Genomic DNA, 57,467 nt, shown 5'->3' on the forward strand with positions numbered 1-57,467 from the left:
AAAACTCATTCATCGTGTAGGTGGGAACTGTCTCAATTCTGAAAATGAAGGTGTCAAGTGTGTTTCCCTGGGGAATTATTTCTGTATTAAGAGGATTTAAAAAATCATGAAGTACAGAAGAAACAAAAGGGTCAAGTGCAAACTCTAGGTTCCTTTTAAAGGGTGGAAGATGGCTAATATTGGTGAGGGAAGATGAATGAGTGTCAGCTAGAGCTCTCAGGTCTAAATCATTAGATGCCTTGAGATATGCCAGACAATCCTCAATAGGTGGGTCAAAAGAATCACTGGGATAGAGGGTGAAAAATTCATCTTCCGTCATAGCGTCACGGGATAAATGGATATTGGCAGGGTGGGACTCGCGAGGTGGCAGAGAAGAGTTGCAAAAGAGTTGAAGGAAATCTTCCTTAATTTCCTCTACGTCCAAGGAGTATTTGTCGAAGTTGGAACTTCCAAAGGAAAGGAATTTGTGCATCTGGTCATTCGGAAACGTGGTTTTGAAATAATCATGAGCTAAGCTCTCGATCATGCTAATCTCTCCATCGATATTTGTATAAGGCAACTGTTTGATCGTTTTAAAAACGTTAACCGTAATAGAAAGATGGCCAAAAGACAAGGACATCGAACCATCGCGACAGTTTATAAGCGCGTTGGCAGTTGCCAAGAAAGGGCGTCCTAAAATAATCGGAACAGAATCATTAACGACTTCTGTATCGAGGATAACAAAATCTGCAGGATAATAGAAATCCTGAACCTTAACCAGCAAGTTTTCTACTACACCCTTAGGATACTTGATAGACCTATCAGCTAGTTGCAACGTCATTGTTGTAGGTTGCATTTCATGTAGACCTATTTGTTTATATAAATAATAAGAAAGTAAATTAACACTCTCCCCGAGGTCTAATAAAGCAGTGGTCGTGTGAGTATCCCCTAAGGTGCATTGTACAGTAAGACGACCAGGGTCCTTCTACTTAACTATTCCATTGTGTTCCGTTAAAGTTGGAAACTGTTCCGTTAAAAAGGTGTCTTTAGGAATCTTTGTCTTACGCCTAGTAGTGCACAACTCTTTAAGAAACTTAGCATGGTGAGGTAACTTTTTAATCGCTTCAAGAAAAGGTAAGTTTATCGTTAGATTTTTAAAAACTTCCCTAATCTCGTCAAAATTTGTATCCTTGTTTAACATAGCTAATTTCTGAGGAAACGATGGTTTCTCTCTATATTTAGTGTATGGATCAACTGGATGTCTAACCTTTACTTTATGTTTCTTAGGTTGTGGTTTAACTGGTACCTCTATAGGGGTAGGATCTTCAGTTCCTGTTTCGGTATCTAGTGTAATATCTATTATAGGGACTACTGGTGGGGTAACTATAGACATATTTACTTTGTTATCCACCACTTTGCTTGAACGGAGAGTGGTGATGGAATTTATCTCACCTACGTTTTCATTTTCGTTACTAGTATTACCGTTTACCTCAAAGGCTGTGTTTGGTGTTTTAGGATTAGGTATCGCTTGTCCTGGAAACACACTTTTGGGTTGCACTTTCTCTTGAGCTAACTGATGTAAGGAAAGTTGGATGGCTTGTAAAATCTGGTTTTGAGATTGCATAAAGGTATCAAAACGATCCGGTTGTGGAGTAGTATTTGCTACTGGTTGTGTGACAGGAACTATGTCACGTTGATTATTAATAGGTGGATTTTGGTAGTTATTATTTACCGGAACGATACCTCTATTAGTATTATAATTATTATTGTTATAATTATTATAATTACCCTGACCTTGTCCTTGTCGTGGTTGAGCTTGGTTGTTATAATTATAATTACCCTGACTTTGTCCTTGCCTTGGTGGACCTTGGTTGTAATTGTTTGTTGGCCTAACATTTGGGTTAAACAACCTTGGAGGTTGTTGATTATTTCGCCAACCGAAGTTGAGGTTTTGTGGCCAAGCTACGTTAGGTTTGCTATTAATGGAACAAATGTTATCTTGTTGTGATTGTTGTTGTTCATAGGCGAAAGGACAATAGGAGTCGGGATGCTCTGGACTCAAACATAAATTATATGGATTGGAGTTGACATTTATGACGAGGATAAGCGTTTGTTGAACAGAAATAGCCTCTACCTTTTTAGTTAGAGATTCGATTAAATTTTTAAGTTCCGGATCGGGTTTCATCTCAAACATACCGGCGGCCTTTACTGTTGTAGAAGAACTAGCATTGCGGGAGATATCGTCACTACCCCCTTATTATTATTACGCTTATTTTGATCTTCTAAAAATTTATAAGCCTCTGAGTCTCCCTTACTTAAGAAACTAACCCCATTCATTATGTCAAGCACCTCCTTGTGGTGATGTAACAATCCCTTGAAAAAGGCACGAACTAGCGTATTTTTCGCGAGGTTATGGTGTGGACATTCTATAAGTAGATTGGTGAAACAATTCCAAGCCTCTGAAAATAATTCATGAGGATTCTGTCGAAAGAAATGAATCTTGGAAAGCATTTCATCGGTCTTCAATGGTGGGTAAAAATGTTCCATAAATAGTTGAACAAGTTTAGCCCACGAGTCCACAGAATTTGGCTCTTGGGTAGTTAACCAAGACGCCGCCTTATCGGCTAAAGTGAAGGGAAATACCCTCAGTTTAATTTGTTCAGCACCAACTGTAGGATGGTGGAATGTAGTAAGGACTTAGTCAATCCTACGCATGTGCTGATAAGGCTTTTCATGGTCTAACCCATGAAAAACGGGTAACAAATTAAATATATTTGGGGGGATTCGGAAATCCCCCACTGGGTCTGATAGAACAATGCAAGATTTAGGGCTATTGTTCAAGGCTTTGTAAAAGTCAGAGAGAGGAGACTCTCTTTCTTCAGCCATTACTTCAGGTGGTGTGTGTGGTATTCTAGTTAGAGGTGTAGTCGATGGTATACTAGAAAGGCGTGTTTGTTTACGTTGCCAGTTGATTACGTTAGGCATTTTTCTTTGGCCTGACCTTAATCTCATGCAAGGCTAAGCCAATCTTAACGAACACAACAACACTCCAAACAATCCTGATATGCAAGTATGAACCTCTAACAGGAGATGTGAGGTGTGGAAGAAAAGAGTACCTGAATGCCTCCTTGCTTCGCTTATAAATAGCGTCTTGTTTCTGGCGTGCTTTCGGTGTATAACAATTTAAAAAACACTGAAAACTATGAAGAAATGGAAATTTGAAACAAACCCGTGGAAATCAAGCGGTTTCAGCAGAGGGTAGTGTATCGCTTCGAGAATAGGCCTAAGTAGGTAAGTAGTGGTGGTGTTCGATTTGGAGTTTCAAGCTCTCTTGGGTGCAAGCGCTCTAATTTAGCCTTGGTGGGGGGCGCAGTAGGTGGCTTCGAGGGAAAACCTCGAGGTCCAGCGTCCATTGTGGGGGCTTTCGTGTTTTGTGTTTTTGGCAAGGCGCAGGTCGCGCTTAGCCAAAGAGTGGAGTTTTCAGCGCTTTGGCCGGTCGGCTCAATTATGCCTACCTAGGGCTGGTCGCCTTCGATTGTAATTTTTGCAGAAAAATTTTCGCTTAAATGGACAACCACAGTGAGAATCAAACAAAGGTGGGTGGGTTATGGGACTTTGGAAAATTAACAATTCTAAAGAAAACAATGCTAAAGGCAACTAAGATGGCAGCGACGCCATTTGATAATCGTAAAAATTGAATAGTTTTACTAATGAATAAAGCGATGGAACTCTAAACGCAAATAAAACTATAACTGGGTTTATACTAGACTTATCAAAGATTTCTACTCTCGCTACTATTGAAGTAGAGATAGAATAGAAGATTCGTTCCACTCCTAGTTCTTTAGCATTCAAGTTTCCTACGACTATCAATCTTACCAAAGTCAATGAGAGAATTACGAATTATACTACGAAATACTACGGAATACTAAGGTTTGAATCTAGAATAAGAATTAGGGGGGAATTGAATTCACCTTGAATCCAACTTAAGAAACTAGCATAGATTGTTGTAATCCAATTCTTACGTTCATACGGTAAGAATTGGTTGTTCTAATCCCTAATTATACATGGCATCTCTACCAATTCATAACTAGCATGTGAGGACGTCCACCCATTCTCATGGCGAATCAACGACCTTCTAGAGTGGAATAGACTCTTACAACCATTCTAAACTAGCAAAATCAAGTTTTCAGCAAGGCTTCATCAAAACCCCTCTAATGGAGGTTTAGCCTCGATTCATCAAACTATCATTTCCAAATGAAATTGAATAAGACATAATATAAAAATTCTAACTTTATTAAATTTAACCAAACAATAATTGAAATCTAATTTAACACTAAGAAATCATTAAATAACAATAATCTAAATTAATCTAAACAATTATTAAATAACAAGATCGAATTTAACAAGAACTAACTATTTTATTTATCTAATGAATGATATTCAATGATTCAAATAACTAATCTAAAACAAGGAATGAAACTAATTAATGGAATGGAAACTAATTAATTAAATCCAAAAAAACTAGATCTAGAACTAAGGTTTAATGGCTACTCTAATGGCTACTTTCTATCCTAAGCTAATTTTTTCTTAAGAGCTAAGTCTTGTGTGTGGAAATGGAGGAGACCAGATCCACATTTTCATGCATGGGCTGAGGGTCCATGTTTTGGTCTGGAAAATCGAGCCCAAAGCCCAATTTCTTCAGTCCACATGCCCTTTTTCAGCTGGCTTTGACTTCAACAGGGTTTTCGTCCACTTCTACTCCTCTTATTAGGTCAAGCTTTGAACCATTGGAAAGCTCTTTCCGATCCGGTCGTTTTGACATAAGGTACGCCCAATTCCAAGGCTTGAGTCCAAAGATAAGATCTTCGGAAGTTCTGCTAACTTTTGTGTGCTGTTTCTGCCTGTCTTGGCCTTTAATCCCAGAACTTCTTAGCAACCAACCCTTTGCTCTTTTATATCTCCAAAGTGGCACATTTCTACACATAATTGACTTCAATGCCTGAAATACATAAAAGCACGTAATTAGCATTAACTTTTATTTATTACTCGCATAATTCGTCTAAAAGTATTATTGTTAAGGGGTTAAAACTACAGTTTTGGACTCTTATCATTTATCCTCTGTGATGTTGGTGGTGGATGGTATTCGTGATGCTGATGATGAAGCTGACGTCGCCGCCATTTTCTTCTTCCCCCTTCTTTTTCCCATTTCGTTAGGTAGATGATTCTCAGAGTAACTGTGACACATGATAAAATTCTCATAAAATGTTATAGGGTTTTTTATTTGGATTAAAATCAATGGGGTTGGGGTGGATAAAGATTGGTGTTTGATGGTGGCTGATCGGTGGAGGTTTTGTGCTGTTGGGGGAGATGAAGGTGATGAGGATACCATGCTCCCCACAACAAGTTAGAAAGGTGCACCCGATTTTATCTGATCTGGATCGGGTTAAAAGTTAGTTGGGTTGGGCCTGTTTGAATGTTATAAAGTTTGGGATGGTTTGATTTGTTATCAGTGGGCTTTAGTTAACTTTTGGGCTTAGGCCTTTGATTTTGTGCATGCCTACTTACGTGGAGACTGAGTTGCCATGCGTACGCATTATGTATACCAAATCATCAAATACGTATACATACATTACAGTATATATAGACGGTATCCATTTTTGCAATATTTGAAAAATACGGTACCCTATTTTGCAAAAAAAATAATACAATACCCATTTTGTAAAATCTACTATAGTTCAGTACCCAAATCAATATTTTTTTCATAATAATAAAACGAAATAAAAACTATTAACTAATTATCATATCCTACTCCTACCAGAGTCTAGTTATTAATTAACTAGCTCCCTTATTTTGTGGGCATCTCTACACTTCTATATGTGTAAAGATGTACAAATTTGTCCCTCTCATATCTTATCCATCAAGCAACCTAATCTAGAATTTTCTTGTGCGTTCTAAATTTGAGTGGATATCCCAAGTCTTTTGGGCCTAAGCCCATGTCTTTGGGAATTTGAGCCTTTGGTCTTTTGAAACTTTAGGTGCTTAGTCATTGTCTTGAAAATGGTTGAGCCCTTAGTCTTTGAAATCTTGGAGTGTTTCATGAACTTTTGAGTTTTTAGATTATTGAGTTGACTTTGATCGTTGACTTTGACATTGACCATTAACTTTGACCATTGACTTTTTGGCATTGTAAATGTTACGTAACCAAATTTCTTCAATGGTGGGGGTTTGGAAATGGATAGGAGGTTCGATTTAGTATAGGTATCCTATCTGTTGTGAATATATAAGTGCGGAAACAACGTTACCCACAACAAACGGATCAATCCTACACAAAGATCGATCCTTCACACTAGACAAGACTTCAACACCCTCTAAGCAATATCCCAACACTTCTCAATATCAAATAACAAGCATATAAAGTAAAACAATTAATGTAAAGGAAGAACAAACCACAAGACGAGATATATCGTGGTTCGCAATTTGCCTACTTCCACTTCGCGAGTTCCAAGCTTTACTGGATGTCCTGAGTAACAGATTACAAGTCTCTCAATTCACTCACAAAGAATGAACACTCAACTCACAAAGAATTGCTCTCTTATAATCTCTCTCTTTCTTGGTTTTGGAAAAAGTTAGGTTTTCCAAAAAACTGATTTTGTTTTTATACCAAAAAACCAAAATCGCGATTCTTATGTGAAGCCCACAAAAAAAAGGACTGAAGGCTGGCGCCGCTTCCGGCGGCTGGTCGCCAAAAACACCGGAGCCATGAGCTGGTCGCGCCTTCACTCTGAAGCAGGCTATTTCTGACGCGTGAAAAATAGAAAAAACTTTTTTTTCTCTACATTCTCCACCTCGGTGAGGTTTTAACACATAAAACCAAGCCGAACACATCCAAAGAAGATCACATCATCGGTAGGAACACCTCCGAAGGGAAGACTCGCGATCAATCGCCCCCGGCTATGCCCACACTGGGGCTCTTTCAAACATGTAGGATTTGGAGCAAGTCCAAACGGTGTTGGAACTTAACTCCGGTGACAACTTTTCGTCGAAGATATCAGCAGGATTGTCATGGGTGTCTACTTTCTCAAGTGCTACATCACCATCCTCAACGACATCCCGTATAAAGTGATAACGGACATCAATATGCTTTGTCCGACCATGATGAACTTGGTTCTTCGCCAAATGAATAGCACTCTGACTATCACAATACAAAGCAACACTGTTCTGCTCAATACCCAAATCATCTAGAAGACCTCGAAGCCATAGTGCCTCTTTCACTGCCTCTACCACTGCCATATACTCTGCCTCAATAGTAGATAGAGCAACTGTAGTCTGTAGCATAGACCTCCAACTAACCGGTGCACCATGCATCATAAACACATAACCAGTAGTCGATCGTCGTCTATCTAGATCACCTGCATAATCAGAATCCACAAACCCACTGACATAACAAGTGCCTCCAACATAAGCTAATCCCACATCCAAGGTACCCTTCAAGTACCTTAGTACCCATTTCACTGCCTCCCAATGCTGATTCCCAGGATTTGCCATATACCTGCTGACAACACTAACTGCCTATGAAATGTCTGGGCGTGTGCACACCATAGCATACATCAAACTGCCTACGGCACTTGCATAAGGAACATTTGCCATATGCTTTTGTTCCTCCACCGAACTAGGAGAGAACTTAGCTGAAAGCCTAAAATGCCCAACTAAAGGTGTAGAAACCGACTTTGCATTCTCCATACCAAATCGAGAAATTACTTTCTGAATGTATTTCTTCTGAGATACAACTATCCGTCGCTTCTTCCTATCTCTGTCAATCTCTATGCCCAGTATTTTCTTGGCTCCACCTAAGTCTTTCATCTCAAACTCAGAGCTAAGTTGAGATTTCAACTTGTCTATCTCCACCATGCTTTTGGAAGCAATAAGCATGTCATCCACATAAAGCAAGAGATAGATGAAGTCATTACCACGAAGCCTTCTAAAGTACCGCCAGTCATACTTACTTCGGGTGTACTCATGTTGCATCATGAATGTGTCAAAGCGCTTGTACCATTGCCTGGGCGATTGCTTTAACCCGTACAGTGACCGATTCAATTTGCATACATAATCTTCTTTCTCAGCAACGACAAACCCTTCAGGTTGTCTTATATAGATCTCTTCTTCCAAGTCCCCATGCAAGAAAGCAGTTTTCACATCAAGTTGCTCTAACTCCAAGTTGAAGTGAGCAACTAAACTTAATAACACACGAATGGACGTATGTTTGACCACCGGGGAAAATACCTCATTGTAGTCAACTCCTTCCTTCTGTGAAAAACCCTTTGCTACCACTCTTGCCTTGTACCCGATCTTTGTCGGTTCGGGGAAGGACCTCTTTCTTTCGAACACCCATTTCTTTGCCGATAGTCCTTTTGCCCTTTGGCAATAAAACTAGGTCCCATGTGTGATTTTTATCAAGAGATTCCATCTCTGCTTGCATAGCTACCAACCAATCTCTGTAATGAGCATCTCTAACAGCTTCCTTGAAGCTATCTGGCTCATCATCTTCGATATTCAGTGCATATGCCACTAAATCCACCTGACCATAGTGTTTCGGCTTCGTCGTGCCCATACTTGTGCACTTCTTTAACTTCTCTCTCGTGGCCTAGGGTCAGCCACTACAAGTTCGCGGATGCTCTTGCTCTTCTTCCCTGTTCTTTGTGTGGTTCCATGATTTGGTACCTCATCATGATCTAACCGATCATCTGGCTGATCGAACAACTCAAGCTCATTAGCGAAACTCTATGACTCACCATTCTCGCCTACTTACTTCCAACTTCAAAGATAACACGAAAGTCTCATCAAAGGTAACATCTCTGCTGACCAGGAACTTGTGGTCTTCTAGACACCACAATCTATATCCTTTTACCCCATTTGCGAAGCCTAAGAATATGGCCTTCTTAGCTCTAGGATCTAGCTTGATGTCCCTCACATGGTAGTAAGCTGTCGATCCAAACACTCGCAAAATACTATAATCAGTTGGGTTACCTGACCACACCTCATAAGGTGTCCTGCAATCTATAGCCGGTAATCGGTGACATATTTATGCGTGTAACACGCCATGGACCGCATCGCCCAATACTCTTTTTGCCTAGGCGGCATTAGATAATAAACATCTTGCTCTTTCAAGCAAAGTTCTATTCATCCTCTCGCCATTCCATTCTCACGTGGCGTGCCCCGATCGATTAAAGCAATTCCAATTTCCCCGTACAAGAACTAACTTGGAAAGGTCCATAGGTATACTCAGTACCATTGTCAGACTATAATGTCTTTACCTTCCTATCTGTGCGATTCTTAACCATTGCCTTCCACTTCTTAAATGTCTCAAACACTTCATCTTTCGATTTCATCATATACACCCACACATAGCGAGTATGATCATCAATGAATGAGACATAATAGCGGTTACCTCCCTTGGAAGCCACCCTGGAGGGTCCCCAAACATCCGTATGCACATAATCAAGGATGTCTGTTGTCGTGGTGCTTGCTTGACTTGAACTTGACTCTCAGATCGCTTCCCATAGACGCAATGCTCACGTAACCCCATACTTGGCTTCTTCAAGTTCTTCAAGAACCTCGCCAAAGCACAACTCGGACAAACCCTTTTCACTCATATGTCCTAAACGATATGCCATATCTTAGTGCACTCAAAATCATTACTACATGCACCCATCGCTACATCGCGCCTATCACCGTACTACCTATCGAGTATACAAGGTTCCATATTTTGACCCTTCATAACAACTAAAGAGCCATTAACAATATTTAGGACTCCACCGCCCACAAACTTGTGGGCCTTTGGAATCCAAGGTACCAAGAGAAATAAGACTTTTTTTTAGCTCAGGAACATGTCTCACATCGGTTAAAGTCCTCACTACACCATCATACATCTTGACCCGTATAGTTCCAATTCCTACCGTCTTACAAGCAACGTCATTACCCATTAAAACGGAACTACCATCAATGCTCTCATAAGAAGTAAACCACTTTCTATTCGGGCACATATGATAGGAACATCCGGAATCAAGAATCCACTTTTCGGTCATATAGTCTTGTGTGGACACACAGAGACTGAACTCATCCTCTTCAGAGCCTGAAGTATAATTTGCCTTAATTTTTGCCTTACCTTTCTTCTGACCATCTCTCTTGTTCTCTTTCTTCGGGTGAGGACAATTACTTGCATAATGTCCCTTTTCATTGCAATTGTAGCACTGTACATATTTTAAAGGCTTCTTTGACTTGGACCTAGAATTCTCATTACTTGAATAATTCTGTTCATACGAATTTCCTCTTGCCACTAGCCCCTGACCTGCATCAATGTTATTCTCTACACGTGTCTTCTTCATCAACTCATAAGAAAGAAGTGCACTTTGAACTTCGTCAAGATCTACGGCTTCTCTATTCATGAATGTAGTCATTAGATGCTCATAGCTTTCTGGCAAGGAGAATATTAAACATGCCGCTTGATCCTCATCATCCATCTTCATACCAACATTCAAATAATTCGCTAGACGTCGACGGAACTTACTAACGTGCTCTTGCATCGTTGAACCATCGACCATCATGTACCGATAAAGACGCTTCTTAAGGTACATCTTGTTCGTCATGCTCTTGGTCATATACATAGACTCTAGTTTGAGCCAAATACCGGCAGCGGTATTTTCTCACATCACACTATACATAACCTCATTAGCAAGACATAACCGGATTGATGAACAAGCTTGATGATCGAACTCTTCCCAATCATCATTACTCATACTCGCCGCCTTAGATTTAATCCCCTTTAAAGTCTTGTGCAAACCTTGTTGGATGAGGATGTCCTTTACTTGGACTTGCCAAATCCCAAAGTTATTTTTCCCATTAAACTTCTCTACTTCAAACCTTGCGTTTGACATCTTGGGAGCCATCTTTCAAGTTACACACAATAACTCAAAAGAAACAGTTTCACCTCGGAATTTAATCGAACACCTTGTCTACATAAATTTTGAGCACTGTTTCGACCCCCACATACATGGCAAACGTCCATTATTAGGGGTCTCCATTTTATTCGTTTAATCGACAGGGCTAAAGCCCAATTCGCAATATCATGGATCAATGTACAGGTCCATTAACTCATGTGTCTAAGGCTGAACCTTAGCCACATGGCTTGCCACTAATGTACATTGATTTATGTCCAGATTCATTTCTTATCAAAAAGATAATTATCAGTTGAGAGTTATATTCTATCATAATTGCTCAAGCAACAAGATTACTTGAGCTACAAGGACTTTCTACTCTACCTATATAAATACCACATCCTTTTTCATAAGGAACTACGTTGAAACTTGATCCCTAGAGAATAGATCTTGGGTACGTAGGCAGCCATTATTTGGTTCAGTTTTATCTCCCCCAACATCAAATTCCTCTGTTTCTTAGTGCGTTCTTTACCATTGCTCTCGTTGTGTTGAAGCAGTTTACTGTCGAAACATAATTGGCCCCGTCTGTGGGTTTTTTGAATCCATTATCACATAAAACAATCAAGATGGTAAGCACAAGAAGTAGACCGAACAGACAACATATTCCTCCTGCCAATAGGATCGGAATCGCAACCCTCGAAATTCAAGTCAGGCAATGCAAGAACCGTTGAACAATCGAGTTGCTCCTAGTGGTAGGATCAATTCTCAACATCCAACCGCAGTAAAGACGCTGCCGCCGCTTAACGCGAACGGCGATACAAACGCCCGAAAGAAGGCATCACGGAAGAAAGTATAAGGAAAACCTTCATCCCGTGATTTGGACCGACGGGGGGAAGGCCGACCTCGCAGATTTGAGAAAAATTGCCATCCTAGACAGGTTCGACCAGATAGGAAAAGAAGGCGTCACGGAAGAAAGTATAAGGAAAACCTTCATCCCAAACTGGACCGACATGACAGGAAAGGCCAACCTCACAGATTTGAGAAAAATCGCCATCCTAGACAGGTCCAACCAGGCAGGGAAAGAAGGCGTCACGGAAGAAAGTATAAAGAAAACCTTCATCCTAGACTTAACTGACCTGACAGGGAAGGCCAACCTCGCAAATTTGAGAAAAATTGCCATCCCAGACAGGTCCGACCAGACAGGGAAAGAAGGTGTCACAGAAGAAAATATAAGGAATACCAATATCCCAAACGAGACTGACCTGACAGGGAAGACCACAATCCCAGGCAAACTACCGACCTAGATAGGTTGGTTACACGCAAAGAAAAAGACAATCTCCAATCGGACCCGAAAGTGTGTACCGCCTAAAATCTCCAACTCTTGTAAGAGGTAATGGCAGGTGTCATCTTCCACATAGGCTCGACCGGGGGCATCTGTCTGTTTAAATCTTCTGGGTGAAATGGATTTCACTCTTCAATACAATTTTTTCCGATCTGCTGGGAAAAATAATGGAGGCTTATATCGATGATATAGTCGTTAAATCAAAGGATACGGGTTATCATCTTTCCGATCTTTAACTTGTTTTTTATAGGCTTAACAATTATAACATGTGACTCAATCCCGCCAAATGTTCTTTTGGGCCTCTCTTCTGGAAAATTTCTGGGATACCTCATGACTCGTAGAGGTATTGAGGCTAATCGATCGATACTGTATTTGTTATTGATATGCCATCACCCAAAACAAGAAGGAAATTCAACGACTTCTTCGGGTCGGCTTGCGCTTTCTTCATAGATTTATTTCTAAATATTTCAATCGTTGTCATCCCTTCTTCCAGACTTTAAAGAAGGCGGCAACTTGGAACATTGATTGTGAGATAACGAAGCCGAGTATGAGGCTGCCATTTGTGCCTTAAGAACGACTTTTAATGATCGGGGGCGAAAAGCTCCGGTTATACACGGATTCTCGCCTTGTTGCAAATCAGTTTGGTGGGTCTTTTGAAGCAAGAGATGAGCGTATGACAGCTTATCTTAGTTTGATACATAGTCTTGCTCGACAATTTGATAGCATCTCTATCACTCAAAGACCCCGAAATGACTTACGTCATGCAGATTCATTGACTTATCTCTCCGCCGCCGTTAGAAACGAAGGGTTTGACACATCACTTTTGCAGTCATCTTTTCGTCAGTCTAAGTTTGAACGTTTTAACGCTCACTTAGTTCATTACTATCATTACGAAAAAAATCTGACGAAGTTACCACATTTAGCTTTGTCAGTCTAAGTTTGAACGTTTTAACGCTCACTTAGTTCATTACTATCATTACGAAAAAATCTGACGAAGTTACCACATTTAGCTTTGTCAGTCTAAGTTTGAACGCTTATTTACGCTCGCTTAGTCATTACTATCGTTACGACAAAATCTGACGAAGTTACCATATTTAGCTTTGTCAGTCTAAGTTTGAACGCTTTTTACGCTTGCTTAGTTATTACTATCGCTACAACAAAATCTGACGAAGTTACTACGTTTAACTTCGCCAGTCTAAGTTTGAACGCTTTTACGCTCCCTTAGTTCGTTACTATCACTATAACAAATCTGACAAAGTTACCACGTTTAGCTTTATCAGTCTAAGTTTGAATGCTTTTACACTCGCTTAGTCCGTTACTATCACTACGACAATATCCGACTAAGTCACCGCGTTTCGTTTTGACAATCGAAGTTCTAACATTTTCACACTTGCTTAGTCTAATTTTGCCGAGTTAAGTTAGCATTGGGGGCATTTTTCTCTACATGGGGGAGTCTCGTTCTATTTCATTTCAATTGCATAAATCTACAACATTGTCAGTTTTCTGCAGGTATGTTATCTGACACAACAACAATATTCAATAACAAACTCATCTTTATTTTTATTTTTCATTAAAAGAAGTTTTAGCTCTATGGTATTACATTCACATAATTACCTAATCAATTGTCTCTGTCAATTGTCTTACGACTGTTCGATTAAATCTTCATTTTCTTCTTCGAAATCTGCATTCCCTTCGCTTAGCGCTTTCGGTTAACTATTTTCCGCAGTCATTCTTTTTTCTAAGGCATTTTGCCACTCTTTCTCAACGAAACTTCTGTCAGCTTCTTTAATTCTTCTACGACATTAATTGACGTCTTTCTATGCAAAAAATTTCTCCGTCGACTCTTTTTTAATATAATTTGCTTTCGTAATACCGCCCGTTTTCTCCGTCGGCGGGCGAATTCGCGATTACGCCACCTTTCTTCGTGAAAACTTTCTCCGGCTTCATTATTTTTTATAAGGCATTAAGCCCGAACTTTTCGAAGCGAACTTTTTGAGGCTCATTATAACTGTCGTTTCTCCGTATGCGGCAAAATTCGCGATTACGTTAACTTTATGGGCTTAAAACTTTATTCAAACTTCTTTATTATTATTTTTTTTTTTTCTACGGCATTGTGATCTTTCCGTTCGAAACTTTTCGTCAATATCTTTTGCTCGTAATTCCGCCGTTTCAACCTGCGACGCAAATACAAATCTTTTCGTTAGCCTTTCAGACTTAACCAAAATTTGAAGCTAACTGGTAAAAAAATATTGGCATACCTGTTTCATGCTGTCGAATTTTTTTGCCACCGCTTTGTCATAGTCTCCGAACTTATCTTTCTACGAAAAAAATTTCCGAGCGAAAATTTTCGTCAGCTTCATTATTTTTTCTAAGGCATTGTGCCGATCTTTCTACGAAAAAAAATTCGACGAAAATTTTCGTCAACGTCGTTATTTTTTCTAAAGCATTGTGCCGATCTTTCTACGAAAAATTTTCCGAGCGAAAATTTTCGTCAGCTTCATTATTTTTTTCTAAGGCATTGTGCGATCTTTTTCTCTGAAAAATTTTCCGGCGAAAATTTTTCGCCGCCTTCATTATTTTTTTCTAAGGCATTGTGCCGATCTTTCTACGAAAAAATTTGACGAAAATTTTCGTCAACATCGTTATTTTTTCTAAAGCATTGTGCCGATCTTTCTACGAAAACTTTTCCAAAAGAAAATTTTCGTCAGCTTCATTATTTTTTCTAAGGCATTGTGCCGATCTTTCTAAGAAAAAAATTTCAACGAAAATTTTCGTCAACGTCGTTATTTTTTCTAAAGAATTGTGTCGATCTTTCTACGAAAAATTTTTCGAGCGAAAATTTTCATCAGCTTCATTATTTTTTCTAAGGCATTGTGCCGATCTTTCTACAAAAAAATTTCCGAGCGAAAATTTTCGTCAGCTTCATTATTTTTTCTAAGGCATTGTGCCGATCTTTCTGAAAAAATTTTCGACGAAAATTTTTTCGTCAACGTCGTTATTTTTTCTAAAGCATTGTGCCGATATTTCTACGAAAAATTTTCCAAGCGAAAATTTTCGTCAGCTTCATTATTTTTTCTAAGGCATTGTGCCGATCTTTCTACGAAAAATTTTCCGAGCGAAAATTTTAGTCAGCTTCATTATTTTTTCTAAGGCATTGTGCCGATCTTTCTACGAAAAATTCTCCGAGCAAAAATTTTCGTCAGCGTCATTATTTTTTCGAAGGTATTCTGCCGATCTTTCTACGAGAATTTTTCCGAACAAAAATTTTCATCAGCTTCATTATTTTTTTTTTTCCTTCGCGAGTTATGTTTTTGTTGTGTTCGTCCACTGTTCCAAGTTACGGAGCTTATCACTTCCTAATCTTCATTATTTTTTATCACTTCCTAATCTTCATTATTTTTTTTCCCTTCGCGATTTTGTTATGTTCGTCCACTGTTCCAAGTTACGGAGTTTATCACTTCTTAATCCAGATTTTGTTGTGTTTGTCCACTGTTCCAAGTTACGGAGCTTATCACTTCTTAATCCAAATTTAAATTCGTGCTTATCACTTCCTAATCCGGATTTAAATTCGTGCTTATCACTTCCTACCTTTGTTTTATCTCTTTATCTCCTTCTTGCCTCAACCACCGACTTAGTAGTGGAGACTCGAACATTGTTCACCCCTCTCACCAACTAGTGGGTGTGCCACTACAGCCCAACCACTTTCTTGAAAGGAATCTAGTTTCTTCCATACTTTTATTAATACTAGATCTGCCAATCCGGATTAAAAATTGGTTTTCGATTTTTTGTCACCTATTTTACTTCTTGCTTCCCCCTCTATCAATTAATTACATTGCAGCCTCATATAAATTAGTTTAAAATTATTTAACACACAATAATTCGGGCATTTTTTCGACATTCCATTTTTCTATCATTTCCTTTTCGCATGATGCCGTTATACACTATGCTCACTTTTTTCTTATTCCATTTTTTTTCCTTTCTTTTTTCTTCTCTTCTTTGCCATGTGAACTTTGTTCGCATGACAATAAAGGGCGATGTTCGACCCCACATACATGGCAAACGCCCATTATTAGGGGTCTCCATTTTATTCGTTTGACCGACGGGGCTAAAGCCCGATTCGCGATATCATGGATCAATGTACGGGCCCATTAACTCATGTGTCTCTAAAGGCTGAACCTTAGCCACATGGCTTGCCACTAATGTACATTGATTTATGTCCAGATTCATTTCTTATCAAAAATATAATTATCAGTTGAGAGTTATATTCTATCACAATTGCTCAAGCAACAAGATTACTTGAGCTACAAGGACTTTCTACTCTACTTATATAAATACCACATCCTTTTTCATAAGGAACTACGTTGAAACTTGATCCCTAGATAATAGATCTTGGGTACGTAGGCAGCCATTATTTGGTTCAGTTTCATCTCCCCCAACATCAAATTCCTCTGTTTCTTAGTGCGTTCTTTACCATTACTCTCGTTGTGTTGAAGCAGTTTACTGTCGAAACAAGCACTAAACTCAAAATCCTAGGTCGTATATCTACGCTCTGATACCAATTGTTGTGAATATATAAGTGCGGAAACAACGTTACCCACAACAAACGGATCAATCCTACACAAATATCGATCATTCACACTAGACAAGACTTCAACACCCTCCAAGCAATATCCCAACACTTCTCAATATCAAATAATAAGCATATAAAGTAAAACAAGTAATGTAAAGGAAGAACAAACCACAAGACGAGATATATCGTGGTTCGGTAATTTGCCTACTTCCACACTGCGAGTTCCAAGCTTTACTGGATGTCCTGAGTAACAGATTACAAGTCTCTCAATTCACTCACAAAGAATGAACACTCAACTCACAAGGAATTGCTCTCTTATAATCTCTCTTTCTTGGTTTTGGAAAAAGTTAGGTTTTTCAAAAACGATTTTGTTTTTTATACCAAAACCAAAATCGTGGTTATCAGAAATGGAAGCCCACAAAAAAAGACGGCGAAGATGGTCAGCCAAAACACTGGAGCCATGGCGTGTGGTGGCCCGCTGGTGGCTCGAAAGCACTCGAACATGAAAAAACAGAAAAAACTCTTTTTTCTCTACACTATCCTACATTAATACTTAAACATTAGTGAAGATGGAGAAAAATGCACGGTAAGTCAGTATTGTTTCGTCCGATTTGATTTTGACACTTTTAGTTTTTTAGCACTTAGTCGGTGAAATTTCTTAAAACACTACAATAGGGTTAACAATTTATCGAAAAAAAAAATGTAATTATAGCTGGTTCTAGTGGATATGTATTTAGCCGGATTGTTTTTGCTATTGAAAAAGGGTTTGCAGCACAATTTGTAGTACACTTGTCTGCTATAATTATCTTTGTATGATTGATATATCCAATAAAATATATTCTTATTGAAAAAAATAATAATAAATAACACCTTAAGAATCGTAGAGGCCTATTGCCCTATTCCCTATAGGGTACTAGCTAGCAGATTCCAAAAGAAGACGATTTAAGTGAAAGCGAAAGGAGTACAACTTAGGTTGGTGTATCCTAAACTTGCCTCCATCTATGTGAGGGGCCTATTCCCATTGTCGCCATCTAGCCTCCTGAAGCAAAAGCCTTTACGGCGTCAAGGGAATCAGACTGGAGCCATATATAAATATATTGTAGTTTCCTAATTACGAGCTCAGTAGTCTCCACAATAGCTAAGCTAGCTTTCATCTGTCTTTGTGAGCCCCATTCGACCATTTCCATCCCCATTCGGCCATTTCCATAAGTGTGGATTGCGTCTTATGTCAGCACCAGTGTCTAAAGCGCGCCTCGGCTCCTATAAATCTGCCTTGATCTTTCATTTTTTTATTTGTTTTAGACTTTTAGAATTGATCGTCTCCTCGAAATCCATAATGAACCGGATTTAATATTGTTAAATTCAATTTTTTCAAAAGCATATATGTGGCACCATATCACCAATGTTTTTTTATTATGTTGCAATACCACAGGCTTAACAGTTCTTGTCAGATTAGTACATTGGCACTAATTCTACCTACAACATTACTGAGAATAAAAGAAATCCCAGTCCATCAAGATTCAGAAATACACTCTCAGAATCTGAAATTACCATTGGAATCCTAGAATTATTCTTTTTTCTTCTTATTCTTTTTAAAAGACTCGACATGAGGTGAATGCTGGTCTCATGGAGTCTGCGTTCATAAACAAAAGATAATCCTAGTGTTAATCTGCACTCATAAATAAGATCCTACTGCTAGTCTGGCTCCATCGTCGCCATCCTGTCTCCTAAAGCGAAAGCCTTTCGGCATCAAACTGCACTCATATATTTTAGTTTACTAATTACGAGTTCATTATTTTCCACAGTAATTAAGCTAGCATTCATCTGTACCTCTTTGTTGAGCACCATTCAAAAATTTCCATCCCCATTCGGCCATTTCCACAAGTAGTGTATCCTATCACTCTTGGATTGCGTCTTGCCATCCTTTCGTTTTATCTTCACATTCCAGTTAGAAGAAGCAATTCACATTCCATTGTTTTTAGGTGAAACTCTTGTTTTGATATTTGCCCCCCATCTTCCATGAACACATACTCCTAGGAGTTAAAGATGGTGCTTCTATACAACACAATCCAGGCATTGTATCGTAGATTCCTAGGCGCAAATGTCTCAGCAATTAGAATTCCCTTTGTAAGACCAGTACAAACAGGACTAGTGTCTAAAGGGCACCTCGGCTTCTATAAATCTGCCTTTATCTATCATTTTTATTTGTCTTAGAATTGACCAGCCGTCAGCACGAAATCTATTATAGACCGGATTTTTGTTAAATTCAATAGGGTTAACTAGTATTACCCGGGGGGGGGGCAATATTTTTAATTATGTTGCAATACCACAGGCTTAACAGTTCTGCAGTAGGATTAGGTTGCAGTAAACATAAAACTAATACAAAGTATATCATTTCAAAAAGTGAAAATAATAAAAGCTACACTCTCACAAATTTTACTTACAACAGTACTGAGAATAAAAAGAACCCATCAAAATGCCTCATTGAGTGGACTCCGGTTTGTTGGTTTTGCCATTGCTACTGAAGTGTGGTTGGGTCAGGCACGGGATTTTCTGGTATCAAATTGTCGCAACAGAAAAGGTTCAAGTGTGATGCCATTTGGTACAGTTCACAGCTGTAAATTGTTACTGACAAGTCCTTGATTCCCATGCCTCTTCTCAGTTCTCAACTCTTTTGGAGCCTTCTAGTTTGGCAGCAAATGCATGAATTGAAGTCCTTCAACAATCACCATCCCAGCATCCCTTGCCCCACCTGCTGTTCCCCTTCCCAAAGCGCACAGGGCATATAAACAAGCACTAGAGATAAACTGGTGTCTCAACTCTTAACAATTAAGATCGTATCAAGAATCGAGATTGTTATGCAACTATGCAAGCTAGAAATTAATTCCGTATTCCCTTAACATAACAAGAATACCTATTCTTAAAATTGATACTGAGATTATTAAAATATATATATAGAGAACAAGCAAACCTTGACCCCTATATCAAATCAGATGAACAAAGAAGACTTGCACTGGTGTTCTTTGACCTCTATATCAAATCAAATGAACAAAGATGTCTTGCACTGCACACCATATGCTTCCGCAATTTATGCATAGACAGATAAACAGTGCAGTAGCTGCTGCACAAAGAGAGCTGCATCTTTTCTTCATCTCATTCACCACTGTAGAGAAAAAGGTATTTTTTTTCTCTCTCACGACGTGTAGGGCACAACCCGAGCTCACTTTCGCCTTGGCAAGGGCGCGCCCTGCGCTCATGTTTTTTGTGACCTTCATGCGCTTAAGCGCGTCCCGCGCTCAGTTTTGCTTAGCCGAGGGCGCGACTCGTGCTCCACCCGTTTTCAGCACGAAATTTACTGTTTCGGAAGTTTTTCTGAAATAGTATAAATATAGATTTTTTCTGTAGAAACCTAACTTTTCCAAAACCAAGAAAGAGAAAGATTATAAGAGAGCAATTCTTTGTGAGTTGAGTGTTCATTCTTTGTGAGTGGATTGAGAGACTTGTAATCTGTTACTCCGGACATCTAGTAAAACTTGGAACTCGCAGTGTGGAAGTAGGCAAATTACCGAACCACGATAAATCTCGTCTTGTGGTTTGTTCTTCTTTTATATTAATTGTTTTACTTTATATGCTTGTTATTTAATATTGAGAAGTGTTGGGATATTGCTTGGAGGGTGTTGAAGTCTTGTCTAGTAAGAAGGATTGATCCTTGTGTAGGATTGATCTATTGTAGTAGGTAATGTTGTTTCTGCAGTGTTATATTCACAACAATTGGTATCAGAGCGTAGGTTTACGACCTAAGATTTTGAGTTTAGTGCTCGAAATTTGTGTAGACAAGGTGTTCGATTAAATTCTGAAGCGAAATTATTTGTTGGGTTATTGTGTGTAACTTAAAATATGGCTCCCAAGATGTCAAACGCAAGGTTTGAAGTAGAGAAGTTTAATGGGAAGAATAACTTTGGGATTTGGCAAGTCCAAGTAAAAGACATCCTCATCCAACAAAGTTTGCACAAGACTTTAAAGGGGATTAAATCTAAGGCGACAAATATGAGTAATGATGATTGGGAAGAGTTTAATATTCAGGCTTGTTCATCAATCCGGTTATGTCTTGCTAATGAGGTCATGTATAGTGTGATGGAAGAAAATACCGCTGCCGGTATTTGGCTCAAACTAGAGTCTATGTATATGACTAAGAGCATGACGAATAAGACGTATCTTAAGAAGCGTCTTTATCGGTACATGATGGTCAATGGTTCAACGATGCAAGAGCACGTTAGTGAGTTCCGTCAACGTCTAGCGGATTATTTGAATGTTGGTATAAAGATGGATGATGAGGATCAAGCGGCATGCTTAATATTCTCCTTCCCATAAAGCTATAAGCATCTAATGACTACATTTATGAACAGAGAAGTCGTCGATCTTGATGAAGTTCAGAGTGCACTTCTTTCTTATGAGTTGATGAAGAAGACACGTGTAGAGAATAGCATTGATGCAGGTCATGGGCTAGTGGCAAGAGGAAATTCATATGAACAGAATTCTACAAGTAATGAGAATTCTAGGTTCAAGTCAAAGAAGCATTTAAAATATGTACAATGCTACAATTACAATGAAAATGGACATTACGTAAGTAATTGTCCTCACCCGAAGAAAGAGAACAAGAGAAATGGTCAAAAGAAAGGTAAGGCAAAAATTGAGGCAAGTTATGCTTCAGGCTCTGGAGATGATAAGTTCAGTCTGTATGTGTCCACACAATACTATATGACCAAAAGGTGGATTCTTGATTTCGGATATTCCTATCATATGTGCCTGAATAGAAAGTGGTTTACTTCTTATGAGAGCATTGATGGTGGTTCCATTTTGATGGGTAATGATGTTGCTTATAAGACGGTAGGAATTAGAACTATATGAGTCAAGATGTATGATGGTGTAGTGAGGACTTTAACCGATGTGAGACATGTTCCTGAGCTTGGTACCTTGAATTCCAAAGGCCACAAGTTTGTAGGCGAAGGTGGAGTCCTAAATATTGTTAATCGCTCTTTAGTTGTTATGAATGGTCAAAAATATGGAACCTTGTATACTCTGATAGCTAGTACGGTGATAGGCAATGTAGCAATGGGTGCATGTAGTAATGATTCTAAGTGCACTAAGATATGGCGTATGCGTTTATGGCATATGAGTGAAAAGGGTTTGTCTGAGTTGTGCAAGCGAGTGTTCTTGAAGAATTTGAAGAAGCCAAGTATGGGGTTCTGTGAGTATTGCGTCTATGGGAAGCAGTGCAAAGTCAAGTTCAAGTCAAGCAAGCACACGACAACAGGCATCCTTGACTACGTGCATACGGATGTTTGGAGACCCTCCAGGGTGGCTTCAAAGGGAGGTAACCGCTATTATGTCTCATTCATTGATGATCATACTCGCTATGTGTGGGTGTATATGATGAAATCGAAAGATGAAGTGTTTGAGATATTTAAGAAGTGGAAGGCAAAGGTTGAGAATTGCACAGATAGGAAGGTAAAGACATTACGGTCTGACAATGGTACTGAGTATACCTATGGACCTTTCCAATTTTTTTGTGCAAAAGGGAATTGTCGGACAATCGATATCGAGGGCACGCCTACAATGAGAATGAAATGGCGAGATGATGAATAGAACCTTGCTTGAAAGAGCGAGATGTTTGTTGTCTAATGCCGTCTAGGCAAAGAGTATTGGGGCGGAATCACGGTGTCCATGGCGGTTGTTACATCTAATAGGTCACCAATACCAAACTATAGATTGCGGGACACCTTATGAGGTGTGGTCGGGTAATCCGGTGATTATAGTATTTTTATGAAAGTGTTTGGATCGGCGACTTACTACCATGTGAGAGAAAGCAAGCTAGATCCTAGAGCTAAGAAGGCCATATTCTTAGGCTTCGCAAATGGGATAAAGGGATACATATTGTGGTGTCTAGAAGACCACAAGTTCCTAGTCAGCAGAGATGTTACCTTTGATGAGACTTCCGTGTTATTGTTCAGTAAGCCGGAAGTAGTTGGGCAGAATGGTGAGTCTATAGAAGTTCAAGCTACTGAGTTTGAGTTGTCTGATGCAGCAGATGACTGGTTAGATCATGATGAGGTACCAAATCATGCAACCACACAGCAACAGGAAGAAGGGCAAGAGCATCCACAACTTGTAGTGGAGTGCACAAGTTTGAGCATGAGAAGTCAGTGAAACACTATAGTCAGGTGGATATGCACTGAATATCGAAGATTATGAGCCAGATAGCTTCAAGGAAATTGTCAGAGATGCTCATTACAGAGATTGGTTGGTAGCTATGCAAGCAGAGATGGAATCTCTTGATAAAAATCACACATGGGACCTAGTTTTATTGTCAAAGGGCAAAAGGACTATCGGCAGTAAATGGGTGTTCAGAAAGAAAGAGGTCCTTCCTGAGTCTGACAGTACTGGGTAAAAGGCAAGAGTTGTAGCAAAGAGTTTTTCACAGAAAGAAGGAGTTGACTACAATGAGGTATTTTCCCCGGTGGTCAAACATACGTCCATTCGTGTGTTATTGAGTTTAGTTGCTCACTTCGACTTGGAGTTAGAGCAACTTGATGTGAAAACTGCTTTCTTGCATGGGGACTTAGAGAAAGAGATCTATATGAGACAACCTGAAGGGTTTGTCGTTGCTGAGAAAGAAGATCATGTATGCAAATTAAATCGGTCACTGTACGGGTTAAAGCAATTGCCCAGGCAATGGTACAAGCGCTTTGACACGTTCATGATGCAACATGAGTATACCCGAAGTAAGTATGATTGTTGTGTTTACTTTCATAGACTTCGTGGTAATGACTTCATCTATCTCCTGATTTATGTGGATGACATGCTTATTGCTTCCAAAAGCATGGTGGAGATAAACAAGTTGAAATCTCAACTTAGCTCTGAGTTTGAAATGAAAAACTTAGGTGGAGCCAAGAAGATACTGAGCATGGAGATTGACAAAGATAGGAAGAAGCGACGGATAGTTGTATCTCAGAAGAAATACCTTCAAAAAGTAATTTCGCGATTTGGTATGGAGAATGCAAAGTCGGTTTCCACACCTTTAGTTGGGCATTTTAGGCTTTCAGCTAAGTTCTTTCCTAGTTCGGTGGAGGAACAAAAGTATATGGCTAATGTTCCTTATGCAAGTGTCGTGGGCAGTTTGATATATGCTATGGTGTGCACACGCCTAGACATTTCACAAGCAGTTAGTGTTGTAAGCAGGTATATGGCAAATCCTGGGAAGCAGCATTGGGAGGCAGTGAAATGGGTACTAAGGTACTTGAAGGGTACCTTGGATGTGGGATTAGTTTATGGTGGAGGCACTTGTTATGTCAGTAGGTATGTGGATTCAGATTATACGGGTGATCTAGATAGACGACGATCGACTACTGGTTATGTGTTTATGATGCATGGTGCATCGGTTAGTTGGAGGTCTATGCTACGTGCTACACGGTTGTTTTATCTTATCTAATCGGGCGAGTATATGGAAAGCAAGCAGAGGCGATTGAAAGAGGCACTATGACTTCAAGGTCTTATAGATGATATGGGTATTGAGCAGAACAGTGTTGCTTTGTATTGTGATAGTCAGAGTGCTATTCATTTGGCAAAGAACCAGGTTCATCATGCTCGGACCAAGCATATTGATGTCCGCTATCACTTTATACGGGATGTCGTTGAGGATGGTAATGTAACACTTGATTAAGTGAACACCCATGACAATCCTGCTGATATGTTGACAAAGGTTGTCACCGGAGTTAAGTTCCAATACTGTTTGGACTTGCTCCAAATCCTACATACTTGAATAAGCCCTTTGTGGCATGGCCCTTCGGGGCAGTTGACTACGAGACTTTCTTGCTGGATGTGTTCCTACTGGATGTGTTATTACTGGATGTGTTCGGCTCGGTTTTATATGTTAAAACCTCACCGAGGTGGAGAATGTAGAGAAAAAGGTATTTTTTTTTCTCTCACGACGTGTAGGGAGCGACCCGCGCTCACTTTTGCATTGGCAAGGGCGCGCCTGCGCTCATGTTTTTCGTGACCTCTAGGCGCTTAAGCGCGACCTGCGCTCAGTTTTGCTTAGTCGAGAGCGCGACCCGCGCTCCACCCATTTTCAGCACGAAATTCACTGTTTCATAAGTTTTTCTGGAATAGTATAAATATAGGTTTTTTCTGTAGAAACCTAACTTTTCCAAAACTAAGAAAGAGAAAGATTATAAGAGAGCAATTCTTTGTAAGTTGAGTGTCCATTCTTTGTGAGTGAATTGAGAGACTTGTAATATATTACTCCGGACATCTAGTAAAACTTGAAACTCGCAGTGTGAAAGTAGGCAAATTGCCGAATCACGATATATCTCATTTTGTAGTTTGTTATTCTTTTACATTAATTATTTTACTTTAGATACTTATTATTTGATATTGAAAAATATTGGAATATTGCTTTGAGAGTGTTGAAGTCTGTCTAGTAAGAAAAATTAATCATTGTGTAGGATTGATCTATTGTAGTGAATAACGTTGTTTCTGCAATATTATATTCACAACAACCACACCTACAGGTTTACTCGGAAACAAGCAAAGAATTGATATACTTTCGTAATACTAAGTAAGTTCTGTGAATATCTGGCATTTAATTGGCAAATTTGTTCACAATTAATAAAAACACCCGCGCAACCCCACCATAAGCAAACGAATTTTTGACACTACTCATGCAGAGCTCTTCCCATAGCCGACCTTAAGGCTCTGTTTGGCAGTAACAACTTATGCTGTAGTAGGTGGTACTTAGCCAAATTTGGAGTATCCAATTCTCGTGGTTCATGTCCCAGAGATGATCAATAACACAAGTTGTTTGGTTCTTGCCTACTCTTCCTCAAAACTTATTGCACCAGAAACACACAAAATAATCATGAAAAACTTCAAATAGAAAACCCAATACAATGTAATCTTAAAACATATTGTTAATCAAACTCCCAAATTAATATACCAAAACAACCACATATATATTTCTATTTTCTTGAAAGAAATTTACAAAGAAATATTACATAAACTTCTTTAGTAGCAACAATTTGGAAATCGCAAAAATCAAGTGGGTTTCATTTTGTATCTTCAAAATTGGAGAAATCAAGAGATGATATGAGTAGAGAGATGTTCAAATTTGAGAAAATAGAGATTTTGTGTGATGAAAACGGTGGGTTTTGCTTTGAGATATTGCACTTTTCTTTTTTGTTTAAGTAAGAGAAACAAGGTGTGGAGAGAAGATGGTGGTGGGGGGGGGAATAAATTGTTGAAGTGGTGAAGAAGAAGAGAGTACGGCTGTGTTTTCTCATTTTTTTTTTTTATTTGTCGGTCCTTTTCTTATTTAGTATGATGTAGATTGAAATCCAACCTTTTCCAATGGATACCGTTATTCATACTTTTGTGGTTGGGCCAACCAACTAGTAGCTTAAGGTCTACAGGCTTGGGCTCAAAAAATAGGAACCAAACATAAAAATCGGGATAGTGCACCCTAACCCATGAATGGGTTGGGCAATACAGGCTACCAAACAGGGCCTAATTGAACTCTCGAGTAATTTGAGGATGAGAGGTCCTCCCATAACTAACTTCCTTCACATGTAATTTTTGTACAACGTAACACTACAAGACCCCAGTCAAATTTCAAAAAACATCAAAATCTTTTTTACAAACTAGCAAATAGCCATGACGACCATCGCTCGCAGATTAGCCATGAACACTAAGGCCATGAAATGGCAATAGGAAACTGTAAATCAATCCAAACTTTTCAGGAGAGGACAGTCACTATATGCATTCCCTTCAAAAGCTGTTTAGCTGGGTGAGCATGGGAACGAGTTCATCACTGGAAGGCCGGTCAGCAGGTAAATCTGACAGGCACACACCAGCAATTCTCACTGCCATTAGCATTTCATCCTCCTCTACTTCTTCCCCCATAATACTTTTGTCCAGCGCTTCTCTCGTCTCCCCAGCTTGCTGCAAATGGCGGAGCCAGCGACCCAAACTTCCACCACGTGAAGCCTCCCCAAAGAATGGTTCCAAAGGGTCTCTCCCAGTTAGCAGAACAGCTAAGATCATCCCAAAACTGAAGATATCACTCTTCTCTGTATATCTGTTCATGGAGACAAACCCAATCTAATTCAAAGACGTAGAAGATAGACAAGAGAACTCAAAAGCACACAATGCTCATAATCTACCATCGACTCCAATGCAGAGTAAAGATACAAGAAAAGTCAAGACCGCATAAGAGTTTAGCAGCTGATGTAAAAGCATGTAAACGTCGATAATAACACTAGAAATCAAGAAAACTTCAGCTGCCACTGATTTCAACTAATTTAAAATTATTTAATCAACTGGAAAGAAGTCTCAGTAATTCTTATCTTTTTCCCTTTGAAATATTTATCGGAATCTCCCTGTACAGGAAATTTGACAAACATCGTGCAAAATACCAATTTCACATTGTCTATACCATCTTTCAGCTACAAAAGTCATAACACAACGAAGCATATGTGCTTGTGAACTGAACAGGATTCACAAATACACTCTCAGTATCTGAAATTACTTTATGATCAATACAAAATCAATGGTCTCAACCAATTGAATTTCAACTAAATACTAGTGTTGAAATTTTGCTAATTTTCTTGCTAATGTAACCATTTAATATGCTCTTAACAGCGTTAAGCTAACAAAAATAAACAGCAATAACGAACATGTAGTCAATCTAGAGCATTATAAAATTAAAACCACAATTTCACAACTCAAAGTTGCAGAACAGCCAATTGTACATATTATAATTCAGAATCCATTGAACAATACCTGCAATTTTGGAAACACTCTGGAGCGGTGTAGCTAGACGCCGCTCTACCCCAATTAGGCATGAGATGAGCCAATCCACAATCAGCCAACCTCGGCTCAAATTCCGCATCCAACATTACATTTGACGGCTTCAAATTATAATGCAAAATCCTTGGACTAGAATTGAAATGAAGATACTGAAGCCCCTTAATCACACCAATAGCAATTCTTTGCCGCGCTTCCCAATTAAGCTGCAACTGATTTTCCCTCACTCTATTCATAACATCTTCAAGACTACCACTTGGTACATAATCATAAACAAGAGAAAACCTCCCCGACTCACGAACGTAAGCTCGCAAACTCATCAAATTCCTGTGTCTTACACTAGCCAGCATTTCAAGCTCACGCTGAATTCGCCTCTTAACTGACTTATTCTGCATTTCTTGAGTAGCATTGTCGAATGGGTCAAGCCGCTTAACGGCAACTGTAAGCCCATTATCAAGAACAGTTCTATAGTACTTCCCATTAGGACTAGAACCAAGTAATTGTGTTTGATTAGAAAGGGCTAATTGTAGTGTTGTTGATGCAATTTTTGGTGAGAAAATTACTGGGCCTTTAAGAATTGGAGTTCTGTTCATGTAACGAATAACGAATCGGATTACAAAGGCGAAGAGAATAGCAGCAAGTAGTCCAGTTACACAACCAAGTAAAACTCCAATAACAATTCTTTGCAACTGAAACTTAAACTCAGGAATCTTTGGAGGTGATGAAGGTGTTTGAGCATTTATATGTTCATCTGGTATGGGTTGTCCATAACTTGGGTATGTGAAAAGTAGGAAAACGAGTGTTAGAGTATTGAAACAGGTGGAATAATTGGTAAGCTTCATTGAAGTCGTAGCATAATAAATAAAAATCTAGACATAAACCCAACTAAAGTACATACACTCCCTTCAACTTCACATTTTCTGTACTGTAAATCTGTAATTCAAAGTGTTGGAGAAAGAAGGAGAGAGGTGAGAAACAAAGGTGGCGTGTGAAGAAGGAAGTTGGTATGTCTTCTCACTCACTTCACTTTCACTTTCACTTTTTCTCTCTCTGTGACTTCTGTGGGTGTGTCTGTTTTCTTGTTCCCGCCTTTTTATTCCCGTACATTTTGGAAGGACCTACTGCCATGTCAGCTAAAGTGATAATTGTGTATATGTCCCAGGTCTCAATGTCACGAGGCCGAAAGCGATGTTTCGAAAAGTGTGAAAGAAGCTAGTACACTACCCCTACTCTCATACACGGATTCGATCTCCACTTACCACTGCGACACTGGGTTTATAAAATTTGGGAATTTATGCCTTCGATTATCTTTAAGTAGAAGTTATTTATTGATTGGAGGGAATAATAATAGTCTTTTAAGGCTGAGTCCAACAGCTCTTTATCCTTTTAAAAATAATGTTAAAGTCAATATATTTTATTCTTTATCATTAGTTTTTTATGTATATATATATAAAATTTTACTCTCTATCTCTATTTTACTTTCTATGAATAGAGATAGAGAATAGAATTCTTTGTATATATAAAAAAAAATTAATAATAAAAAATAAAATCTATTGACTTTAGCTCTATTTTTAAAAGAATAGGAAACCATTAGACTCAGCCTTAAAAGATAAAAAGACTTTTAAGTAGAGAGTGATGGATAAGAATATTCGTTTCCTTTTGCATAGGGGAAGGTGTAGGAAAGTAGTTGCGCATGCGCCGTGCTTTTTACCAGGAGGGTGCAGACCCTGGCTTTGCTCACCAGCACGGCTGCACTCAAATTTATAGAGATCCTTACTCCAAAATTTGTCTACTGATATATTGAACGTGTTAGGCCATTATGAACCAATTGTATTCGAAGTTGTGTTTTTTTTTTGGAAATGATCTCTATGGTGATTGCTGAAAAGATCATTCCCACTAAAACACAGTTGGTCCAATCAACCAACCCCACGGAAACACACATGTTGGCCTGTTATAATTTATAAACCAATACTATTACAACAGGATTTTTAGTGGAAATGATCTATGTGGTGATTACTGAGAATCTCATTTCACTAAATCATAGCTGGTACAAACGGCTTCATCTTCGGCTCTTTATATATGAACAAATATGACCAGAACCAACTCAATGGAAGCCCAATTTTGAAAATGTTAGTTTTAATTGAAAACTAGAGCCCTACTTTTCGTATTATGTTAGAGAAAGAAAAAGAGCAACCGACCTATAAGCAGCCCAATGTAATGTTTTGATATTACTATACTAGGCTGAATTGTATTAGTGAGGAGTGAGGACGATATTAAAGTGTGTTTTCGTACAATATGGTGCGCCGGTGCAGTCTGCTAAGTAGAAATTTAAACATCTTACATACTTTGAAACGTTATTGATACATTCACTGAACCAAAAAAAACGAAAAACACGCGTAAAATGATCTGGGGTTCACCCATTAGCTTCGAGTTTTTGGTTTTTCAGATTTCAGAGTGCCTGAAAATTGTCTTCAGGGGCTAATTTTGCGTGTAAAGAGAATACAGAATGGAACACCTCAGGTTCTTTTTTACTTTTACACCGCACACATACTGGGAAAAATACAGAAAACAAAAAAATATCCATACCCGCAGTTGTCTTCAGACATCAAATATGCAAGCAGCATTTTAAACCATTAGTAGAAGCCCCGCTTCTCAAGCTTTCCAAAGGATCGAAATTATAGCAACTAACCACTCCATAGCCATGTCCAGAAAGTGTCAGCAACTAAAAATACTCAACATCATATTATGAGCACAATGGATGTATAGAAGTTCATACAAAATGTCGAGAGAAATTTATGCACAACAGGCAAAAAAAAATTCAGCACCAAAAAGGGTAATGATTTTCATATATTTGACAACGATCCCAGTCAAACACCCAATACATGGACCAAGACTACAAAACTAGTGTACAATCACGAAACAAGCTGAAACTTCAAACCCCCTAAAAACCTTTCAGAGAGAAATTAACATACCACATATACAGTGAAAGACCATGCATTTGAGCTTGGATGAAGAGAGACACGGCAGGATGCTTGAATTGAGGGATACGAGTCCTCTAAGTTACTCCCAAAGCAACCTTGAAAAGCGGAAGCATAGGGCAGCACTGCCAACCTGCAAACTCTTAACCAGAAAACCACTTGGCTATGCTCAACAATCAGCCTCATAATCATCAGTACATGGTCTCGTATAAAATACCATACAACACATAGATGTGCCTGTCCCACTGAAGATGATTTTCAATAGTTTCATCTATTTGTGCCTGCTAAAAGAGCCAGGAACTCTTCTTCTTTTAAGGTTGAATCTGAAGCATCCAGTAAAGGGGTCTTCCCATCCCTATCAACAGCCCGGTGGTCAGCTCCCCTGCAATCAGTTAGTGAACCACTTAGAGTTTTTCAATGGATGAGGAAAATATTTCCAATGTACTTAAATTGCAAATTAATCCATTTGTAAAAAATAAAATAAAATAATAATAATAATAATAATAAAATACAAGATTTTAAGTTGACCCGATAATAACTCTACAGCTAAAAATATTCATGCTAGTACATTGAAAGATTGGATTCACCATCCAGAATGCCTAGGTGGAGATCAAATTTTTGTGAACCAAATTGGATCAAATTCAAAAAATCGTTTAGAATAAGAAAAAACGAAACATATCAATTACTAATGAATAAATGATCATATACCTTTTTAGGCTGAATTAAAAGTAAAGACCAATGGCATCTAATGCAAACATGGAAAAGCTGGTGCAAGCGGAAACCCTAATTCACAACCAAGGAGAGAGAGGACGAGAAAAGTCACCTAGAGAGAAGCAGCTTTGCAAGAACAGTTCTGCCTCTAAAAATACAATGGTGGAGCGGTGTCTGTCCTCTTGAATCCGTAGCATTTATATTGGCACCATATTGTAAAAGAAGTTCTACCATGCCTATGTCTGAAGTTTGACAAGCAAGGTGAAGCAAGGAACAACCTTCTAGACAATCGTCTACATTCGGGTCTTCTTCAATCGTACTTGCTGAGTTCAAAGTGCTTGCCTGCAAAGACTCCCCTGGCAGGCAAGTAGAGTGGCAACTAGAATTTGGCTGCTCTTGCAACATCATTACCTTGGCTAGCGTCAAAGAAGCATTAAAAGAAGCTTCTCCATGCACCGCATTGAGGTCTACATCAGAGTTAACAATACAGCGGTACACGGCTTTCTTGTCATTTATACGAATACTGTCCCACATATGATTGGCCAAAGAAAGAAGATGTTGCTCTTCTGGCTTGCACACAAAAAGCTTTTCTGCATACTGCAAGAAGAGAACAAACTTAAATTTGAGAATCCTGAATGACTATTCAAGCCTACAACCAGGGGAAAGACCTTATATGTCTGCAAAGGATTAGGCGTTTATTGTAATAAAGCTTTTAACGTGAGTTACATTGACACGGATAGGTGTCCATATCGAACACGGATATGAAGTATCTGACACGGCAAAATATTAAAATTTGAGGTAAATCACATACAACAAGTGTCTGATATGTGTCTGACACGGACACGTGGAAACGTATCCGACACGGATTTTTTTCAAAATATGGTGTGTCCATTTAACATATTTTGACCTAAAATGTTTTTCAGAGTGAAATGTCATTGTTCCATACCTCTAATGTGCGTTGACATTCTTTCAGCATGCTATCAATCATTGTGTATGTTGTCTGCCAGAGGCAGATAACGGCGTGCCTTTGGCATGTCGTTTGTTAGATGTCTCAGATAAAACTAATTCTTCTGTAGTATAGGATATGTTATTTATCTCCACATTTGTGGTATGGATGTCTAAGACAAATTGTAATTGGATTACGAGCAATGGTATTTCATGTAAATACAGAGAAGGGTACATAATTATGAGCCAAAATACAAATATGTGGTGGGGACGTGGGGTATACCACGGACATGTGGTGGAGAGAGAAACGTTTCTGCGATTTGATTTTATAAATTGTAACATTAATGGATAATATAAGTGCAAAATGAACTTAACTTAAAAAACCTTTCTCGAAACGCACACTATTATTAGTCTTCAACTCTGACCATGGCCAATGGCTTACAACTCAATTTATAACTCTCTACAACCTTAAAATTCGAAACCTATTCCAAAAACAACTCAAATTGGAATAGAAACATGAAATTTAGTAATAATATATAATTAGAAATATCCAAAAACACCCTAAAACACTAACTAGACTAATTTCCTAAAAATCTCTAAAGATACATAGCTAAGTTACATTGACACGGACACGTGTGTCCATATCCGACATGGATACGGAGTGTCTGACATGGCGAAATATCAAAAACTAAGGTATATCACACACAATGTGTCCGTGTGTCCGATACGGACACGTGGATACGTATCCGACACAGATTATTTTTGAAATATGCTGTGTCCATGTAACATAGATACATAGTAATAGGAATTAATTTGGGGATGATCAAGGATTGTAAACCCTAAGATACATCAAATCCTATTTGGATGGGTATAATTCTTGGGCCCTAGGCACTATTTAGACTACTACAGTTTCTCGAAATTGTAGATAAATAAGCAAAAGAGGATATTCTCAATATATGAAAACACATTTCCCAATTGCAAGGGAGTTGCAGGACCGGACGCCTGACTGACTGCCTGAGGCATGATAGAACTTGGATAATTCCAAAGACACAATGACTTGTGTCATAGACATTTATTTACTTGTGGATTTGAATGGGAAATATGCAGGGCCGAATCATTTCACTCCAAACCAAAAGTGAAGGGAAAAAATAAAATAAAGAATATGCTGACATTTATTTACTTGTGGGTTTGACAGGGAATACCAAATATGCAGGGCCAAATCATATCACTCCAAACCCCAAGTGAAGGGAAAAAATAAAATAAACAGTATGCTTGTGCAGACCAAGACCTTTGCATGAATAAACTTCTCTTTTATCGAAATAGGATCAGAATGACTTGGTTTACTGATATGCGGATCAGACAAAGAAAATCTGCACCAAAACAAAAGCATGTCAGTCTTAGAAAATCTTTTGAAATAGCTAGTAGGTATGAAATATATCCACCCATGCATCTTTTACCTTGCGAGGGAGTCGTCAAATGACGTTGTATCTCTTTCGTGCAATAATTCTTCCCAAACAGAGTTAACATATGAATTTCCCAGTGACTGAAACAATGTTATAACAGAAGGCTCCCAAACTTTCACATCAAGCGTTAGTGACCTTACCTACACAAGTCAGTGCAATTATTATGCATCAAACGTTGACTAAAGGTGCATACATTGTGCACTGGATACAGTAAATAAACAGAGTCAACTTGAGATTCTTTTTTATGATGTCATCATTTTGCATGCTTTGCTGCACGGACTCCATTGGAAGATTAAATACCAGATAAGGTCTAAGAAAACAGTTGGATACAAATATTTTTTGAAAGATATTGATTCGCCGTTGTAAGAGATTGAATCATGCTAGAGAGATATTACATGTGGTTTGTTCCCTAAAACCTATGACAGACGAGTTAATCAGCATATCATCCCATTTCATCTTAACAAAATATAATACTTTCGACTGGTAGAAATTAACTTGGGGACCGCAATAGTTGAACTTGCAAATTCAAAACTTATATCATGTCATACTTTGACACCTTAATACCCCTTTCAACTCAATATAGTGTAGAATACACTACGTCAAAACAAGACCAAGTGACAAGGCTATGTATTGATGGAAGTACCCAGTTGCTACGAAATAACTATCGTTCTTCGGAATTCAGTGTAGTCATGCAGCAGGTGAGGAAAATGAAGATTTTCTTTCTTTTTGATCCATGGACTTTCTTACTTATTTCAATGAAACTCCAAAATATTTTCAAGAAAACCTTTACCAAAACAGAAGTACCATAGACAGTCACTGGAGTAACCAAAGCAATAAAGTGAATGTAAAAAGTGATAGTAAAGTTTTCAAGTCTAATATCCAAAAGAAACAATAATAATTAGAGCGGAAAATTGGAACAGCAATAGCTGATCTATGACATTCACTCCCTCATATGGGAACATTTAGTTTGGAAAGATAACAAATTAAAATTTTACCTTTGAAATATGTACACCAAGATTACGATGAACACCCGAACACTCAATGCAGATTAGAATGCCGAGGTTCAAAGACGCCCAGTCTGGGTCAAGAGCGCCACAATCAGCACATACATCGTTTCCACAAACTCTCCTCAAGACATCAATAGGTTTCTCACTCTTCACATTTAGTCGTTGCTGATGTGAATTTCTACATGATCGTTCATGATGGCCTGCAATGAAAATCTTCTCTGATCCACACTCTTCAGTTGCTGGATTATCAAAACTAGATGGACTCTCAAACGAACTACTCTCACTTGGAGAGCTATAGCGACCAGTGCCCATGGGACTAACAGGTAAACACTGTCACATGATACTAATAGTTTAAGTAAAAGGGAAACAATATGTTACGTACTCAAATTAGAGAACCTAGGTGTTGAAATCTACAAAGTATGACACAACCAAGCAGAAACTTAAAAAACTTACTTGCAAAGGAGTTTGTGAACTGAGCAGTGAAGCAATAACTCCTGTTATCTTTTCAATCCAGTCCATTTGGTCCAAAGCACTTTCTGCCTATATCAACAAACAACCATATATACTCAAGATTAACTAGATGTGAGAGGAGGGGTTGGTTGGTTGGTTGGTTAGCGGTTCAAATATATACACATAAACAATACCATAGCCAAATGCAGACTTTTTTCTGAAATGTTGAATCTTTGTCATTTTAGATGAGGAACATGTTTTGTTTTAGTAAAACTCAATATCATTCATCCAATTTTGTCATTTGAGATGAGGAACACGTTTAATTTTATTTTTGTTATATTAAAATTCAATGTCATTCATCCAATTTTAAAATAATACATATTGCAAGTTACATATAATGATCTTAGGGAGCAAGAACCTACTCGATCCTACCACCCATGGCCTTAAGTTACAAGAGTATCCTAATTACAAATAAAATAAATAAAAACCCTACTCCTAGAAACCTTGGACCCAGAACCCAAACCCCCCCCCCCCCCCCCAATTGAACAAGACTTCTTTGATCTTTGACCTTTTCCACAATTTGAAGTTTTTCTCTCTCCTTATGCTCGAAGATCCTCAAGTTTATCTTCTTCCATAAAGTTCTTACAGTCACACTAGGCATATGATCCACTAGCCACTTGGACTCGAGCTTGGTAGACAAAGAACCCACAGTCAAATTCTTTCACCAAGGCTTCTCTAACATTTAATGGTAGAAGCCAAGGTTTATGGAACGAGAATAATAAAATATTTTAAATATTATTTGCAAGTGGGCAAGGGACAAGAAGGTGATCAATACTTTCCTCCACCCCTTTAAAGGCGAACAAATGTTTGGTAGATTCATACTTCTTCGACTAAAATTATCAAACCTCTTGATCCCTCCCAAGTAAGCAAGGCAACATTATTGATATTTTCTAATACCTAATATCTCAAACAATACTAAAAGATCAACACTGCAAAAAAAGTATATTCTATCCTCGATATCCTATCTTGCACATCAAAGATCAAAAGGTAAATACCCACTAATTCATTCTTAGATTCTCTTTTTGTTATTTTTTTTCGTTGTTGTTATGTGTTGCTATATTCGGACCTGGTTTTATGGTGTTTAGTCAGTGACAGGAACATGCAAGTGTGACCGACTTGACTTACATGCTTAATCAAGTGCATATTTGAGAAAGTAATGATAGAAGGATAAGGGGAATAACTGTTTGGCGGGTCTAGTCCCACATGGGATAGAAAACCATCTTGGGCCCTGGATAACTTATAAGACAAACCACTTACTTGTGTCGTGGCCTTTTAAGAAAACCCCACTTACATGATGGGTAAAATTTGGGCTTGGGTCTTTGGGTGGCTAAGTGGGGACAATATATAAACTAAAAGTACATGGTGAGCTGTCAAATGTATCAGGGTATGAAGACCTCATGTTGAGGTAAACTATAAGTACATGGTAAGCTGTCAAATGTATCAGGGTATGAAGACCTCATGTTGAGGTGATATAACGCAATTTTGTCATAGTTTGTATCCGTGTTGCACTTTGACCTTCTCCATCACAATACTAAATGTCTAGATCTATAAAATCTTGTTTTATCAGCCACAAAAGAATAATCATTATTATAACAATAACAATAACAATAATAATTGTTTGATCATTTTCTTAATCAAGAAACACAGATAATTTTGTTGATGATCAAAGAACAAAGAAGCTTATTGTATCAATGGAAAGGAAGAAGATAGGTTGAACCACCTTTTAATGGTTGCCTTGTATCGTATGAAGAGAATCAAACTCAAAACGTAGTTCAAGAGATCTATTAAAAAAAATAGATTAGGGTTTCCCATCATTACTTGTGAGCCAAGTAATTATTGTATAACAAGGAAACCAACTCTTACCAAATCTTATCCAAATCCTTCTCGAAACATCTTTCCCAAATCAATAGGTTTTCTTACGTGTAAGAACTCCTACATTTACTTAAGCATTAAGGAAGCAATATTTGGTTTAGATCTAGAGTTGTTAGAGTCCCGAACTAGGCAGTATTCCGGAATTCCTGACTAGGAAGTGGTCTTTCGGAATCGCACTTCCTGACTAATAAGTGGACTTTCAAAGTTGGACTTCCTGACTAGATAGGAAATGGAGTTCTTGACTAACTAGGAAGTGGACTTTCAGAGTTGGACTTCATGACTAACTAGGAAGTGGAGTTCAAAAACTAAACTTTTCAAGGAAGTGAAGTTCCTGATTTGCTAGGGAGTGGGCTCCTGACTTAGACCTCCGTCAAGGAAGTGGAGTTCTCGACTTGGAGTTCGTGACTAGGGTTGAGGCCTCTGAACTGACCACCACCTCCTCTGGAGTTCTCAACTTGGAGTTCCAAAAATTTAGCACCTCCTCTTGTTTCACTTCTGTACATGGCTAGTCAGGACTTAGACTCAAAGTGTGTTCTGGTCCTTCCTAGTTCCTACCCACACTAGGACCACATCCGAGCATGTATAAGATGTTGTCACTTGTCACATTTCCATTTCTAAAATATTTACATAATAATAATAATAATAATAATAATAAAGAGTGTGAAATAGGAACAATAGATGTCAGAATGTAAAAGCTCTTCTCTTTAGTAATGAAAAGGGGTAGGGGACCTCTTAACAACCTCGCTTGCCTATCAAAATAATAATAATAATCAAAAGCACACAAAATGGAAAGATTCTAGGCTTTTACATGTGAGAACAAAATCATTCTTTTAGGGTTTGGGCAGGCCACCAATTCTCTCGCCCGCAAGCCCCATGGATTTCACTAGCACCAACGTTTATCCTCACTTAACCACCCACTGGTTTGGGCCACCACAACAGGGTCCATGAGTTTTGAATTATATCCTGACAAGGCCACACTAGTTGGGATGAGATCAATCCTAACCTCCTTGTTGTTTACGTCACTCGTCCCATACTCCCATGTGAGACTATTAGACATCCGTCCGGAATCCAAGAGTCTTCAATCACTCATGATTACACGGTTAACATGTCACTGACATCCCGAGGTACACTCCTCTCAAGGAAATATGAACAACAAATGAGCAGCGCCAATGAACTTGGACAGACTAGTCAACATCAAACCCTGAAGATCACTCCATGTTGTTGGGATCCCCGAGGGTTACCCTCTCAAGCTTCCACAACTCAATTTGTGCCACATCCTTGGTGTACAAAGACATTTCGTTAAGCCACTCACCTGGCTTGCAACCTTTAATGACTTTGTCTCTGAACTTTGACATGATCAGTTGCATTACATCCTAGTCAAACTCTCACACATAGGCATGCTCTTCCAAGTAAGGGTACATGCTCAAGAAGGCTCATCAAGAAACATTGGGGAGCTAAAGTAGGATTTTCCTAATGTTAGGAGTCATGAATTTGTCCCAAAATCCACCAATCTTATACAACATTGGAGATTCTCATACCTCATTACCAAAATTGATCCACTGTAAGTCTCATTTGGAGTACACATTTCATCAAAAGAGGGACAGCATTATACGGATCCACACCTTATTGAACAAAGAGGAAGCTTAGTTATTACGCAACATCTTGCTTATAAATGAGACTATGGATATCACACCATGACCTTTTTGTGTGAATTACAAGTCCAAAATTTAACATATTCTTTAACAGTGGGATATGAACTCAGTTGTGCATCATGAGATCTCACCATGCGTATTCCAAGTCCAAAATAGATCCTATTTCTTTAACCAGGATTTTGGGAATCAGTTGTTTTGGACTTTGGTTACTACAATATTGTGGGGAGACCTGGTTCAGAATCAAGAATGTGTTAATAATGCTATAGATTTTAAAGTATTAATTGTAAGATTTCACTCCCATTTTCCATAGAGACCTAAACTCGTGTTTCATTCTCCAAATAATTACTCTCTATATACCTTTATGACATTTAATCCCTACTTTCTTCTGAAAGGCTCTTCCATGTTTAAACAGTGATAACCTCACGGCCCTTCCCTCTCCCCAATCAAAAGAGACTATTGAGATGTTAATGTTCCATCTCTCCAAAAGAGTGCATCCTAGTATTTACTGAAGTTTTATTAAACCAATTCATCCACAACAGTACCGTAGTTGCACATAGTAGAGTATGTAAATGTTTCAAAGAAAGCTTTCGCTTTTCAAGAGATCAAATTTCTTTAACACCAAAGATCAGGATTTGCCACTACTAACCATAGCCATCAAATAAAGCAAACAGAATATTTATGCATTCAATTGAAAACCTAAACTGTACCTGCAAAGTGTAATTCTTCGATGGCGAAATAATCCTGAAACAAAATCTCAAATCTGACTGCTCTGCATCAGCTTTTATTGTTGATGTAAGCAAATTTACTGTGTGATGAGCAACAGATTTCTCATCATGTGCTCCACCATGATAATGAGACGACAACCACCTACTCAGTAAACCAGAACTAAGTTCAGAGGAATTACTCCTCTGATTCGAAAGCTGACTCCCAGATCCCTAAAACAACAGGAAAAGCCTTGAGCACAAAGATCCACAGGTATATCTGAAGAAGAAAATAAAATAAAAGCACAATAAGTTCCAAATTATTTCCAGAGTAATGACTTACAGATGGTTTTGTCCACTGCTTGCGATAGTAATATAGCATTCCTCGACTATCAAGAACAAAAAACCTTCTCTTCCAGTCGCCTCTCAAGTTTGAGGACCGCTTTGAAAGGTACCCTTGTCGGATAGTTTGAACCTAAAACATCAATGTTCTTAGATATGCAAGCATTGGTGTGGAAGGAACATCTCTTACGGGTATCAACTTTTTAATACAGCTGTAGAGGCACAAACTCTTCATGGACAACTTTTACGCGTTTAAATTTGAACATAAAATTCATATTTGCTATTACCTTCCCCTTCCCAGCGGATTGCATAACTGCCTCTATCATTTTATGTGAACTCCTACCAATGGCTTGTATTCCATCCCCATTTGGAGACCCCTGTGAGCCATTTGCAGACCACCGGCTTTCTCGGTCAATCTGCCTCTTGTAATCTTGCATTCTTTCGGTAAGAGCTGCCTGCTCATAGTTTGACCTTTCTCTTGACTGCTGTGCATAAGTCAATACCTTCAAAATGATATGAAAAAATAATATCACTGCATTCAAGTGTTTCTCAGCTTTCAAATAGACATTAAATAAATCATATATATAAAGGTGTATCTTTGAACCATACAAAAGTGTATCCAAGAACTTCTTAGGCAGATATGAGAAATGGAAGTACAATATTTGCAACCAATTCTTATCAAAAAATAAATAAAAAAATAAAAAGAAAAAACAGTAGACATTGTTGCTTACAAGTTACAACCCAAGGAACAGGTATTAAACAAGAAACATGACATGCCATTATCATGTGTGTTGTCCCATCACATCACACGAGCTACCACCTCTATAAAGATAAACTTTGTTCCACATAACCACATAAGCATCCACATCATAGTCAACCTGGCTGGAGGACTAACATCACCAACCCCGCAGGGTAACTGACCATAACTCCATACATGACTCTTGAGAAACCAGGGCTGATCCCATAGAACCAAATAATCATGAGTGATAACTATCAAGGCGACGCTAACGATTTTTGGACCTCAACCTCCCCACATGTGGGGATGTGCAAAACCGTTCATGCTTAATATTAGATACATACGGATGTTTTTGTGAGCTTAAACGAGTCTTGCTGTGTCCGTGCAAGCCTACTGAGTGCATTCAGTATCACAATATCATGTAATCTGCTGCTGGTTCGAGTAAGACAAGTAGCAACTGGTCGAACGCTTCAGTAAACTTATGTAAATTGATGATATAGCACTGTTACTGGAGTTGAAAGAACTTATAAAGCTGGTATCATCACCTTGGTAAGACCAACTTAGTTGTGTCATCTTCAAGAATTGAGCTCAGATTATAGGTTTCCAAGTAATACAATAACAAGCATGCCAAACAAAATGATCGAATAAGACAATAGCAACAATAACAATGATGGTGACGATAACAACAATGAACAAAAGTGATCATGGTGTGAATCCAAATTATAATTGCAACCAAACTGAACCAAGTAGCTAGTAAGGAAGCATAACAAACCTGGTTAATATATGGCTCCATTTGATGTAATAACTCGTAACCCTGAGTACACAACCAAGGTCGAAGGTTCAATAGCCTAAACGTGTTGAAGCTTGCTTACAGTAGAATGCAACAGCACTAAATCACCTACCTGTTTGAAGTATCGAAGATGAGCATCCATTGTCCCACTAACAGACTCCAAAAATTCGAATCTTTTTTTCGCTTCAACATTAGAAAGAGTAGTAATCTGGACAAAGAAAAACATGACAACTTGGTACAAATTGCTGAAACTTTGTTGATGTTTCATCTTATTCAATCATATCATCAGAAAAGATTGTTACTAGGCTTCGAAGTAGAGAAATGGCCAGATGGGTAAGAGAAGTTTACATACCAAACTGAATCGAGCTTGCTCAAATGTAGACCTTGCAATATGAAGTTCCTGCACTCAGGTAGATTAGAAGTTCAAGATCATTTTGAAGAACAGAAGAAAGAAACCACTGTTCTTGTATACAAACCCAAAAAAAGCATACATTCCTGACAGACACACACACACATAGAAGAAATTACCTCTTCTAACATGGTAGCTATATCCATCTTTGTGCCTTTCCGCAATGACAAAAACTTCTCACGAGCCTGTTACACAAACGTAAAGTACATTTCACTATCAAAAAGTAGTTTGGTTAAGATATTATCATATTCACGACCATATATTGCAAACTTGGTTTGTGCAAGTGTTTTAATGATTAGCAGATTAGTGCTTTAGCATTCCTTATGGCTTGGTTTGATGAGGCATCCAACATGCAGGACCTCAGAAGAAAATATGGATTACATATGCAATAAATAGAGCTTCTCAAATCAGTTACTCGGGTTCCTCTTTAAGTCACTTTGCCCCAAAACCTAATTCCCTAGAGCCGAGAATTTGGGGCTCTAAGAGCATCTCTAGGTAAATATAAAACATGTAGGAAATCACCAAATTGCAGAAAAAACGCAAAAAACCCTCTCTACATGGATATCAAACAGGTAGAATCCACATTGTAGTAGCAAATTTGCTACCAATTTTGCAGGTGGAGAGCGACAAATCAGGTGTAGCGTGCCAACCCAACTGTCATCTGACTTTTTTGTTTACTTTTTAATGTCTTGCACACCATACCAACTGTCGGCGCGACAGATGGAGTGCAGCATGCTACAAGTTATTTGTTGTTTTGCTACAGTATTACACTACCATTCTGATTGTCGCGCTGCACTTGGGTTATCACGCTGCAAGTTATTTGTTGCCTGGGTAGGGCCCCCTATTTTTCTGCTAGCAGCTTTGCTACCCACCTGGAGATCGCAAAATGTGCCATGAGGAATTCTTCAAGTTGTGTAGCAAGTTTAAAGAATTCTTGCTAACCACCTAGAAATGCTCTAAAGATCCTTCTAAGATTCTCATTTCGTTTTTTAAGTTTTTTCCGACTGATGACGTACTCAATAGCTACACATTACCTTTTCTAGCCTTGGTACTATTGATAACCTTTATCTTTTCATAAAAAGATAAGAGATATAATGTGTATGAAAATACTTTTTTCTTTGTTTCCAAGGGATTGGAAATCAATCAATCATGTATTGTTACTCTGCTCATTTCCTTGGAGAATCTAGTCTACTATTCATTTGGTTTCTACGTTGTTTTGAGTTACTCCTGAGAGTGTACTCGATCTCCCAACTGTAAGGCACAAAGGCCCAATCTCTGCCTTATAGTGCATTCACGTTTGGTGTCCTTGTGGAGACCATATGGAGAGAACAGCACAAGCTTCACTTTGTCGCAAGGTCATCAGGAAATTTTGGATCAATATATTCAAGGAATTCAGAGAAATTCCTTGTGATCATTTTTTCACCAAATGAGCATTGACTTGTATCATGAATCAGTTAAGAAGAAATGGTAGGAGACTTGGAGAGCGTTGTAGGTTACCTCAATCTACTGCCTCTTATTCAAGCAATTTCATTTTCTTTTTACTGGTAAAGATAAAAGGCTCGCATACAACAAATAACGAGCCTATTCAAATGTAAGACAAGATGACCTACAATACAACGGATGCCAAACAGAAAAACACAAACACGAAAACATAAGTTACAAAGGTCTCATGGCTCGATAAAGAAAATAATGTTAAAATTTCATTCAGCAGCTGGCAATCATTCTTCCAAATTCCAATTATATTAAGAGGTATTGTTTCTAATAGAATAATACCTCACATCACCATCTTTAAACTTGTTGCAAGAATTGTAGCGACGATCTTCTACAATGAACCAAGAAGACTATCGGTCTATAATCTTTTAACTCCTCGGCTCTTTTCTTTACGATTAGAGTAAGTGCCCGTTTTTATTTTGATGTAAATTGTTAGCTCGTTGTTTTGAAGACATAGGCGTGCGCCCATGTTTTCTTCTCATATTATAGACGTGCGCCTATAGTTCAAGTCCAAGCCCAATGGGTCGAGAGTCCCCTAGTTTAGTTATTCTATTTTGGTTGTTGCCTACATGGCGTGTTACTATTGGTCTATTGTTTTTAGGGTTGTTATAAATAAGGGCTTATGGTTAGAGTTTCAGTCAGTTGTTTTAGTTATGTTTGTGTTTATGAATTATTGAGTGAGATTTAATAAAATGTTTTCTTCTCATATTATAGACGTGCGCCTATAGTTCAAGTCCAAGCCCAATGGGTCGAGAGTCCACTAGTTTAGTTATTCTACTTTGGTTGTTGCCTACATGGCGTGTTACTATTGGTCTATTGTTTTTAGGGTTGTTATAAATAAGGGCTTATGGTTAGAGTTTCAGTCAGTTGTTTTAGTTATGTTTGTGTTTATGAATTATTAAGTGAGATTTAATAAAATGTGAGACTTTTAAGGTTCTATAAAGTGTAGATTTTGATTAAGTGTTGTTTCCGCCACTTCAATCTACATTAGATTTTTTTTTTTCTTTTTTTAAAAAAAAATAATAATAATAATAATGTAGAGAAAACTGACTTTTAAAAAGTGGTGTGTTTGGAATATAACGTGAAAAGTTTGTTTGGCGATTATTTTCTTTTTCAAAGTAAGAAAAAAAAGTATGTGTCATCATGTGCACACATTATAATCAAATTCACTAAAAAAATTCAAAACTAAAAATCCCTTATACCCATCCACATAAGTACTACTACAAAGTAAACTATGAATTAGGTCGATGGGTAATGGGCAGAATTTGCCCACATATATGATTTATAAGATTTCCTATTTCTTGTTGTCTCTGTGTTACATCTATATTGTAGATGTCTGATCCACTTCATTATCACCTTAATCAGAAATAACCATATCATAATGAATCGAATATGTCATCAATAAGAGCGTGTTTACTAATAAAGTTATAAATAGCACGCAATAATATTTTGTCGTTCCTCTTTACCACAATGATTGGCTAACTTCAAATAGACATAAGATGGTTCAAACATTATAGACCAAATATTATGTAATTCACATACAAAAAGTTGCGAAATGTAGGTTTCGAAAAATTCTCTTTTATGTTAACTACCAAGTCAAGCGCTCATTTGGTTAGGATGTAAAAGTGAACTTTTTCACTTTTGAAAGTGAAAAAATGTATTTGGTTGGTACCATAGAAAGTCATTTTTTAAAAGCAAATATCACACTTTTCAACAAGTTCCAAAATACTAGTTTTTCACTTTTCCTTTCTTTCTTTCTTTTGGCGTTGAATTTGGACTTGGTAATTAACATAAAAGAAAAAATTTCAAAATCACCTACGACTATTTGTATTTGAATTACCTAGTCATTGGTCTAGGATCAATATACCACATTATCCCTATTTGAAGTTACAAAAAATTGTTGTGGAAAATCAGAGCAACAAAATATTATTATCGCTGCATGTGATATTTATAACTTTATTAGAATACACGCTCTTGGTGATGACATGTATGATGCATAATAACACGGTTAATCAGATTTAGGTGATGATGAAATGGGTTAGACATCTACATATATAGCACGGAGCAACAAGAAACGGGAACTTGAGAGACGATATATGCGGGCAAACGTCTGTCCATTACTGTCTATCTATTTCATAGTTTACTAATTGTTTTTATTAATACTTCTGTGTATGGGTAATTAGGATTCTAATTTGTAATTTTTAATAATTTTGTTATGATGATTTGATTATAATGTGGCGTCTGACATACACATGCTTCTTTTTTACTTTCAAAAAGAAAGTAATTGCCAAAACAAACCTTTTCACTTCATATCTAAACACACCACTTTTGAAAAGGTAATAAAAATGAAGTCACTTTTCCACTACAATTACTTCTAATAAAAAAATGCTAGTAAAATCCACTCGGGAGATGTCCTCCTAGAACTCTCTGACAATGCTAATTACAATGATGGATGGAACTTAGGTTTAGAAATCCACATTAGTTGACCAATAACATGCAATGTATTCTCTAATTAATTCTCATTTTATGTAACTCGAAATAAACACACGCAGGTCATATTTGTTCCAGAAGGGTGAACTACGCAACAATTATCGGTTAATTGTGAAATATGGACAATTTGAATATATCTTAGATGTTCTCACTTTATTCTTATCATGTTTAAACCTCGGCAGGATTCTTCTATTTCAAAAACAAACTCTAAATTTCCTTGAGGTATCAACAGATCTTGCTGAGTTTCACCAGACTCAGCCATGTGAGCAACATCCATATTTATGCATACAATACCAGCACAGCACAAAGGTAAAGAATCTTTCGGTTCTCAATAACACAACATTCATGGAATTATGATGGATTATGGTGTAGGAACTCAATAAAAAAAATTCCAGTCAAGCTCATGATACATGTATTACATATGAGTTTACGAGGGATTATTGTATATTAGAAAAATCATGATATTATCTCTCTTTTGAATAATCTCAATTCTTGAAATATCTATTAATGTCACTGTCAAAGGCGGAAGGTGGGGAGGTAGACCAGCTTCGACCCATCCTGGCCGCCTAAGTACTGCCTGGGCAGCGCCTTTGACCAGTCAACATATTAAAAACCTATGTTTTTACAGTAGCATATACACGTCTACATCTCAAAAAAATTGTTTCTTGCAGTTTTGTTTACTCTTGTTTGCAGTAATAAATTGTATTTCACCTGTGTTGCATGGGTACGGGTACGAGTGTCGAGTTTGGGCACGGGTATGGCGATTCGGACACGGCGAGTTTTGAAAATCAAGACACGGGGACACGGCTAATATTATAATTTATTTATTTTATTTTGTTTAATAAATAAATTATTTTAATTCTAAAACATTGAATCTCGAAAAACACAAGGAAGGCATTTGGATTTTGGATTATAAATGATAATGTTTGAAATTGTGGTAAAAAATTTGGTTGTATCCCCAGGACAAGGCCCATTGGGCACTGAAAGTTTGAACCAATTATTAATTACTAGTTTGAAGTTTGAACACCCATTCTAAAAAAGCCTAGTCCATATTATTTGTTTCAAGACTGGCCCGCCCATTTCCACCCAATTTAAGTTGCTTACATCAGCAACTTAACTACATCTTCTTCCTTTTGTCTTGCATAACCCTAGATTTTGCCGCCATGAAAAAAAACAAGGTAGAGAGAGAAGAATGAAGACCAAAGCAAGAGAATAACTTTGCGCAAGGGAGACTCTCCAATCAATATTTCTACCTCTCCTCTCTATTTCTCTGAAAAAGTTTTTTTTTTTTTTCCTTCTACTCAGATCACGAATCTGTATCGTGTCGGTGTCGACACGACACGACAAGGGACACAGAGGAAATATTGGCGTCCCATGCAATACAGTATTTCACAAACATTTAAAAACTAAAAGTGTAGGAGTGTCATACAAATTACATAGTGATAAATCATATTTAAATTAGAATAGAAGGTCGAGAGTTTTTACTACACTGTGGGTTCCTTTTTTGGCTCAACAGTTTTGGGCTTTTTTGTAAGTTTTCTATTAGGCTTTACTTTTCTTTAAATTGCTGATGGTATCAACCGCCTTTCCCAAATTATAAACCGCCCCGTCTTGCCGAAGGCGCCTGCCCACTGATGTTGGGCAGGTCATGGGCGGACTTTGAAGCAGGCGAGGCATTGATGTGAAAAACATGCCCAAGCACCCGCATATCTTTGAAAAAGTCAAAGGAATCTAGTTCCGAACAAGATATGAAGACTATGGTTTTAAAAAATAGTAATAAAAAATAAACAAAATAATAAAAACCGGAAATAAACATGTGGCTAGGTGGACAGTGAACTAATTAACCATCTTTATAACTACTCAGAAGCACCAGAGTAATAGATTATTTGAAGAGTTGTCAGTACAGTAAGCTTGAAAAGAAAAGAAAAGGATGTTCTTCACATTCTTTTGAAAGAATCCATTATGATTAATCATTAGTTCATAACTAGTATCTTTGCTACTTGTTGAAATGTAGATCCATTCAATTCAGAGAATAACATTGTAAAATTACAGTGTCCTTAATAACTATATAAAAGAGAAGTAATAACTAATAAGTAACCTATAATTTCAATATTATTCATAAAAAGAGCACATAACGTCAAAGTCAGGTAAGCAATTGTTAGAATACCTGGTCATAGAGAAGGCTGGCCTTGTCAAAACGCTTCCGAGCTTCCTGCAAAACCCAAAACTTCCATACTAAGGTTCTTGAGTAAGTTGAGAACCACATCCATGGAAAGATCAGTACTATGTTGAATTGTCGACTAGGAGTGCAAATTAATGGGTAACATATTGGAGAGTAAGACTTATCAAGAGGTAGAAGTCTCAACTTAATGATTCACCTATAGAACATGTCCACATAACCTCAAAGTGTAATACAAAGCACATTGATAACAACAAAAAATCGGTTTGATAATGCTTCAATCATCAGGAAACCGATTTATGCAGACAGAGAATGGAAAGAGGAAGTTCTGCAAGCGGTTTCAAAGACTTGGACCATGTCAATGGTCAGTTTTAAATGAAAAGGAAGGGAGTTGTAATAAGCTATTTAACAAAGGGTTAAAAGGGATGACCACCCGTTATTAGTTGCAATTAAGCAAACCCACCCCATTTTCAACTTTTCAAATAATGGGGGATTTTCCTTCGTTAATTAGATAATAGGGGACCATCCCTAACTAACCCTTTAACAAACAATTAGCGTGGTATCAAAAGTAATATCGAGTGGTCATGAAACGGTATTTCTTCATTTTGACATGCAACTCCTCCAAGTAATCAGGTGGCCCTGTTTTTGTGTCCTAGGATATCTTAAAACATATTTCTTTCTCTTTCTTACAAGGAAAAGGGCCTGTATACATAATTACAGATACTCAACCAGTACCAAAAATTGGAAACTCAAAGAACATGTCTAAGAGCTCATGTATGCCCTATCTAATCATTGATAATGTGGGGTACATCTTTCGCGATATAAACATAACAGGTCATCATCACAAGATTATTTCACACTTCCCATACAGTACTATTCAAGTATTATTCCCATTGAAAGCACATGTTAAAAACTATAAGCAGGCAAAGGCATAATCCTACAGACAAATTGGATAAAAAGTTTCTAAGGCTTTTCCTTTGAGTCGGGAGTCATTACTTTATGACGTGGGGAATGTATACACAAGGCCAATCAAAGTTTCAAGCATCATAGCTTTTGCATCAAAAGAATCTCAGATTCGGCAGAAACATAAAGTACCTTGACATCTTGCAAATCAATATTGACAAAGTGAACTAATCTGTCATTTAGCATATGCTCGACCTAAAGAAACCAAATACAAAATGTCAAAAGATGGAAATAATTCAAATAACTAGAGCATTGCCAAATACAACTTTAGAAGAAAAGCATCTCAAACACTAACATAAAGAACTAGCAAGTACAAATTTTAGGAATTTGCCTTGTTTGATACATAGGCCTATTATTTTGTTGAAGAGAGAGGGAAAGGGGGCGGGGTAGTGCGGTCCCTCAGTTTGTCATATCCCTTAACGTATCAAGGCTATACAAAAAAAAAAAAAAAAAAAAAAAAAAATCCAACAAAGAAAACGTTGTGGTCCTTACATAGGGTGTAGAGAATTATCAGACATTACACCAATTCCATGATAATCAACATACACTAGGTAACATGTTACTGCCAAACAAAAGTGGAAAGACAGCAATAAATCACCTGTTTCATGATGCAAAGTATCAAATTAATGGATACGTCCAATTATGTTCATTGCAAGAAAGTTTCAAAATTATTTCCCTCTTTAACTTGAGGGAGGAAAGAACTTAAAGTATAACATGACTATCCTGGATTGTGCCTTTGTGGTTAACTGAGCTAATACATTTCCTCAAGTCAATTTTATCCAAAGCCATGCATTTATAATTTAGACTATTCCACCTGTGTTCGACCTCAGCTAATTTTTCTTTGGAATTCTGCTCTCACTTTAAAAACTCTACAATCTCAACATGTAAATTCCTTCTAGCCATAATTTAATGTCTCAGTTTCAGGGAAAAAAAAGGTAGCAAAAGTTCAATCTCAGCGCATGGAGAATATATTCATCACCAATCAATGTACAACACGTGTTGTTGACTGTTGTAACCTAACTTGTGACCAGCCTACTCAATCTGATGTAGAGCGTAACCACCGAACATCGCAACTGACAAAGTGACAATTATTAATTCTATAGTTACCAGAAGACAATGAGCTACGGCCTAGCTTGATTCCTAGTTTCTTAGACTCAGATACGTAGGCACCTTCTTTTGCAGCCAATTCACTATCAAACCCACATCTAGTTTATGTAAAAAGTCCAGAAACTACCCTTTACATTGGCACCGTCTGTGGGGATAACGATTGAGATGTCATTCTCAAACCACGAAGCACTACCCAAAAGCCCTGCTCGACAGCACCACGACAGTTCATAACCTCCAACAAAAACAATACTTCTACACTACTTGATGAAAAACTAGCAGTGGGTTAGATAAGTATTCTTTACTATAGATCTTACATATTGTTCCTTGCATACCAATTTCTAATTTCATGGATTCCCTGAAGTAATTAGACATTGAACACATGTTTGAAACAAAATATGTTACTGCAGTAGCAGTAAATTTTGTATGAACAAAACTGTTACTTGCTTGAGACTTGCTAACTCGTGAACAACAAGCTATGACAATGCACGGCCTAATTTACTAATGGTTCTTACCACCACCATGGCTCATGCCAACAATAGCCACACCCTAGCTCTTGCCTACACTCGGCCACATAGCTCCAATTATCATAAGAGTCGAAAGAGGTTATACCACTGTGTCACAAACCCTCATAGCTCTCAACGTAAAAATAACGAACTGATATTCATAAAAAGATCATTTGTTTAAATACACAGAGATGTCCAATACCAGATTGTTTCAGATCGTTTTCAAATGCATATTGGGGCTATGATAAGCATCTTGCCCCATCAGCTATTACACAACACCATATGTACCATAGTTTTTTTTATCATGGTTAGAAGAATTGAGACTCTTGTAAAGTTAATTCTCTACCATAAAATGGTTCACACCTCGAAAATGCTACATAGCTCAGAAGGTTCACACCTCTACAATGGGTACAGGAGTTTTATACTCTCATAAAGCTCATATATTGATCAGTTCCTCTACAGAACAATATTTAGAAGATACATAGCTGTGGACGTAGGCAACAATAAAGCCGAACCACGCAGCCCAAAACAAAACAAAACATAAAAAAAAACTATCATCACAATTTCTAATTCATTGCTACAAACTCTATTGGTTCTTACCTACATAATGGCTATTCGAAATTGAGTCTCTTATAAAGTTCAGTACGACCACCATGGCTCATGCCAACACTACGCTACTTAGCTTCAATGGTTCTTACCTTACATATATAATGGTTCAAATTCAGACTCTTATGAAGTTCAATTCCAGCATAAATCATGCTGACGATATGCTACTTAGCTCCAATGGTCCTTACCTACTTCACGGCTCTTTGCCACATTCAGCTCATAGCTCCAATTATCCATAGTACAGTTGGAAACATGTATAAAGTTCAACTTTTATACATACAATGGCTACACTGTCAAAGGCGCCACTTGGGCAGGTTTTCAACACTATCGCCTTGTCTGCTTCAAAGTCGGCCCATGACCTGTCCAGCAGCGGTGGTGCCACCTTTCGGCAGCTTGTAAGGCGATAAAGGTGTTTAAAATTAAAAGCAACTTAAAAAATATAGAAGCCCAAGACCTTCCGGACAACCAACTGGACTGTGAAAGCTATGCATGATTTATCTCTCTGTACTTTGTATGACACTCCAATAAAGGTTTATGAAATATGATTTATTACTATAACGTGTTCATAATAAGATTTCAACTGCTACAGAAATGTATTATTTTGAGATGTAGACATGTATATGTTACTGTTAAACATAAGATTTGTGTTGGCTGGTAAGGCTTCCAAGGCAGTTTGAAACTGGTCTACCACCCCGCCCCGCCTTACGTCTTTGACAGCATAGTACAATGGTTGTGTCACGGACAGCTTCACAACTCTCAAACTAAAATCATAGACAACTTGATATTTTATAGACAAATTGTTTACACACAAAAGAAACATCTTCTACCAGATGGTTTTCAAAAGCACAACGAACAGGGGTAACGATTAATATTTTACATCATCAGCTAGCTATTAAATGACACCACATGTACCATAATATGGTGTGCGAGATGTTCAAATACCATTCCTTCTTCCAAATGGATCATGATCTAAAGTGAAGAGGCTTTCGAAGGAGAATATATTCATCACAAATCCACGCACTACACGTGTAATCAACGGTTATCACTTAACTTAGTGACCGACCTAATCAATCCAGATTGTAACTACCGAACAGACTAATGTCAATTCTAAGGTTACAAATAGTTCCCATTCCATATGAAACATCAAGAACCACCATTTGGAGCACCAAGAGTCAAGTATTGAATATCTACTAAAGACAATGAACTACGGCCTGACTTGCTTACATAGGCACTTCTTAGAAGTGCAGGAAATTTACTATCAAACCCACGTCTAGTTAGTGTAAAAGAGTAATCCAGGAAATACCCTTTACTCGGTGTAGTTAAATTGCCCATTTTTGGCATTTTTATAAGATCATAAAAAAGTCTAGGGTATCTGATTACACAAGGGAAATTTCCCAGGGGACTCTTGTGACAGAAAATTTCAAAGAGATGAGAGTATATGGAGAACTTTCCCCTACTCCTCAAGAACAATTATGATGGGAAACATTACATAGGGAAGGCATAAGCTAATATTTTGGTAGAATTTTTCATGAAATGTTCTAAAAGTGGTGATCATTGCAATTTTTTAGGTACTGAAAATTTTCCACTCAAAAGTACAATCAAATCTTACTTTCGTCCTTCCAATTTTTCGCGTCATATTCCTTCTATTTTCTATCTGGTCTTCCACTCGCCCTTCAAGAACTCTTTAAGTCTCAACATGAAGATTCCTTTTAGCAATACTTGTTTTGTTTTGTTTGATAACCATGTTTAACAGCTATAATCTCCACTTTTAGTGGAGAATCTTGATTGAGCCACAAAGGGGACAGAAGAATCCTACGCCCTTACACAAGCTTAACAGCTAATCTTAACGGAGGAGTTTTAAACACAATGAATTTGACCGTCTAGGGACTTAACTGGGAGCAGAAGTGAATCAGAATTCAGGACACGTAGTAAGAACTTGACTAGTGAATCAGGACTATTGTAGAGAATATCTTGGTGAATTATCATGTGGTTCTCAACTCTGTAAGTAAAAAGCTTCAGCAAGTGCAGCTAAAAACAGTACCACATACATCTACAGCCAAGATCCATTGTTTAAGACTAAAGAGCAATACATCTTACCTGGGATCTTAGAACTTCTTTATACGTTCCGATTTCTCTCAAAGCAATCGTAAACTTTGTCATAACGGGGCCTAAATAAACAGAAATTTTGTTAGCACTCCATAGCAAAAATTTCACTTGTATGTGCAATTCACAGATAAGGTGACTATCCACATCTACGAATAATTCTTTTGAAGACATAGTATTAGTTGAATATACTAGCAAAAAAAGGTGTAACCAAAAAATGTTATATTTCGACTTAGGAGAATTGGTTTAGAGTATAAGTGAAAAGTAAGAGAGTCTAAAGTGCAAAGTTAGTAGGAAAGCTTGTAGATGCATTATATTGGTAAAACTGATGAACAAGAGTATTATACTTGTGCATCTAGCTCAAAACCAATTGGCAATGAGTGAAGAGGCCCAAGAACTTAAACACTGCTATGTAAAACTTTCAATGTCGCATGCGGGACTAAACTAAACATCTCGACGCGCCCTCACCTGTGGTGTTTCTTGAGCCTAAAACACATACTTGGGTGGTGAGGAGTAAACAGGGTCTTTGGGTATATAACAGTAGGGGATCCATGCACTTAAATGATAAAAGTTAATATTAGTCCTAATTAACTTAGAATTTCTAAACAGGAAATAACTCAAAATTAAAAATGAAAAAGAAAGGACAGCCAAGTTATTAAAAAGAAAGGACACCCATGTGATGAGGCCAACATGACGCCATATCCGCCTGAATCATTTTTGGCATCTGTTAGAGTTCTTTGTGAGTCATTAGATAGGTGGGACACTTCGCCCACCCACGCAACAGAGACATGCCTTTCTCTCAAGAAAACTCTAACTAAGAATATGTTTGGGCACAATATTGTTTCATTGATGAAGTGGTAATGTACAAATATAGAGCCACTACAAATCCAAGTTCACAAACGTACAATTAAAAGAAATTGATGCTATCCCTCCCATCTCACCATGAGATCATTAAAACAATGACCCCTCACCGGGATGCCCAAGCCCACATTGATGTTTTTACAATACATACAATTTACTTGAAGTTTTCAAAAAGACACCCAACAAATGACGTGGAATATAACATTCCAAAATATATAAGAGAAAATAATATATTACAGTATCCATGTTGTGAAATGAACTCTCTTCACTAGAAATTTATGGAAAAAAATTTAAATAACTGTAAATATTACCTCCAAAAGCAACACTAATAGGATCATTATGCCCTCCTCCAAACGCCTCAAGCGCGCTTGCAAAAGCAATGTCCCCGTCATAACCCTCTCCAAGGCCTTCTCTGTTTAAAGCAAATAAGAGGTGAATATGTATTCAACGTTATGAGCATCCAACTTAACACCAACTGGTGATAACTGGAGATGCCCAGGACATTTATACTATACTTCAAGGCTCTTGACATCCCATGTGGAACTATAACACACATATACACATTATGAAATATCCATACACACAAACAGACACGTGTGTGTGCAAAATTATTTGCGGCTAGACATAACAATTATAACAACAATGATAATGTTTGTAACTTGTGGCATGTTAAACAAGAAACTTTGGGGAAGTCACTGAAGCTAGCATTTCAAGATATATTGAAACAATGGAGTAGCACAATGCTGACGGTGTAATTATTTATATAGATTAAAAAAAACACATATACATAGAAAGACATACGTGTACTTTCGGCATCCTTTGTAAAACTTTAGACTTCTTTCCCTCAACGATTCGGCACTTTCCTCTAGAGATTCTATCTGTTTGACCAAAGACAAAAGTACAGAGAATATTAGCACATCAGTAATCAACTAGACCACAATATTAGCACATCAGTAATCAACTAGACCAGACAGCACTGAGGTTCCAAAATGCCAGACTAAATTTTCACACGTATGATTGGCACAGGATGAGGAATTTTTGAAGTTCTATTAGTAGAAAACTGTGTTGCATGGGTACGGGATGGAGTGTCTGGTTTGGACACGGGTACGACGACTTGGACATGGCGAGATCTGAGAATTAGGGTACTGTTTTGCTTGTGTCCGGGTGTCCGTATCCGTGTCCGCATCCGTGTCCGCACGACACGGGTACGTGATACAGAGGAAATTAGGGCGTACCCATGCAACAAAGGTAGAAAACTAGGAAGGATTCACTGATAATCCAGGCTGGGACCAATTTTTTAGATCAGGAAGTATATTACTTCAGAGAGCATGAACTAGTTTGTGTACACTCGATGAGAGCATTCCTTAAAACTGTCCTCAGTGAATATTTATAAAGGTAAGTACACTAGGTTCTCATAAATGCTATGAACAATTACTACTAGTTTATAATTCCATGTTTTAATGACCTAGGAAATATATCTCTAGTAGTAACTAAAATAGAGAACACTAATCAGGTGCTCTTCTCTGTCCACAATGTTTGACTTTTGTTAGAGTTCTAAGAGAATATATAAAGATGTGTGAGAGAAGACCGGAATTTATCTAGGCCGCACTCTGTTTTCTCTTTTTCTCTCCAAAAATTTTCTTCATTAGCAATGACATAGTTTTACTACTTTGCCTTGACATTTGAAAGTGCATTAGAGAAGAGATTGAATCACTGACATTGAGTTGATTTCTTGTATATTAACAACTTAGCAAGTATTGCAATAGTGTGCTGGAAACGACAAAACGTCACTTGATCCGTTGCAAAACACCAAATAGGCTCTTTACATTTTTGAGATGAGCGACAGATTTATTTGCGCTTTCAGAATAGTTCAACCAAAGAGCCTAGATACTAGCACACCAGTGAGCATTCTCTAAATATACAAGCTTTTAGTTAAGCAGCTCACTGGTGAAGTTGACGACTAGCTAGAAGCTAACCACATGCTAATTCAATAAACAACTTAATCTTTTATTCATTTTTAAAGCTAAAACTAATACAGAATGTAGCGTCTATCAACCTGCAATTACAAAACCTAACTGATCATCCTAGTTCACATTTTGTATTAAAATATTGTGAATTAAATGAAAATTTGCACCAAGTTCACCTGTTTCCGGAACATAGGAGAATCGTCGAGCTTAGCGAATAGCATGATTGATTGATGCTTCTACTCAATCTTCCAGCATTCAACTGAATTATACCACCCAACCCTAGCTGGTAACTCAAATTATTATTATTATTATTATTATTGCAGCATTGATTGATATGTCAAAAAAAAAATTTGTTAATGAATGAGAGAGAGAAAACGTTTTTGCTGCTTTTGAATTTAATGGCCCGGATTTGGCGGTGTTAAAAATGAAAACAACATTGGAAGTCGGAAAACTCTTTCTCTCTCTCTCTCTCTCTCTTTTTCTCTTCTGTTGGTGTTGTGTTTTAAATTGGTTTGTTTTTGTGTAATGAAAAATGAAATCAATGATGACACTCACTTACTAAAACTGTCCCTACCACCACCCTGACAGATGGTGACTTGTTTTGGAAATAAAGATAAACTGTGTCCAATAACAGAATAACTAATCTACTCCTTTTCTGGACCAAATATCCATATATGGATATGGATATTTTCCCCACCCCGGGAGTAGAGAATACACGTGTATGGTGGGAGCATATTGGTGGGAATAGTTGCGATGGTGTTGGGAATAGCGGATCTATCACTATGGCAGTATGCACTGTGCAAAACGCTTTGGGTAGGGTCAAATGAAGAATAGTCTTCCTTAAAAAGGCCGACAGTGAAATCATTCACTTTGGAAACCCTAATAAGCGTCAAGGACAATTATCTCAACTTGTCTTATATTAATACACACTTATCTTAAAACTTGGGTCACACTGTTTAGCTTTTACTCTTGCACTCATAAAAGACTTAAAATCGGTTTTCGAAACTAATCAGTCAAGTAGGAATATATGATTAATTGGTGATTAATAGGTGATTTAATCGGTTATATCGGATGTATATATTTGATGTTTTCAAAATATATATCTCAATTAGTAGAGTATACCATAATTAACATGGACATTTAAATTGAACCAGCCTTTTTTTTACCACTAAATGTCCTTGATAAAATATTCAAACTAATTATTCAATGCCTTTAAGGACTATTTTGTCATTTCAAAATTTACTATCATTTATACCCTTAAAATTACATAGTATTTTAAGAACGCATGTGTAAATTCAAGACGAAAATCAACTGCACGCCAACTATTCAATTGTTCGCGACTTAGGCCTCACATTAATTGTCAATTTATTACTATTTATACCGAAATTAAATGCAATAA

The 57,467-nt window shown here is 37.7% G+C and overlaps 2 protein-coding genes across 3 annotated transcripts; both read right to left on the reverse strand.

Moving 5' to 3' along the window:
* Positions 1-25,444: 25,444 nt before the first annotated feature.
* CRN (Protein kinase superfamily protein) lies at positions 25,445-28,749 on the reverse strand. The gene is made up of 3 exons (XM_086588301.1): positions 27,659-28,749; positions 26,384-26,954; positions 25,445-25,567 (listed from the first exon to the last, which is right to left on the reverse strand). Exons 1-2 carry the CDS (start codon positions 28,522-28,524, stop codon positions 26,645-26,647), a joined length of 1,176 nt encoding a protein of 391 aa, XP_086444427.1. The 5' UTR covers positions 28,525-28,749; the 3' UTR covers positions 25,445-25,567; positions 26,384-26,644.
* Positions 28,750-30,499: 1,750 nt separating this feature from the next.
* SFC (ARF GTPase-activating protein) lies at positions 30,500-56,592 on the reverse strand. 2 transcript variants are annotated; one of them, XM_086588284.1, is made up of 19 exons: positions 56,245-56,592; positions 54,903-54,979; positions 54,413-54,513; positions 53,235-53,305; positions 49,054-49,116; positions 47,947-47,991; positions 41,918-41,983; positions 41,742-41,789; positions 41,502-41,597; positions 41,372-41,413; positions 40,151-40,366; positions 39,865-39,996; positions 39,528-39,755; positions 35,240-35,326; positions 34,775-35,116; positions 33,774-33,919; positions 33,605-33,686; positions 31,484-31,968; positions 30,500-31,042 (listed from the first exon to the last, which is right to left on the reverse strand). In XM_086588284.1, the coding sequence occupies exons 1-19, from the start codon at positions 56,287-56,289 to the stop codon at positions 30,928-30,930; spliced, it is 2,487 nt and encodes an 828-aa protein (XP_086444410.1). In that variant the 5' UTR covers positions 56,290-56,592; the 3' UTR covers positions 30,500-30,927. The 2 variants fall into 2 exon arrangements, with proteins under 2 accessions (XP_086444410.1, XP_086444417.1); XM_086588291.1 differs by having other exon boundaries at positions 34,775-34,999; positions 56,245-56,425.
* Positions 56,593-57,467: the final 875 nt, after the last annotated feature.

The sequence above is a fragment of the Coptis chinensis genome, chromosome 2 (genome assembly GCF_015680905.1).
Source record: "Coptis chinensis isolate HL-2020 chromosome 2, ASM1568090v1, whole genome shotgun sequence".
In the NCBI taxonomy this organism is placed as follows: Eukaryota; Viridiplantae; Streptophyta; class Magnoliopsida; order Ranunculales; family Ranunculaceae; genus Coptis; species Coptis chinensis.

Coding starts and splice junctions, on each gene's coding strand:
- CRN (XM_086588301.1), bottom strand. CDS start 28,524: ATGAAGCTTACCAATTATTCCACCTGTTTCAATACTCTAACACTCGTT. Junction 26,955..27,658: donor GAGTGTTTCCAAAATTGCAG/GTATTGTTCAAT, acceptor CTCCATGAACAG/ATATACAGAGAAGAGTGATA.
- SFC (XM_086588284.1), bottom strand. CDS start 56,289: ATGCTATTCGCTAAGCTCGACGATTCTCCTATGTTCCGGAAACAG. Junction 53,306..54,412: donor TATTAGTGTTGCTTTTGGAG/GTAATATTTACA, acceptor CTGTTTATTTAG/GCCCCGTTATGACAAAGTTT. Junction 39,756..39,864: donor AGCAGTGGACAAAACCATCT/GTAAGTCATTAC, acceptor CTGTTGTTTTAG/GGATCTGGGAGTCAGCTTTC.